Raw genomic sequence first — 72,089 nt, 5'->3', positions numbered from 1 at the left:
AAGACACCAGCATACTAAAAGCTAAAAATAAAATAAAAACTAATTATATCCATACTAATAGCTAGAGGATCAAATGCAGGTAAAATAAAAACTAGTGCAATAATAGTCAAACAGAAATTCACCTTTGTTGGATCAATGATTCCAGCAGCCATTAAATCTTCATATTTTCCAGTGGCAGCATTATATCCATATCTATGATTGTCGTTGGAAAGAACCTAATCACAACATGCAGAGTCATAACATAAGCATTCAAATAAAATGTCTGTAAGGAGGAATGCACAAGATATCCAAATCCGAGTACCTTCTCACTGACAACACTGCCATTTACACCAGCATTCTTGGCAATCAATTTCAGAGGGTAACTGAGAGCTCTTTTAACAATATCTGCTCCAACCTGCAATACAACAAAATATAATAATTTTGAAACCGCTGAAACAATGGGAAAGCCAATAAGTAGTATGTCATTGAACAAAAGTGGGGAGCATTTCAAAGAACCCAAACAAATATATCTAATAAATGACTCACTTTCTCTTCATCATTATTAAGGCTATCCTTGATAGCATCCACCTTTGAAGCAAGTCTCAACAGAGTGCACCCACCACCAACTACAATGCCTTCCTCAACAGCTGCCTGAAGAATCAACAAAAGATTCAGACCACTAAAACAGAGTACAAAAATGCCTAATGAATCTTACAGGAAAGAGAATCATACCTTTGTAGCATTAAGAGCATCTTCAACTCTCAACTTCTTTTCTTTGAGCTCTGTCTCAGTTTGTGCTCCAACCTGCACACACACAAAACAAACTTTCATGAGTCAATATGGCTTATACAAAGTTCATAATCAGCTTTTTATTAAATAGTTCAATGAGTGACTTACCTGTATAACAGCAACACCACCAGACAATTTTGCTATTCTTTCATTAAGCTTCTCCTTTTCATACTCTTGCTCTGCAGCCTGAAATAAACAGATATAATTGTTGGAAACAGCAAGAATGAACATATCTGCCAGCACTACAGAACTTCATAATTCTCGGGAGTCTGAATAGATATGCACACTTTACAATGTCCCAATGAACCCCTATACATGAGATGTTTGCATGTACAAAAAGTCTGAAGAAAGAGACATGCTAAGATGAGACAGGGACAGGCAAAAAACAGACCTCAATTTGGTTCTTAATTTGTGCAACTCTCTTAGTCACTGCTTCTTGGGTACTACCATCACCAACAATTGTGGTTGTATCCTTGGTGAGCACCACCTTGGAGGCCTGCCCCAAAACCTCTTTCCCAGCTTTGTCTAGAGTAAGGCCAACTTCCTCCCTGATTACAGTACCTATAATACCATGGGTATATAAAAAGACATAACAATATCAACAATAATAAAAGGCTGCCAAAACTAAAATGGTGAAATATTTATGCTTCCAAATTAAACCCAAGAAAGAATTAATTCAGGACAAGGAAGCATTAAATTTACATACCTCCAGTTAAGATAGCAATATCATCAAGGTACTGGCTCTTGCGTTCTCCAAATCCGGGGGCCTTCAGTGCCGCAATCTTCAGTGATCCTCTCAGTTTGTTCACCACAAGAGTTGCTAGAGGTTCTTGTTCAATATCCTCTGCAATAATCAAAATAGGGAATCCACTTCTAATTGCATCCTCCAGAATGTTAATTAGATCCCTTGCATTTGTTATCTTTTTATCAACCAACAGCAACTGCACAATATATACAGCATAAATTATAATGGATATAAAGAATGGAAATTAGCAATCACTTGCCAGAAGAAAATAAATGTCAAACCTTGCAATTCTCATATTCAACAGCCATTTTCTCACTATCAGTAACAAAGTATGGTGAAATGTAGCCACGGTCAAATTGCATCCCCTCAACAACATACAGGTGGTTATCTGCACTCTTTCCCTCCTCAAGTGTCACGACACCCTTTCTTCCAACCTTGCTCATTGCTTCAGCTATCATATTCCCGACTTCATAATTGTTTCCTGCACTAACTGCTGCCACATCTGCCAACTCACTATCTTCAACCTGTAATCCATGTGAACACAAAATTATGTCACAGTCTCACAGCAAATGGATTTTGAAATAATTAATCAGAGATGAATTGCCAGAATACTTTAAGAATATGAACAGCCAACATAACAGCTCAAAAGTAAAACGAGGAGGAAAAAAGTGGAAAAATGCATCACCTCCTTTGACATCTGTTTAAGCTCAGATACAAGGGCTTTTGTTGTCTTTTCAATCCCACGGGTGATGAGCACAGGGTTAGCACCAGCTGCAACAACCTGTCAATTTTTCTGAGAAATGAGGCCTAACAATGACAATATGTAAAACATGGAAATCAAACCAAACAGTTGATTTGAATTTACAGTGCTGCATATGGAACAACCTACCTTAACTCCTTCAGCAATGAGACCCTGAGCAAGAACAACAGATGTAGTGGTTCCATCACCAGCCAAGTCGTTTGTCTTGGCAGCTGCCTGTCTCACCAATTTGGCTCCAATATTCTCAACGGGGTCTTCCAACTCAACCTACTCAAGCCAAATGTAACATAAGGATCATTTAAGAAAAAGCATAAAGTATTAGATAAACTTATGAAAAAGATTTGAAGTTTGAACATCAAAAACAAGAATTGTTATTCTTCTCTCATGAATGGAAAAGAATAGTTTCTAAAGAATAAAACTCTAAACCTTTTCTAATTTTAAAAAACATGATCATAGGTCCTAATGAAAATTTCAGCGACATGATTATTCTTATAGTATAACAAAAGTTCTTTTGCTTTATTTTCCCATTAAAGAATCAATAACCTGGATTTGAACTTAAAAAAACGATGAAATAACTAGAACACTACAAAGTACACACCTCTTTGGCGACAGTGACACCATCATTAACAATCTTAGGTGAGCCATACTTGCTCTCAAGAACAACATTCCTTCCTTTAGGACCAAGAGTAACCCCAACCAAATCCGCAAGCTTGTTCACGCCGCTCTGCAACATACAGGGGAAAAAATATCATTATGCGCATAAATTATAATTAGCAAGTATAACAATCCATGAAATTTTGAAAACACCATTTGAACCCCTCATAATGTGCTCTAACCAAACCACTCTCTGTAACAACGAATCCTCTAATTATAATTATCCGCACAAAATGTTAAGAACGAACTACACTTAAACAAAAATACGAACGAATTAAAAACCATACAAATAAACGTAGCAACTTTAATCAAAACGTATCATTTCAGGAGCTAATTTCACGGTTTAGTTGCACTACTCACTCTTTCTAGCTAAATTCACTTTCTCAGTCAAAGTTACTGTTATTGTTACTCGTCCTAATATACCTGGAGCTTCTTGATAGCTGAACCATCCTTGTTGAAATGCAACTCCTTGGCCATGGCAGAGACCCTGGGGCACCGGTTCCTCCTGGCAAGAACAACGCCGTTGAGTCGCGTTCTTCCGGCCGCGAAGGGAAGGTAAGAAATGGAGGCTGAGGAGGAGAGCTTCTGCGGTGGCGCGACGAGCGAGCCGGCAGAGGGAGCTCCAGAGAATGTTGATGACGCCATGGAACTGAACTAAATTGAATCACGATTGAATCGAATAGGGTTTAAGGAGCGTTGAAATGAAGATTGGGTTGCGGTTACGGATAACGATGGGAGTAACTGTGCGTTTTGGTGGTGTGGTAGTTGTTGAGCTGAAGAGCGAGAGCGAGTGAGGGATTAGGTTTTTATTCACTCTCTTTCGTTGTTTGCAAGGGGACGAGAAGATCAATTGAGTGGCGAGAGATTTATCCTGAAGCTTCTGTTTGATCTGGGCCGTTGGATTCCAACGGGTGTGTCCATCGTGTTCCTTTTGTTTGTCTTGCTTTGGAATAGTCTAGAACTTTTTAGTTGGAACTTGGATAGTTTGTGTTAGGTTGCTATTTAAAAGTATGTCACAATCAAGGTAGTAAAATCGTAGTTTTTACTTCGACTCGAAAATTCAATACAAAATCGTAATTCGTAAAATCGTTAGACAAAACGTAATTCTAACTCGTAAATTATAAAATCTGACAAATATAAGAACTATAACAAAATTACACATAATTGAATATAACATTAATTAAAGAAGCTTCATTAAATAATTCAAAGAAGATATTTATTTAACAATTTAAAAATATAATTAGATTCAGAATACTACAATAGAATATATACTCATAAAAAAAAGAGTTGCACATTCAAATCACACTTTAACAAATTTACTAATTTAAATGTTTCAGAACAAGCAAATTCACTAGGATTCCTTTTTTTTCTTTTTTGGACATAGGTCCAGGTTTACAAGTGAACCCGACCCAACATAAGCTACCCATTTCCATCACCATCAAACACCCTTTCCCAACCTGGTTTCCCCCAACCCAGATCCCCAACATTCACTAATACTCCATGACCACGCTTACAAAGCTCCTTCCAATGGCAAATCCCTCTCCTTTGAAATGTTTAGCATATTGTCTATAAAATCCCTTTGAAATATCTTCTCCGCACTTCTCTTCTAGGTTTTGGGTCACTTAATTTTCATGAAGAGACACCGTGAAACCGCCGCATGAAGGAGATATTGGTGTTGCATTTTCTTTCGTCTTCTTCGCTTTTCTATTCAAGCTCCTGAGGAAGACAGCGCTAGTCACCCTGTATGTGATGCCTCTGCTTCTCTCTGGTTTTGGTTTGAAGAACGCCCCTGTTGCAATTTTACTCCATCCTAGGGTTTCTTTTTAGCTTTTTTCTGTATGAGCTGAGCCTAGATTTGGGCGAATTTCAAACTGGGTTAGGAAATAATGGAACACCGCTTATGGATCAATCTTCTTCTCTCACACAGGATCGCTAACAAAATCATGATTCCAACGATTTTGCGATTTTCCTCGGCGATTCTATGCAAACAGCACTTCTCTCACTCGAACAATAAAATCGAAACGGAGAGGGGGTGCGAAATCGCAAAAGCGTGCGATTTCGCGAGTTAAGTCGCGATTTTGACTACTTTGGTCACAATAGACTTTTTTTTTTTTACTTAAATAAATTAAACAGCAACTAAAATTAATAAATTTCCACTCTCTATTATTATATAAATCGTTCCATGTCATTGAATTTTAATTTAATTAATAAATAGTAATATTATAAAATAATTTATGCTTAAATTTTTTTTAAAATAACGAATATAAATTATCTTAAGATATTAAAATTTTAATGATATACATAAATAATTTTAGAATAATATTTTTAACATTTTCAGAGATTAAATCACATTAATCTAAGACGATTTATTTAAATTAGGTAAAGTTCAAGAGTCTGATATAATTTATGTGTCACACGACAAACCACAAAGAATTATAACGATTTATATAAAAAAAATTGAATAACCTTCTGCGATCAACTTTTTTCCATTTTTTCACCATTGTCACCACAAAGAGCTTCTAGCAAAGACAAATTAGTAAAAAAGGCTGAGCCTGTGGCAGCATAAGACGATTGTGAAGCATTCTATGGCGGTGGATATAGGTTTTGCAACTGGCGAAGCACGACAGATGAAGGTAAATCACAGCAGAACAGTGGACAGTGACATTTTCAAAGAAAGATAGATGGCAAAGAGGGAGATATGTACCCTCTAAACAAAATTGTGCATGTGGCTGGATTTATCGACGAAGAGATTAGTTATAAAAATGGTTTTTTAATTTATGTAATTGATGAAATTAATCTATTGACTGACAGTATTCATGTGTTAGAAATTACTTATGAAGAAATTTAACTAGTCATGTGAATTGTAGATATTGATTGTTGGTACAGAGAATGTTGAGATTATAGCATGAATATAAAGGATGTTAGAGTCGATAAATGAGAATTTTATTGTTAGTTATTAGGGATAATAATAAAGCTTCTAATTGGACTGAATTACTTTAAAAATGTAGTTTATAAAATTTATTAGTTACCCTATGTATGATTTGTTTGTTGTTATTATGCCTTGTTAAGTCGCTATCTTTATATTTTTGTTTTATCAGCCAACTTGATGTATACAGAGTATTCGTAGGTAACAAAAGATGATAATACATGACCGTATTGTATCTTATTTAGAGAGTGTCAGACTACTTCATGTTGTAAGACTAAAATGGTTCAAATTTGATGAGCTAATGATTAGTGCATTTCTAAAGCAATGGCATCCAGAAATCCATTCATTTTACATACCTTTTAGGGAGTGCATGATCACCTTACAGGATGTAGCATACCAGTTATACCTCTCTATTGATGGATTTGCAGTTAGTGGATGTCTCAGTGACTTTGAACAATTGATGGATGGTGGAAAACTTATGTGGGTGTGGTTCTAAGAATTGTTTGGTGAACTTTCACTGAACGATTGTGTTGATGAGTTCACAGTATTATATGGCTGGTTCCATAACAAGTTCAAAGTCATGCCTTCTAATGCAACAGATGTTATATTGTCCATGTTTTTGCGTGTGGTTATTGTCTATGATGCTTTCCGGGGACAAGTCTGGTGCTAGAGTTCATTTAAGGTAGCTACTGTATGTTGTTGATCTTGATGGGCTCGACAAGCATAGTTGGAGATCGACCACGCTATCATGACTATATAGGTGTCTCTGTAGAGTGGCTAACCAGAATGTGAAGAACCTTGCTGGACCGCAGATGTTGCTTCAATCTTGGATCTTTTGGTGCTTCCTGTTGATGACAAGTCACCTTATGCTAGTTCCACAAGCCTTTTTAATTTATTTTTACTTGGTTTTCATGCATTTCTTAAGCAATAAGTAAGTGTTTGGATGAGAAATTCATACTTGTCTTGATTCAATCAAACATGGTTAAATTGATGCATTTTCATGAGATTTATGCAATATTTACTTGATTATTATGAATGATGCAAAATCTTGTGATTTTGGCAAGACTTTGATGCATTTGTTTGGTTGATGATAGGTGGAAAGGAAGAGGAGAAGGAAGCAACGTTGGTGGCCAAAATTGGCTCACCAACGTTGCCTCAAACGTTGATCAAGGGAGGCAAGCAACGGTAGTGGTTGCTAGCAACGTTGTAAAAAAAAGGGTGTCAACGTTACACCCAACGTCTTCGATAAAATATCAAAAATTGAAGTTGGAAAATTGGCAGCAACGCGCACGCGCAGGTGATGCGTACGCGTGGGCGTGAAAATTGACAATCCACGCGTACACGTGGGTGACGCGCACGCATGACCAGGCCAAAGTTGGTGTGCAAACGTTGCCTCAAACGTTGCTCACCAACGTCTTTGATAAACTCTATGGAAAAATTTGCTATGACGCGTATGCGTCATCAGAAGAGGAATTTTGGCTTGTGAAGCGTATGCGTGGGTGACGCGTACGCGTGGGTGACGCGTACGCGTGGGTGACGCGTACGCGTGGGTGACGCGTATGCATGACCAGACAAACGTTGGTGCACCAATATTGAGTCAAACGTTGCTGACAACTCTCAGAAATCTTTTTTCTTCAAGTAACGTTTGACTCAACGTTTTTACACAAACATTGGTCACCAACGTTAAGGCCAACTTCAATACAAATTGGCACCCAAGCAAGATTCTGAACGTTAGTTGACTAACACCCAATGCTAACATCATCAAGATCATTCCTAACTGCTTCAATCAAGGCCAAGGCCCACATCCAAGTACTTGAAGACCTATTTTGGGGATGAAAAAAGAGTACAAATAGAAGAATTTCCAAAGATGAAAGGAGAGCTCTCAGAAGGCAAAGAAGGCTCTGGCTGGAGGATTAGAGACTCCAGAACTCTCTTGGAGGATTAGAGACTCCAGAGAGTGTAGTATAGGATTCTTAGTTTAGAATACACTTTTCTTTTCTGCAGTTTTACATTTTAATTTGTATTGAGCCTCATCTACTTTTATGCAATTTTCATTTCCTGCACTTATTCTCTTCTGCAATTCTGCATTTAAGTTTACTTTGAGCTGAGTTTATTTTTATGAAATTTAAATTTCCTACAAGTGTGCTTAGAGCGATGATCAATTAAACCCCGACTTCATTGGGGGAGGAGCTCTATTATAGTTCACATGATTGAGTGAACTTCTTCTTCTTCTCAATCTTTTGGGCAGCTATAGGATATCCTCTATTTTGATTGAGATTCATTCACTCCGGAAGGGGGGGTTTGAATCTGTTGAATGTTTGTGTGAGCCTCAAAAGGGGAATCATGGGCATTATAATTGGAGCTCTATCCTTCACAATTCTCTTAACCAACATTATTCGGGAGGAATTCAGGTCTTGAGAATTTGTGTGGCTTACGGATAAGAGAACATGCTTAACCTCTTCTCATGCCAATTGGATTAAGGAATTGGCAAGATTGATTATGATTAGAGAGATTGGATTGCCAAGGAATTGGGATCCAATCAATTTCAATCTGCCATAGATCTACTCATATGATTGAGAAGGAAGTTGGGACCCATTTAATTCATGATGGATTATGATATCTCCAATCCCTAATGAATCTTTCTCTCTGTTATTTCTGCTTCCTTTAATTTTTCAGCACCCAATCCCCATTTACAATTCATGCAATTTACTTTTCATGCAATTTAAGTTTCTTGCAATTTAAGTTTCAAGCAATTTACATTCAGTAATTTACATTCCTTGCAATTTACATTCCTTGCAGTTTACATTCTATTAATCAATTTTTCACCAAACTCTTTCAATAGTTCGCTTGACTAGACTAATCATCTCACTAAAGTTGTTTGATCCATCAATCCCTGTGGGATCGACCTCACTCTGGTGAGTTTTACTACTTGATGTGACCCGGTATACTTTTCGGTAGTTTGTACGGATACAATTTTCCGTCATCAAGTTTTTGGCGCCGTTGCCGGGGATTGATTAAGATCGACAATGATTAAGTGGGTGATAAGTCTAGATTAAGCATTTTCTTTGTCTTTGTCATTTAAGTTCTTTTAATTTTCTATTTTCTCTTGATACTAAGGTGTTTGTGTTATTGCCTCACTAAGAAATTCTCATCAGTGACTTGAGGAATTTCAATTTTCCTTGGTGATTGTGTTTTACAAAATTAAAATGGAGTTCACCTCATCTTTTGATCAAGCAAATTTTATGGGATATTACTCACTATCACAAAATGACTATCCTAATGGTGGCTGGGAATATCACCAAGAAATGATAGATTATGAGCAATCCACCCAGTGGGGATATGCTCCAGGGCCACAAAATGATCAAGACAATTTCATGGGATATTGCCCAACACTACAAAATGATTTATGTCATTATGCTAATGGTGGATGGGAGTTGGACTGGAAGTGAGTCAAGCTGAGCCAAGCTAGACCAAGCTCAAGCTCGACTCACCAAAATTGAGCTTGGCTCACGGCTCGACTTATTAACAATCGAGCCTATTTCTTAAGCTCAAGCTCGACTCACCGAAAGCTTACGAGCTGGCTCAAATAATAGAAACATAAATACAAAATCTATAATTTTATATCAATAAATTGTAACTTATATATTTTAAAAAATATTTGAAAAGAACAATTTTATATAATGCTTATCTATCAATAAATATAAATTTTTTATTTATGTCCTACATCAAAATTATATGTAATAAATAAATATAAAATTTTAAATAATTAAGATCATTAATATATATAATTATATATTACTATTTCATATGTATATATATAATATTAAAAGTATAGACTAAATGCATATAAGATATGTATATATATGTATATATATATATATATATAGCTCAGCTCATTAGCTCGTGAGCTGGCTCGATTATATATATATATATATATACATATCTTATATATATATATATATATATATATATATATATATATATATATATGTATATATATATATATATATATAATCGAGCCAGCTCACGAGCTAATGAGCTGAGCTTATCCAAGCTCAAGCTCAGCTCATTTAATTTATGAGCTCAATTCCAGGCTCAAATTTGGCTCACCAGCTCACGAGCTTAGCTTATTGAGCTATTAACGAACCGAGCTCGAGCTGGCTCATGAGCTGCCTTGACTCACTTCCAGCCCTAGATGGGAGTATCAACAAGGAATGATGGAGTATGAACACCTCCCAGAGACACAAAATGACTCATATTTTGATGAATCTAACAATTACTCGTGTTGTGGCTGGGAAGGTCAAAACCAAAGAGATTTTAACGCTCCATATTCTATTCATAAAGAGACATCATCACTTGATTGTGTTGTCAATACATTAATGCAGGATTGCTCCCCAGGGCCAAAAAATAATTCATATTGTGATGAATTCAACAATTACTCAAGTTGTGAGTAGGAGGATCAAAATCAAAGAACATTCAATAGTTTATACTCCACTTATCAAGAGACATCATCACTTGAGCGTACCTTCAATTCATTTATGCAAAATTGTCCAACCTCACCTCCCAACTTTTCAGTTGAAAATTCTTCATCACTTGACTATGGCTCAACACAAAGTTCTCTCCAAAATTCATACAACTCATTTCACCAACCACAAAATTCATTATACTACACAAAAAACTCATTTTAATATTCATAAAATTCATTTCACAACTCACAGAACTCATTCCATATCCCTCAAAACAACTTTATCACAACACATCCATATCTACAAAATTACTCTCAACCTTTATCTCTTGAGCTAGCAATTGAGGATTGTAAGAACCTGCGTTTTCATGTAAAACCATTTTAATAAAATAATTTTAGTGCCCGGGATAGATTCAAAATTTAGAAGTTTTAATTTGAAAATAAAAATGTAAAATTTGATTTTAGTGACTTTTTCGGAGTTGGAAAATGTATTTCTTTCGAAGAGTTTTTGTAAAAATGCGTATTGGCGCTTAAGCTGGCAGTACCGGCTCTAGTCTGTCAAATACTGGGTATTTTGGAAAATAATATTTTGAAAAGTGATTTATTGTTTTAAAAGGATAAAAATAATTTAGAATAAAAAACCGGACACTAATCTTAAAGGTTTTGGCCCAAAGTGGGCCAAATGGACCTAAAACGCTAACGAGTTGGACCGGGCCCAAACCGAGCCCAAGGCCTAACATATATAAGTGGGTTTAATGAGCAACTAAGCTCATTTTCACCCTCCAAAGAGTGAGAGCCACGGTTTTGGAGAGAAGAGACACTACAAGAAAAATAACTTTTAGCGACCATTTATTTTGCTTTTAGCGCCAATAAAAATAGCCGCTAATACATTTACCGGCAATTAGACATTAGCCGTCTTATGCTTCGCCGCTAAAAGGTTTTAGTGGCATTATAATATTTACCGGTAAATACCTTTTTAATGGCCGCAAAAAGTATATAACTATTAGCGGCCATTTTCTTGGCAATTTATATGGCCACCAAAAGTAATTCCAAAATTACAATATTATTCATTTTTAGCGATCATTACTATTTGCCGCCAAAATTCATTTTACCGACAATTTATATGGCCACTAAAAATAATTCTAAAATTGTAATGTTATTTACTTTTAGTTGCCGTTACTATTGCCGCTAAAATCTTAAGATTTTTTTTAGTTATATTATACTCATTTTCTTAGAAACAATGAACTACTTTTTTTTCTAGAATCTCAATTATTTGTGCCACCAATTATTATTGTTATGCATAATATAAATATACTGAAATTAATTACTACAAAATGAGATATTTTATTAAACTCAAAATATTGATATACAAATTTCTCTTAAATATATACTTGTGAGCAAGTTGCAATGAATCATAAATACAACCATGTTCTGGATCACAAAATAATCAAACAAAATGAAACCCAACATAAAAATGTATTGACCATAGTAACCTGACCATGAACAAACCTATATATATAATCCATATTTGTGCTTCCTGGATCTTCATAGGATTTCCACTGGCCTTGGCTTCTGACAGTTTTCCCTTTCAAATCTTATTAAGGCCTTTATATTCATATCTTCTATCTTGGAAACTTGAACCATGAACCAGATAGCACAAAACCAAGGCTTAGAAGTTATAACAGAAAGGAACCAACCAATGGAGCAAGGAAAATTGAGGAGATTATGTTTGAAGTTGAAGTTTAATATGACAATATTAAATTTATGATCCAATGTATAAGGCTCCCAACTGCTGGGTATGTATTTCACATGATACCATGAAAAATGGATATGATTCTAACCATGAACATAAAGCAGAAATGTACGTACAATGTTGAGAGAGAGAGAGAGAGAGAGAGAGAGAGAGAGAGAGAGAAGGGGGGATTAATTGGAGTAACAAATGTAGTTATTATTGGAAATAAAATTGAGAAAATGACTATTCTGAGAAAGTAACTTACTCCTAAACAAGTGGTTTTTTAGACTTCCCTGAGGCATGAACTCATATACTAGCAATCTTTGATCATCTTCGATACAGTAACCTATAAGTTTAACAAGGTTTGGATGAACTAGATCACCCAGAAATTTACTTCAGCCTGTTACATGAACCAAACAAGAAATTAAAACTAGAACACGAACAAATAGGGTACAATATATGAACATATTATTAAAGGGAAACACAGGCACGTACACGCAATTCAACTGAAATTTAAGGAAGAAAATTATATTGGAAGATTCACAAACCAGCCATTCTTTATCACCCTGGAGTCCATCATGGTTGAGGGTTTTTATAGCAACAGTGAGCCCCGTACCAGGTTTCACAGGAGCAGTTCCATTTTCTTCGATCCATCCCTTGAACACATAACTAAACCCACCTTCGCCAAGAAGACTCTCGGGCCGAAAATTTCTTGTTGCCAACTTAAGATCATTGAAAGTGAACTTTTGCAGCCTCAAAGCAACTTTAAGCTCCTCTTCAAGTTTGGAAGTGGATGGATTGCTTTCAGCATTACTAGTTGTTGTAGAAGAGACAATTGGAAGCATTGGTTGGTCTCTACTTGTGTCAATAGATGATTTACTTTCGGCTAAAGAAAAGTCAAAATAGCAGAAAAGGTGAAAAACATAATTAGACAAGGGAATAAGACGGCATCATACAATATCAGGCTTAGCCAAGAAAGACAATGGATAGCATCCAGGAATGACTCAATAAAGTTGAGAAATGCAGAAGACCAGAGATAATTGAACAAACAATTAAGTGATCGTTTGGTAGCATAATAGATAAACATACCTACACAGAGATGGATACAGGGTGATACAACCTAACCATCATAGGTTATAAAAAGTCACCGTGTAACTCATACTATGCCGTATAAGATGAAATAGGGACCCTGATTTCCCCTTGAAAATTCCCACAAAACCTTAAATAAACCACTTTCTCTATTATAACACACCCCTATGTATCAACTTTGGAATTTGCTTCAATTTGAAATTCTGAAAAAGCAGGAACTACTAAGAACACAAATTTGTTACCATTCAACAAGTAAATCTCTACCATGTTCAGCTATGCACAATTCAAAACAAATCACAAAAAGGTTAAAATGCATAAATATGAAATCTCCAAATACATACTAAGACCAACAACTTTAGATGCAGGGTAGCAAGAGCAAATTAGTCCCAAACCCAAATTTCACAAATCCCCCAATACATAGCAGCAAGAAACTGAGTTTTATATTTTTCATGGCTCAAAATTTGTCAATTGACAAAGCTAACCAATAAACAAACAACAATAACAAAAAAAAGATACTCAAATTCATTCAATATATATATAAACCAATTGGTAAGCATAACTTACAAGCTTAATTGCAACTTAAGAAAAAGGGATTAGGGTGGAATGAGGGTCCATTATGGTACATTACCTAGTGCCTGCAGATTAAGAAATTAAATTAAGGAATGAGGGTGGGAAAAGGGATTAAGATGGAAGAGAATAGTGAATACTACTACTGACACGCAAACTGGCAAGGGTGCTTTCGATTCATAACAGGGGACTTTTTTCTTTGTCAATCCCCAGCACCATGATAGACTTTACTTGTAAATATATTTATATATACAATCATCTATAATCTATACACCAACTAGTAAATGGAAGGATGCACCGCCTTTGTATAGAACTATATCCTGTATGGGCAACAGATAGATACCAACCTCAAGTTTCTAAGGTCCTTCAATTGGACCTTTAACTCATGAGTCTTCAAATTAAAGAGCTTTTCACAAGGTTGATTACTCTTGTAAGTTATAACTGTTATAAACCTAAATACTTTGTCCCCCTATTTCCAACTTGCCTACTCCTGGCAAAAACAAGCAGTCATTAGCTTAATAATGTTTGATGTAGAACACTTATTATTTTAGTTTATACACAGTTCTTCTCAGAAAGCCTGTATTATATTTTCCAAATATGTTTGTTCATTTCACAGATGGAATTAGAGAAAACAAGAAGAAATTAAAAGCTTGTTCAATTATAAGAGAGTAGAAATGAAGCTTCAGCTAAGGTCAATTTAAAGGGAACGAGATAACGTGAAGCATGTGATTTCACCATAGTTAACTATAGAAACTCCCGTCATGGACCAGAAAAAAACCCAAGAGTGCCACTCTACCGTGTCAAGTGTCTCACTATCGCTATGCTTCTGCATCATAATATAAATCAAGCAAGACAAATAAACAAAAATTGATGTAAGATTCCAGTTTTCCTCAAAAATTGAAGTGTTATTCTCTATATAAAGCAGTTGTTGTTGAAAGTATTCTCAATCATAGCATCATTTTCTATATAAAACCGTCATTATTAGCACAAGTGATGGGTGAGTATGATAGTGACTACTTCAACACTTAGCTTTTGGCCACTGCTGCAATGGCCTGAGAATGTGCATGAAAAAATAGAACCTTCCAGCACGGTTAAGGGTCACTCTTGCCGGTCCTATCACATGGGATTCTATCTTCTCATTTTCGTCGCATTTTTCATAGTTATTCTTTGTAAGTTCTGCCACTGAATGGCTCTCAGATTCAAATTTAAACATTGCAAAATCAAGTTACCTCAAGAATAAATGTTCTGTTCAAATAGGCTATTAATGTATCAAAAATATAAAACTAGACACGAATGCTTTTTCCTTTTCTTTTACCTGGGGTGTCATTCACTATGAAAATATGGTTTGAAGCCCAATTCGAACAAAAAGAAGCACCACCAGGTGGATAACTAGTCCACCCTATGCTATCTCCTCCATGTGTTCTTCAGCTTTTATCACAACAATCATAATCATTGCAACAACAATTGCAACATTCCTCCTCAATTGACCCATCTTTTGAAGAGAAAAGGGATGGAACTGTATTCTCTAAGTGTTTTATTGAATATATAAAGAAGAGATATAAAATTGAAGCAACCATTACCAGTTGCCTACCTGGTTTGAATTTTTTATACATAAGTGCTGTTGTTGGATCATAAAGTCAATGGATGGAAAACAGTAAAATAAACATGTAAAGTATATTATTGAATATGAGCCAAATTGAAACGCCCTTACCTGATCTCTTTTATTATCAGACCCAATCAAGCCATCCTAGAATTCAGTATATGATAAATATTACTGCAATTTGAAAATTATAAATAAAGCATAAGAACAATAAAGATGAAAGTTTTAAAAATTGGAACTTGTAAACATGGATCCAGCAAGACAAAATGGTAAAAAAAAAGAGAGAATGAGGGGGGACTTACCAGCTAGGAACAGCTCTGTAAATTAGAGGAATACCAGATCTCCAGCAGAATGAATAAGAATGAGTAAAGGTTCCTTGCTTAACCAGCCTACCCTTTGCCTAAGGAAAGAAATACATGCGAGAAAAAAGTATTAAAAATAGGAATCCAAACAAAATAGAGTTTTCAAGAAAGAAAAGAAAACACTCTTGACTCCCATGCTTAAATTAGGCATCACAAATCTGGAACTCTAACATTGATCTTCCATAAATTAACTACCTTTTAACAATGGAAGGAAGAATGGAAAAGTTTATACAAAAGAAAGAGAAAGAAAAAATACACAATGTTTCTACAAGTCACATGGTGAGAATCTGACTGATAATCAACCACACTTTAAATCATTACAATTAAATAATAGATATTTATGTTCTTTTAGATAGATGTAAAATACCTTCACAGCTTCAATTATATCCTTGTCAGCATCTTTGATATAGCAGCCGCTAAAATCAGTAATTTTTTTCAGTAAAGCAGCCATAATCATCAACAGCTACTGTTAGATTATCCTATACATGGTAATGTAATATTCGAGTAATCATATCGTAAAGATCGTCAACAAATGGTGTCAGCTACAAGAATAAAAAATGTTGCAATAAAAATGGAATAAAAATTGGATGTTGTACAAACATATACAATACAAAAATGTTGCAATAAAAATCATACACTTTATTATGATAAATTAGATAATTGAAACAAAGTAGTAGCCTTATTATTACCTTTTTTTTTCACACTCCAATTCCATCACAGTGAACATTATATTACTCATTTAATTTCCCTAAATTACATGAACACAATGCGTATGCGTGCTATCTTATCACATTTGATATAGAAATTCGTTGATCAAATTAGAATTGTCTTTTTGTTATCATAACCTTTAAGCCATACTTCATAAAAAGCACAGTGGAATGAGCTGGGATAGTCCTTGTTCATCTTCATTATTAAGATGCAAATAGCCTAAAGAATTAACAAGATACACCAAATCAATAAATTAATCAAATTTAAAGAATTAAATTAATCAATAAATTAAACAAATTTAAAGAATTTTACCTTGTTCATCTTTACTATTAAGATGCAAATAGCTTAAAGAATTAAAAAGATACACCAAATCAATAAATTAATCAAATTTAAAGGAAAATGTTATTCCTTCCTTTTTCTCTTTCTCTTTTTTTTCTTTGTTGATCAAAGTTAAACAGAATTATGCAAAAACCCCTGAGTCAAGGTACTCCTCTTCATCCAATAATTTCTATGCTAGCTAAAATGCATTGTAAATTACATGTTTACCTGTTTCTTTCAAAAGCTGATTTTCTTTTTTATTTTTCATTTTCATTTTCAATTTCTCCCTCACCTCAAAGTCTTCCTTAGTTGTCATTCCACTCAAACTAAGATTCACAAATATAATAAACAAAAGCTTTCAGTGGTGCAATAGTAATAAATATGTGTGAGAAAAGACAATAGTACTGATGATGTGGTAAGCTCAACACAGCAACTAGAAGAAAAAGAAGAAATTGGCAAGAATGGAGTAAGAAGAGCTGCCATTGGAGAAAAAGAGAACAAACAGAAATATAAAAAATCAAAACAATTAAGAAGATTCATGTTATTATAATCTAATTTCATAACAAATTTGACCGTTCACTAAGCTTCAACCTGAAAACGATGAACAATTTCAACGTGAAACTATGATCTCTACCGCTTTTGAAGTAGTTGGAGAAGGTGTAGTTGTTGCCAGAATCCACAGCTATAAGTTGTTAGCAATTTCACTTAAAAGGATGATGCAACAATAGAGGCTCCGGAATTGGAGGACGCTGGCGATGGTGGATCTGAGACAACGTCGCAGATCTGAGGTGGAGAATAGACAAAACAGAAGTTGAGATGCGATTTGAATGAGTGGAAAAGAGTAATCGGCGGTGGCAATGCCTACGGTGGCGGTAATCAGCGATGGAAGGAAGTGAGTTTGACGGAAGAGAGTGAGAGTATTTTGTGGCTTTACCAGAGGGCATGAACCTTTTACCCAGGAATATGAACATAGCACTTTTTTTTTCTCTTTTTCAATCAATTTAATTTAGGAACACCTTTTACTAGCAATAATAATAATGGCTGTTATTAATTTTGAAAAAATTAAAAATAAAAGTAAAAAGATAATAATTTAGTGGCAATAATAATAATTACCATTATAACATATATTAATAATGGCAAATGTAAAATGGCCACAAAAACATATGTTAAATAAGAAAAATAGTAGCCATTGTATTATGGCCGCTAAAAATTTGTCGTTAAAAGTGTTTTTTGTTGTAGTGAGAGAAAAAGAGGGATGACACTATTCATCCCCACTTTCGGGAGGCATAACTTGAGCTACGGACCTCTGATTGACGAGCTATTTGCGGCCACGTAAAGCTCTCGTCAAGCTCTACGTTTCTATCTAAAAAATTTTGGTAAGAACTTACGTCTCACTTTCCATTTTTGTGCCCTAACTTTCTGTGTTTTTGAAGTTATGATTTTGAGTAGATTTTGTGGTTTTGGTTATTTAGGTGATCTCTAGTAGCGGGTAACTGATGGATTTTACCCCTAATCTTGTTGGACAAGGTAAGGAACCTCTTTATCCTTGTGGTTTGGTATAGTATGAGCTTTAGTTATTGATGTATGGTTATGTTGTATGTGTGAAGCTTGTTTTTGGAGTTGGTGGTGGCTTTTGGTATGGCTTTGATGGTTTGGAGCTTAGTGGAAGCTTGATTTGAATCAAGTTTGGTGTTTGAGCATATTGGGAATTGGCCAAAGTATGATTTTGATTTTCTTTATGTAATATGTAATGTTCAGGGACACTTAGACTAGTTGACCCTAAGATAAGATTGAATGTTGTTAGTGTATGAATATTTAAATGTGAACTGATGTTAAGTGTTGGTAGTATTGGATTATTGTGGTGGATGATGATTATTGAAAATTGTTGGTGTTATTGAGTATTGGTGATTTAGTGTTGTTGATAAGGATTGATAAGTGAAGTAGTGGTGTTGTGTGGAATGAATCCAAATACTAGTAATAATGATTATATGATTATTGATGAGGTTGTCAGTATTTAGTGAATGATGATGAATATTGATGTTGTGGATATTTAATGATTATGAATGTTGATGAGGAATGTGTGATCTATTATTGTTGATGAGGGATTGATGATTATTGAGATTGATGGGTATTTGTGGTGATTGTTCATACTGTTGGTGTTTGATATTGATTATGAGTGTTATGATGAATGTTGATATTTGTTATGGTTGTTGAGAGTTGTTGGTATTGTTGATGATTATTGATGAGTTGTGTTGATTATGATAAATGATAATATTGGTGTATGATGTGGGAATTGGAAAAATGATTATTTTGAGGATTGTTAATAATTAATAGGGTTTGTTGTTGTTAATAATGTTAATGGAAAGTGAAAAGTGTGAGTTAGGTTGGACTTAGAGTTATTGAATGGTTTAGAAGGTTGTGTGATTGAAAAAATGGTTAAAGTAGTGTTTGTATGAATTTTGCACTGTTTTGGTATGGTTGATATGTGATTGAATTGGTATTGGATTGAGATTTGGTTAAAAGTTGAGTTTTGAGATTTTGGATAAAAGTTGGTTTTTGGTGAACTTTGCTTGATCATAACTTTTGCCTCGGTCTTCCAAATTGATTGAAATTTTCTTAGAATTAAAGATCTTTAAAAACCTTTTAAATCAATATAAAGTTTGTGAAAATTGGAATTTTGTAGAGGAAGTTATGATCAATCAAAGTTGGTGTTGAAAATCTGAAACTCTGCTAAGTTGCAGAATTTCATGATTTCTGATATGTGTGAGCACACACCCTCGTGCAGACGCACACCCTGCAAAAATTTTGACCTGTGCGGCCGCACACACTTGTGCGCATGCACAGGCAGGAAGATGCGTTCTGTTTGCAGCGCTAGCACAGCTTGTGTGCGCGCATATCTAAGGAAGAATTTCAACCTGTGTGGACGCACAGGCCTGTGCTCCGCACACGTTGGGAAGGCCAGTCTGTTAGGGGCGCTGGCACAGGTTGTGCGAGTGAACAGATTCTGTAAGTTTTGCCACCTGTGCGTACGCACACCCTTGTGGGTACACACACATTTTAAAATCTCCTGGGCGTGCGCACGCACACGCCCTGTTTCTCAAATTTTACTTGTTTTTCAACTATTTCACCTTCCCAACAAGGTTGTAAGCTTCTATAACACCATTTTAAGGCTTTTGGGCTTGTTTTTGAGTATGGGGATAAAGGAAATATGCTAAGGGTGTTAGTTGATGATTATTTTGAAAAGTTAGCAAACGGAGGTTTAGGTTTTTGGTATATTGAGGATGAGTTTGATTAAGAGAGAGGAAAGAGTAGTGAACTTGGAGATTGCTGACAGCGAATTAAGAAATTGATGAACTGATGAGTTTTGGAATGGAAATTATGAATTGATGATGTTTATGACGACTTAAGAACTTGGAAAGGAATGATGAGGAAATGATGAACTTGTAAAGGTTGAGAGTGTGCCAGGCACTATATCCTTGGGTTAAGTATGATAGTGTGCAGGGTATTATTTCCCTGGGATTGAATTATGATTGATAATCTTTTTTGCTGCAAGAGTGTGACAGGCACTATATCCTTGGGTTATGCATGCAAGTGTGTCCGGCACTATATCCGTGGGTGAATAGCGTGTGCCCGGCACTATATCCATGGGTCAATAGAGTGTGCCCGACACTATATTCGTGGGTACGACAGAAAAGCGACATCTGAAAGGATGTGTCGGGTTGGTATTTATGGACCAACAAGTGATATCACGAGCCAATAGGATAGACATTCATCATGTGCATTTTCTATCTGTTTGTATGCTTTGCCGCCTTGTAATTGTATGCCTAAATAAATAACATGCCTATTTGCTTACTTGAACTACTTGCTTTATATGCTCATACTTGTATTTTACTTGCTTGCATTATTTGTAATTGTCTGGTGTTGAGGAGGTTAGGTGGGCGGTGGCGATGGGATCGCACGGAGGTAAGATTGGCGAAGGCTGTCGGATGCAGCGGTGTGATTAGTATTAGTTAGAACTCCCCTAAGTTAGATAACCCGGTTTATGGTTTAAGTTCTTATTTTATATTTATTTATTTTGCTCTAAGCTTGAATACTCGTATGCGATGTAAAGTTCTAGGATTGCCTTCGGCGTCTCGGGACCTTACATCTTACATCATTGGGCACTGTTACCATACTAAGAACCTCCGGTTCTCATTTCATACTTTGTTGTTGTTTTTCAGATGCAGGTCACAACCCACCTCGGTGAGTTATTTGGTTGGTGACAGAAGCGGAGGATCCGGATACGTTTTGGAGTCTTTTTGGTTTGTTTTGTATTTGTCTCTCGCTTTTGTATTTTTGTTTTGGCCTAGAGGCCTGTATTTGAGAGAGAATAAATCTTGTATAAGCCGTTTTAAACTTCAGTTTCCTTTGGTCTGTATGTTTGGCTAGCCGGCTTAAACTCCGCGAGTCAGGGCTAGTTTCTTATGATATTACACTATTATACTATTATCTTTGTTTATATCACATCTGTTTCTTGTGTTTTAAGTTGGATGCTTCGTTGGTTCGCTTTACGCTTTTAAATCCTGTGTTTGAGCTATATCCTTCATGAGGCTTCTAAATTATATTATTTCTTCTATAATATATATATATATATATATATATATATATGTATAAGCCTTAGAACTATCGTAACCTCTAATTAACCTTTGCTTTACGGTTAGAGGTAAAGCTTAGGGTAATTGGGGTGTTATAAGGATCACCTTCAAAAGTCTAGAGAATTATTGAAAAGACAAAAACAATACTGAAAAGAACAAGAAATCCTCTTCAAGAAGATGGATGGGCACTTAGAGCAAAGAAGGAAACACTTAGGATTGCCAAGTATTGAGGATGAAGACCAATTTGTGAGTGAGGAAGTGGAAAAAGAGGCCCATGTATCAAGTGAAATTTCAATGAAGAATGAGGTAGTAGAGGTATGCGAGCCTCGGATTCCATATCCACAGAGGCCACTTGAGGTGACAAACGAATATGAAAACTTACTCCCAAAGGACTCAATGGAACATCATATAGAAAAAAGGGAGGAAGTCAATCAAAGGAGTCCACACTCAATTGAAGCAGAGAGTTGCATAGAGGATGGGTTCACTAAACCACCAATTCAAGAAGCTTTTAATAAAGAGGATACTCCAACCATCACACAACACCCAAGTCTTGATGTCCTGAGTCCTTTTCTAAAAATTTTCAAAATTAGTGTCTTTTGGTTAAATCTTGTGTCAATATTTAAGTTTGGTGTCTTCTTGTGTTTTTCTTTGAATTTTTCGAAAATTTTGTGTTTAGTTTTTCAAAAATTTTAAGTTTGGTGTTCTTTATATGTTCTTATGTTCTTTGAATTTTTTTAGTTTTGTTCTTGGTGTTCTTCTCAATCTTCAAAGTGTTCTTGTGTTTTTTTTTGTTTTGATATTAAAATTTTTAAATTTGGTGTTCTTTTGTATTTTTCCCTCCAATTTTTGCACATTAGGAGTCATTAGATCTAAAAATTTTAAGTTTTGTGTCTTTTACTTGTTTTTTTCTTCTCTCATTAATTTCAAAAAATAAAAAATATCTTTCTATCTTATCTTTTAATTATTTTAAAAAATTAACATTAAAAATTAAGATTTTAATTTCAAAATTTTTATTTTATCTTATCTTAATTTTCAAATTTCAAAACTCAAATATTTTTAAAATAAAAAATCTTATCTTTTTTCAAAAATCTTATCTTATCTTATTTCAAAATTCAAATTTCAAAATTCAAATTTCAAATTTTAAAATTCAATTCTTTTTCAAAAATCAAATTTCAAATCTTATCTTTTTCAAATATTTTCAAATTCTTATCTTATCTTTTCTAATCTCAAATTTTAAAATCAAATCTTTTTCCAAAAAGAGAGAAAAGATAAGTAACTATCTTTTCAAAATTAATTTTCAAATCTTTTTAATTTAGATCATATCTTTCTTAACCTCTTTTCAAATCTTTATCTTATTTCTCTCTCTTCTTTTTCAAAAATTTCCTAACTAATTCTTCTCTCTTATTTTTTGGAAATTCTCTTCTTCTTCTCTCTCTTTTATTTTCAAAAATTCACTAACTAATTTTCAATTCTTTTTAATTTATTAACCTTATTTTTGAAAATTAATTAATAAATAAAATAAAAATACAAATATTTTATTTCTTATTTATCTTTTCTATTTCTAATTCTTCTCATCTCTATTTATATTATTCAAATTCTTCTCTTCTCCCATCCTCCATCTTCACTTTTCTATCTTCTTCTTCTTTCTTCACATCTCACTGGTTGCCTTCTATACTCAAATCAGACATAGAAGCTTCCTTTCTTTCTTTTCTTCTTTTCTTGTTTATGACCAGGAACAAAAATAAAGAACCTCTCTTTAATCTTGATCCTGAACCTGAGAGGACTTTAAAGAGAAGCTTACAACAGGCTAAAGCACAACATTCCAAAAGAAACCTTTCAGAAAATTTTGAACAAGAAATAGGAGACTTGGCCAAACCTGAAGGTGATGCCAGAAAGGTTCTTGGTGACTTCACCATGCCTACCTCTGACTTTTATGGCAGAAGCATCTCTGTACCTGCCATTGGAGCAAACAATTTTGAGCTTAAGCCTCAGTTAGTCTCTCTTCTACAACAGAATTGCAAGTTCCATGGGCTTCCAATGGAAGATCTACATCAGTTATTAGCTGAATTCTTATAGATCTGTGATACTGTTAAGACCAATGGAGTAAATTCTGAATTCTGCAAGCTTACGCTCTTTTCCTTTGCTATAAGAGACAGAGCTAAGATATGGTTAGATTCTCAACCAAAAGAGAGTTTAGACTCTTGGAAAAAGCTGGTTAATACTTTTCTGGCTAAATTCTTTTCCTCTCAAAGGATGACCAAAATTAGAGTGGAAGTTCAAACATTCAGACAAAGAGAAAGTGAATCCCTCTATGAAGCTTGGAAAAGATACAAGCAATTAATCAGGAGATGTCCTCCTAACATGCTCTCAGAATGGTCTATCATAGGCGTGTTCTATGATGGTCTGTTTGAGATGTCCAAAATCTCATTGGGCAGCTCTGCAGGTGGATCACTCCACTTGAAGAAAATGCCTACAGAAGCATGAGAACTCATTGAAATAGTTGCAAATAACCAATTCATGTACACCTCTGAGAGAAATCCTATAAACTATGGGATCTCTCAGAAGAAAGGAGTTCTTGAAGTTGACACTCTGAATGCCATATTGGCTCAGAATAAGTTCTTGACCCAATAGGTCAATATGTTCTCTCAGCATCTGACTGGAATACCAACTGCAGCTGGCAGTACCCAAGAAGTATCTCCTAATGTAGATGCTTATGATCCTGATCAACCCACCATGGAGGAGGTGAATTATATGGGAGAACCCTATGGAAACACCTACAACCCTTCATGAAGGAATCATCCTAACCTCTCATGGAAAGATCAATAAAAGCCTCAGCGAGGCTTCAATAACAATCAAGGTGGAAGGAACCAGAATAGGTTCAATAACAGACCACCATTCCCATCCTCTCAAGGGAATATGGAGACCCCTAAGCAGAGCCTCTCTGACTTAGTCACTCTGGTCTCTAACCTCTCTAAGACCAGTCATAGTTTCATGAATGACATAAGGTTTTCCATTAGAAACTTGGAGGTACCAGTTAGTCAACTGAGCAAGAGGATCCCTGAGACTCCTCCTGACACTCTTCCCAGTAATACTAAAGTAAACCCAAGAGAAGAGTGCAAGGCCAACACCTCTGAGGCTGAGGCCGAAAATGGAGAAATTGGTAAGGCATTGAACGCCAGTGAAGAATATTTCACTTGGCGTTCAACGCCCACAATGGTAGCAAGCCTGGCACTGAACGCTAGTGAGGAACCTCTCACTGGGCATTCAACGCCCATCCTGGAAGCAGAGCTGGCATTGAACGCCAGCCAGGGAGCACTAGCTGGGCGTTCAATGCCCAAACATACAGGAACTCTGGCACTAAATGCTAGTGAGGAACCCCTCACTGGGGGTTTAACGCCCAAATAGGTAGGCGTTTTGGCGCTGGACGCTAGTGAGGAACCCCTCACTGGGCGTTCAATGCCTGACCCGCCAGGAAAGCTGGAGTTGAACGCCAACAAGGATACCCCTGCTGGGCGTTCAATGCCCAAAAGGATAGAGGAGCTGGCGTTTAACGCTAGTAAGGATTTACAGCAAGGGTGTTCAATGCCCGAAGAGCTATCAGAGCTGGCGTTGAACGCCAGTAAAAGCACACCCCCTAAGTGCTCAATTCTCACTCAGGACATCTGATAAACCCCAATTTGACGGTTTATCTTGTATTGAATTTAGAGTATTTTGATGACCTTTACCCACATTTATTCAATGAAATAACATGGTTTTATAACTTCTCCTTTAATTGTGCTTAAGAGTGAAAACATGCTTTTTAGGTCTTAAAATAGTTAAATTTAATTCACCTTGATTCCATTAGATGCCTTGATATGTTTGTTAAGTGATTTAAGGTTTAGGAGGCAAAGATTGGATCAAGGGAATGAAGAAAGAAAGCATGAAAAGTTGGAGAACTCATGAAGAAATGAAAGAATCGGAAAGCTGTCAAGCCGACCTCTTCGCACTTAAACGAGCATAACTTGAGATACAGAGGTCCAAATGATGCGGTTCTAGTTGGGTTAGAAAGCTAACATCCCGGGCTTCAAAACGATATAAGATTTGTCACAGTTGCTACACGTATGGTGGCGCGCACGCGCATAGTATGCGCACGCGCCGTTGCTGTCACCTGGTTTACTTAAAGCAAAACGTGGCCAGCGAATTCTAAAGCCTTGTGGGCCCAATCCAACTCATTTCTGATGCTATTTAACCCAAGGAGTGAAGAGGGAAACGTGTGTTAGTTACCATTAGTTTAGGATTAGTTAGAAGTAGTTTCTAGAGAGAAAAGCTCTCACTTCTCTCTAGAATTAGGATTAGGATTAGGTTTAGTTCTTAGATCTAGGTTTTAATCTTTGCTTTCTTCTACTTCTACCTCTCAATTCTTTGTTGCTACATTCATCTTCTTCTACTCTTTTGTTGTAATTTTCTTTATGTTGTTCTTATATTTTGTTGTAGATCTAGTATTGTTCCTTCTACATTCTTCCAATTCAATAAGAGGTAATTCACACTAAATGTGTCTTCTTTGCTTTTCTATTGTTGATCTCTTATTTTTGTAGTTGTAGATTCCTTTAATTCTTGCATTTAATAATGTTTACTTCTATTGCACTTTATGTGTTTGTTGAAATGTCTCTTTTAGTTTTAGTGTAGATTTTGTTCCTCTTGGCCTAGGTAGAGTAATTAGTGACACTTGAGTTATCTAATTCCTTTGTTGATTGATAATTGGAGAGATTGCTAATTGGTTTGGAGTACACTAAAGCTAGTCTTTCCTTGGGAGTTGGCTAGGACTTGTGGCTCAAGTCAATTCATCCACTTGACTTTCCTTTATTTAGTAAGGGTTAACTAAGTGGTAGCAATGAACAATTCTCATCACAATTGAGAAGGATAACTAGGATAGGACTTCTAGTTTTCATACCTTGCCAAGAGCCTTTTATAGTTGTTAGTTTATTTTCATTGCCATTTACTTTTCATGCTTCTTATCCAAAACCCCAAAATAACTCATAACCAATAACAAGACACTTTATTGTAATTCCTAGGGAGAACGACCCGAGGTTTGAATACTTCGGTTTATAAAATTAGGGGTTTGTTACTTGTGACAAACAATCTTTTGTATGAAAGGATTATTGTTGGTTTAGAAACTATACTTGCAACGAGAATTCATTTGTAAAATTCTATACCATCAAAAATCTAATCATCAAAATGGCGCCGTTGCCGGGGAATTGCAATGGTGTTGTGTTATTGGTTATTGTATATATGTGAATATTGTGAATATGTTTGCTTTTTGCTTCGTTGTTAGTTTTTAGTTTGTTCTCTTTATTTGTCCTATTTTTTGTTTTTGCCCTCTCTTGCTATCATGAATTCTCACTTTGGCTATGAGTGTAGTTACAATTATGTTGTAGGTGATGAGAACTATAATGAAGATGTGTATCAAGGATGGGATAACCAAAGGTGGGAAGAGCCATATGCTTATGATCAATCCTCATGGCAACAACCCCCACCAATGCACTATGAAGAAGAGCCATTCTATGATGCATACCAATCCAATGGCTATGGTGACTCACCTTGTGACTTTCAAGAACCACCACCATATGCCAATGATTCATACCCTCAATATAACCCTCAACCATACTCACAAGCCCCTTCTTACCAACCACCTTCATATAACCCCAATCCATATTCATCACACCAACCAACTTTTGAGCCATATGAGCCATATATGGAACCACCTCAATATCAACATTTTCAAGAACCACCCCCTCCAGATTATTACCAAGATGAACCACCTCCAATAAATGAAAATTTTCAACCACAAGATGAATACTACTTTCCACCACAACCTCCCATGGAAGAATACTCATGTCCATCGATCCAAGAGCCACATGATCCTAATCATATAATCCAAGAGGAACAAGAGTCAAGGGATCGTCTCAAGGAAGCATTGGATCAATTTCAAGCAACCATGGAGTGTGTTGTACAACAAGTGGAAAGAGTGGAAAACATTGAACCACCACAACTCTACCAAGAAGAACCACCTTTCTACTATGAACCCTTCCCCTAAAATGATGAATCCTTCCGCCAACCCCAATCTCTAATGGATGAAACCCTTGGTGTTCTTGTTCAAGGGCAAGAAGAGATGAAAAGGGACGTGCAAAATTTCATGGTCGCCTTGGATGCGGTAACAAATCAATTAGCCTCCCAATGCTTGAACACTCAAGGAACTCCCATGGCTACATGTGGAGAATCAAATGAAGAACATAGCATGAAGGAGAGATTGGAAACTCCGGTGGGAAATGAGGGAAATTGCTTTGTATTGGAACAATTGGAGGAAGCTTTAATTGTTGAAGACAAGGAAGAAGTGGTAGAAGACTTAGGAGATGCGGAGCCTCCATGGAAACATAGAGTTGAAGAAAACCCCTCCAAGATGATTGAAATTGATGCTAGGGAGGAAAGTGCACACCTTCCAAGGCATATTCCATATGAAGACTTGGATGGGATAGAGAAAGAATTGAGTTCCCTTGGAGATGAAGATCAAGCATCAAGTCTTAGTGGTGAAGAATCCTTTGAGCATGAAGAACCTTCTCCGGTTGGATTTGAAAGTGTTGAGGAGGTAAAATTTTTTCACCCTCCCTATTATGATTTGAGTAAAGGAAAAGGTTTTGATAAAATTGTTGAACAAAGGATTGAGATTAAGAGATCTTGTGAAGAGGTGGAAGTCCCTAGAAATAGAAGAACGAGGGTTGGTTATGCTTTGTCAAGATCTTTGGAAGCATCTTTGCCTAGGTTGCCATCTACACCTTCATTTGAGTGGGTGAAATTCATTTCTATTAGTTTTATTATCCCGCTTGAATATGGTTTGCTTGAAACGGATGGCCAACTTAGGGAAGTTTGTGGGATGAAGCGTAAGCGGAAAAGGTTTTGTGGTGGGCGTTGCAAATCAAGGCTCATTATGGTTGATGCATCAAACATGGGATATAAAGGTTGGAGTAGTGCTCAAATAGATGGTTCTAAGAGGATTGTTGGCCACTATATAGAGAATTCACCTTACTTACCACCCGGATGGACTAATAATTATGATCAACTTCAAGACGGGTGTGAAAATAAAGTGTGGGATCCCGGATTAGAAAAAGAGGATCAACATTGGGAGCCCCAAGCTTGTGAAGAACTCCATCAACACTTGGCTCAACCCATAGGAAATCTTGGGGCATAATGGAGAACCAAGCAGTGGTGGGAGTTCCAAGATGAATACAAGCACAAGCCACCTTGATGAGGAGCTCCCCATAAGTCCAACTTAAGGACAATAAACAAAAGTGCTAGGTGGGAGACAACCCACCATGGTAAATTCTTTTCATTTTCCCTTTTTGTACATATTGATAGAATTAGTTTAATTTCATGTTTTGTTTAGATAGTTGAGTTTGATTGGTAATATAATATGATAAATAAGGTTTTGGGGCGTTTTGGTAGCTGTTTGGAGGATTGAAAGGCTTGGATTGGTGTAAGAACTTAGAAAAATATTTTTTGAAAAATAGAACACCATCCACGCGTACGCGCACCTAATGCGTACGCGCACCTGAGCATTTTTTAACCATCCAGGCGGACGCGCACTGTACGCGTATGCGTGGATGCAAAAAATTCGACCCCAGCCAAAAACCCGAGAGTCAGGCCTGCACTGTGCGAACATTGGGCCTAGGGCACAAGTCTATGCACGCGTGCGCGCACCTGGCGCGTACGCGCACATGATCTTAAATTCGCAATGCACGCGCACGCACACTGTGCGCGCACGCGTCGATTGCACAATCTGCACCCCCGGTACTTTTAACCGAGAGTTGTGCCAGACTTGGGCCGACACTATGCCTCCAGCCTAACTCGACGCACGCGTGCGCGCACGTGGCGCGTACGCGTCCTTCAACCAATTTGCCCATTGACGCGTAAACGTGCATGACGTACACGCGTCGGTAAAAAAAAAGTTTTTTTTCTCATCTTCCATTTTCTTTTGTTCATCACATTCGCATACTTCTACTCTTCCCATTTTCATTTAGTTTTTGTAGCATGTTTTCATTTTTTTTTTAAAAAAAAAAGTCATTTTAATAATGGTGTTGAGACTTTCTTGCATTATTTTGATGCTTCTTGACTTGTTTGATATTGTTGGGTGATGAAACTTTTAGATCAATGCTTCATCTTGAATGACTCTTGTGTCTTTGTGCATTGATATGACCTCATATTGTCTTTCATGACCCCCTTCTTCTCATTTGAACTTGATGCTCAATACACTCTTCATGCTTTACCTTTACTCTTGCATCGAGCTTAATGATATGCCCTAGCTTACATTGTTTTCTCACATGCCTAGCTAACTGGTGCACGAAATTGTGATCAATACTTTTCAAAACATAAACAATCCCTAGTAATGGCTCCAAAGACTTGGTGCTCAATACCATGGCATAAACACAACTTCGCACAACTAACCAGCAAGTGCACTGGGTCGTCCAAGTAATAAACCTTACGCGAGTAAGGGTCGATCCCACGGAGATTGGTGGTATGAAGCAAGCTATGGTCATCTTGTAAATCTTAGTCAGGCAGACTCAAATGGATATGGTGATGAACGAAAATAACATAAAAGATAAAGATAGAGATACTTATGTATATCATTGGTGTAAGAGCTTCAGACAAGCGTATGAAGATGCCTTCCCTTCCGTCTCTCTGCTTTCCTACTGCCTTCATCCAATCCTTCTTACTCCTTTCCATGGCAAGCTCATGTAGGGTTTCACCGTTGTCAATGGCTACCTCCCATCCTCGCAGTGAAAGCTAATGCTCACGCACTCTGTCACAGTACGGCCAATCACCGGTTGGTTCCCTCCCCTACTGGAATAGAATCCCTCTTTTGCGTCTGTCACTAACGCCCAGCAGGTTCGGAGTTTGAAGCACGTCACAGTCATTCAATCATTGAATCCTACTCAGAATACCACAGACAAGGTTAGACCTTCCGGATTCTCTTGAATGCCGCCATCAGTTCTTGCCTATACCACGAAGACTCTGATCTCACGGAATTGAATAGAAGAACAATAGTAATTGCATTAATACTCGAGGTACAGCAGAGCTCCACACCTTAATCTATGGTGTGTAGAAACTCCATCGTTGAAAATACATAAGAACAAGGTCTAGGCATGGCCGTGAGGCCAGCCCTCAAATGATCTAAGAACTAGATGTCCGAAGATGAAAATACAATAGTAAAAGGTCCTATTTATAGAAAACTAGTAGCCTAAGGTGTACAAAGATGAGTAAATGACATAGAAATCCACTTCCGGGCCCACTTGGTGTGTGCTTGGGCTGAGCAATGAAGCATTTTCGTGTAGAGACTCTTCTTGGAGTTAAACGCCAGCTTTTATTCCAGTTTGGGCGTTTAACTCCCATTTTGGTGCCAGTTCCGGCGTTTAACGCTGGAATTTCTGAGGGTGACTTTGAACGCCGGTTTGGGCCATCAAATCTTGGGCAAAGTATGGACTATCATATATTGCTGGAAAGCCCAGGATGTCTACTTTCCAACGCCGTTGAGAGCGCACCAATTGGACTTCTGTAGCTCCAGAAAATCCACTTCGAGTGCAGGGAGGTCAGAATCCAACAGCATCTGCAGTCCTTTTGAGTTTCTGGATCAGATTTTTGCTCAGATCCCTCAATTTCAGCCAGAAAATACCTGAAATCACAGAAAAACACACAAACTCATAGTAAAGTCCAGAAAAGTGAATTTTAACTAAAAACTAATAAAAATATAATAAAAACTAACTAGATCATACTAAAAACATACTAAAAACAATGCCAAAAAGCGTACAAATTATCCGATCATCACAACACCAAACTTAAATTGTTGCTTGTCTCCAAGCAACTGAAAATCAAATAAGATAAAAAGAAGAGAATATACTATAGACTCCAAATTATCAGTGAAACTTAGCTCCAAATTAGATGAGCGGGACTAGTAGCTTTTTGCCTCCGAACAGTTTTGGCATCTCACTTTATCCTTTGAAATTCAGAATGATTGGCTTCTTTAGGAACTTAGAATCCAGATAGTGTTATTGATTCTCCTAGTTAAGTATGATGATTCTTGAACACAGCTACTTTATGAGTCTTGGCCGTGGCCCAAAGCACTCTGTCTTCCAGTATTACCACCGGATACATTCATGCCACAGACACATAATTGGGTGAACCTTTTCAGATTGTGACTCAGCTTTGCTAGAGTCCCCAATTAGAGGTGTCCAGGGTTCTTAAGCACACTCTTTTTGCCTTGGATCACAACTTTATTTCTTTCTTTTTCTTTTTCTCCCTTTTTTTTCGTTTTTCTCCTTCTCTCTTTTTTTTTTATTTTTTGTATTCACTGCTTTTTCTTGCTTCAAGAATCATTTTTATGATTTTTCAGATCCTCAGTAACATGTTTCCTTTTTCATCATTCTTTCAAGAGCCAACAATTTTAACATTCATGAACCACAAATTCAAAAGACATATGCACTGTTTAAGCATACATTCAGAAAACAAAAAGTATTGTCACCACATCAATCTAATTAAGCTAGTTTTAAAGATGAAATTGAAATCCTGTACTTCTTGTTCTTTTGTGATAAAAACAGTTTTCTTTTAAGAAAGGTGATGGATTCATAGGACATTCATAACTTTAAGGCATAGACACTAAGACACTAATGATCATAAGACACAAACATGGATAAACATAAGCATAAAAATTCGAAAAACAGAAAAATAAAGAACAAGGAGATTAAAGAACGGGTCCACCTTAGTGATGGCGGCTTGTTCTTCCTCTTGAAGGTCTTATGGAGTTCTTGAGCTCCTCAATGTCTCTTCCTTGTCTTTGTTGCTCCTCTCTCATGATTCTTTGATCTTCTCTAATTTCATGGAGGAGAATGGAGTGTTCTTGGTGCTCCACCCTTAGTTGTCCCATGTTGGAACTCAATTCTCCTAGGGAGGTGTTTAGTTGCTCCCAATAGTCTTGTGGAGGAAAGTGCATCCCTTGAGGTATCTCAGGGATCTCTTGATGAGAGGGGTCTCTTGTTTGCTCCATCCTTTTCTTAGTGATGGGCTTGAGGTCATGCCTTCTCAGTTGAACCGGCTTTGGATGCCATAAATGGTTATGGAAAAACAAAAAGCAATGCTTTTACCACACCAAACTTAAAAGGTTTGCTCGTCCTCGAGCAAAAGAAGAAAGAAGAGATGAGGAAGAAGGGAATGGCTTTGTGTTCGGCCAAAGAGGGGAAGAAGTGGTGTTTTATGAAGGATGGATGTGAGTGGTGAAGAGGAAGAGATGTTGAGGTGATTGGTGAATGGGTGAAGAAGAAGAAGAGAGAGTGGTGGTGGGGTTGGTGGGGATCCTGTGGAGTCCACAGATCCTGAGGTGTCAAGGAAAAGTCATCCCTGCACCAAATGCCACTCAAAATCACGTTTTGAGGCATTTCTGGCGTTAAACGCCGGGCTGGTGCCCATTCCTGGCGTTTAACGCCAGGTTCTTGCCCTTTCCTGGCGTTTAACGCCAGTCTGGTGCCCCTTTCTGGCGTTAAACGCCCAGAATGGTGCCAGACTGGGCGTTAAACGCCCAACTGCTACCCTCACTGGCGTTTAAACGCCAGTGAGTTCTTCCTCCAGGGTGTGCTGTTTTTCTTCCTGTTTTTCATTCTGTTTTTGCTTTTTCAATTGATTTTGTGACTTCTTATGATCATCAACCTACAAAAATCATAAAATAACAAAAGAAAATATATAAAATATAATCATTGGGTTGCCTCCCAACAAGCGCTTCTTTAATGTCAGTAGCTTGACAGAGGGCTCTCATGGAGCCTCACAGATACTTAGAGCAATGTTGGAACCTCCCAACACCAAGCTTAGAGTTTGAATGTGGGGGTTCAACACCAAACTTAGAGTTTGGTTGTGGCCTCCCAACACCAAACTTAGAGTTTAACTGTGGGGGCTCTGTTTGTCTCTGATTTGAGAGAAGCTCTTCATGCTTCCTCTCCATGGTGACAGAGGGATATCCTTGAGCTTTCAACACATAGGATTTTTTATTCACTTGAATGATCAGTTCACCTCCATCAACATCAATCACAGCCTTTGCTGTGGCTAGGAAGGGTCTACCAAGGATGATGGATTCATCCATGCACTTCCCAGTCTCTAGGACTATGAAATCAGTAGGGATGTAATGGTCTTCAACTTTTACCAAAACATTCTCTACAAATCCATAAGATTGTTTTCTTGAGTTGTCTGCCATCTCTAGTGAGATTCTTGCAGCTTGTACCTCAAAGATCCCTAGCTTCTCCATTACAGAGAGAGGCATGAGGTTTACACTTGACCCTAAGTCACACAGAGCCTTCTTGAAGGTCATGGTGCCTATGGTGCAAGGTATGGAAAACTTCCCAGGATCTTGTTTCTTTTGAGGTAATTTCTGCCTAGACAAGTCATCCAGTTCTTTGGTGAGCAAAGGAGGTTCATCCTCCCAAGTCTCATTTCCAAACAACTTGTCATTTAGCTTCATGATTGCTCCAAGGTATTTAGCAACTTGCTCTTCAGTGACATACTCATCCTCTTCAGAGGAAGAATACTCATCAGAGCTCATGAATGGCAGAAGTAAGTCCAATGGAATCTCTATGGTCTCATTTTGAGCCTCAGATTCCCATGGTTCCTCATTGGGAAACTCAGTGGAGGTCAGTGTACGCCCATTGAGGTCTTCCTCAGTGGCGTCCACTTCATCTCCTTCCTCTCCAAATTCGGCCATGGTTATGGCTTTGCACTCTCCTTTTGGATTTTCTTCTGTATTGCTTGGAAGAGTACTTGGAGGGAGTTCAGTAACTTTCTTACTCATCTGTCCCACTTGTGCCTCCAAATTTCTAATGGAGGACCTTGTTTCATTCATGAAACTTTGAGTGGTTTTGATTAGATCAGAGACCATGGTTGCTAAGTCAGAGGGGTTCTGCTTAGGATTCTCTGTCTGTTGCTGAGAAGATGATGGAAAAGGCTTGCTATTGCTAAACCTGTTTCTTCCACCATTATTGTTATTGAAACCTTGTTGAGGTTTCTCTTGATTCTTCCATGAGAGATTTGGGTGATTTCTCCATGAAGAATTATAGGTGTTTCCATAGGGTTCTCCTAGGTAATTCACCTCTTCAATTGAAGGGTTCTCAGGATCATAGGCTTCTTCCTCAGATGAAGCATCCTTAGTACTGCTTGGTGTATTTTGCATTCCAGACAGACTTTGAGAAATCAAATTGACTTGTTGAGTCAATATCTTGTTCTGAGCCAAAATGGCATTCAGAGCATCAATCTCAAGAACTCCTTTCTTCTGACTTGTCCCATTGTTCACAGGATTCCTTTCAGAAGTGTACATGAATTGATTATTTGCAACCATTTCAATTAGTTCTTGAGCCTCTGTAGGCGTCTTCTTCAAGTGAAGAGATCCTCCAGCAGAGCTATCCAAAGACATCTTGGATAGTTCAGAGAGACCATCATAGAAAATACCTATGATGCTCCATTCAGAAAGCATGTTTGAGGGACATTTTCTGATTAATTGTTTGTATCTTTCCCAAGCTTCATAGAGGGATTCACCATCCTTCTGTCTGAAGGTTTGGACTTCCACTCTAAGCTTACTCAATTTTTGAGGTGGAAAGAACTTTGCCAAGAAGGCATTGACTAGCTTTTCCCAAGAGTCCAGGCTTTCTTTAGGTTGTGAGTCCAACCGTGTCCTAGCTCTGTCTCTTACAACAAAAGGGAATAGCATCAGTCTATAGACTTCAGGGTCTACCCCATTAGTCTTGACTGTGTCACAGATTTGCAAGAATTCAACTAAGAACTGATGAGGATCTTCCAATGGAAGTCCATGAAACTTGCAATTCTGTTGCATTAGAGAAACTAATTGAGGCTTAAGCTCAAAGTTGTTTGCTCCAATGGCAGGGATAGAGATGCTTCTCCCATAGAAATTGGGAGTAGGTGCAGTAAAGTCACCCAGCACCTTCCTTGCATTGTTGGCATTGTTGTTGTTTTCGGCTGCCATGGGTTCTTCTTCTTTGAAGAATTCGGTCAGGTCCTCAACAGAGAGTTGTGCCTTAGCTTCTCTTAGCTTTCGCTTCAAGGTCTTTTCAGGTTCAGGGTCAGCTTCAACAAGAATGCCTTTGTCTTTGCTCCTGCTCATATGAAAGAGAAGAAAACAAGAAAATATGGAATCCTCTATGTCACAGTATAGAGATTCCTTGAGGTGTCAGAGGAAGAAAAATGGAAGACAGAAGTAGAAAATTCGAACTTATCAAAGAAGATTGAGTTCGAATTTTGCATTAAGGGATAGTGTTAGTCCATAAATAGAAGGATGTGAGAAGAAAGGAAGAAATTTTCGAAAATTAAGTAAAAGATTTTGAAAACATTTTGAAAAACACTAATTGATTTTCGAAAACAAAAGTGGGAAAGAAGTAAAGTGATTTTTGAAAAAGATTTTGAAACACTAACAAGATGAGAATGCACATGAGAAACAACAAAACACTCAAGTCAATAGAATTCAAAGATCAAAACAAGGAAATCATCAAGAACAACTTGAAGATTAATGAAGACACATGCATGAATTCGAAAAATGCAAGAAGAACAGAAACATGCAATTGACACCAAACTTAAAATGAGACTCTAGACTCAAACAAGAAATATTTTTGGATTTTATGAATTTGTAATTTTTTTGGGTTTTTTCGAAAATTAAGTGAAAAGGAAAATAAAGGTATCAAAATTCTTAATGAGAATTCCAGGAATCATGCAATGTTAGTCTAAAGCTTTAGTCTAAAGGAATTAGACATAGCTAGCCAAGCTTCAGCAGGACACTGCATTCAAGAGCTAAATTGATGAGGATCAATCAGCTTTGGTGATGATAAGAACATCACCTTGAAACACTAGAATTCATTCTTAAGAACTCCGAAGAAAAATACCTAATCTAAGCAACAAGATGAACCGTCAGTTGTCCATACACAAGAACAATCCCCGGCAACGGCGCCAAAAACTTGGTGCACGAAATTGTGATCAATACTTTTCAAAACATAAACAATCCCTAGTAATGGCTCCAAAGACTTGGTGCTCAATACCATGGCATAAACACAACTTCGCACAACTAACCAGCAAGTGCACTGGGTCGTCCAAGTAATAAACCTTACGCGAGTAAGGGTCGATCCTACGGAGATTGGTGGTATGAAGCAAGCTATGGTCATCTTGTAAATCTTAGTCAGGCAGACTCAAATGGATATGGTGATGAACGAAAATAACATAAAAGATAAAGATAGAGATACTTATGTATATCATTGGTGTAAGAGCTTCAGACAAGCGTATGAAGATGCCTTCCCTTCCGTCTCTCTGCTTTCCTACTGCCTTCATCCAATCCTTCTTACTCCTTTCCATGGCAAGCTCATGTAGGGTTTCACCGTTGTCAATGGCTACCTCCCATCCTCGCAGTGAAAGCTAATGCTCACGCACTCTGTCACAGTACGGCCAATCACCGGTTGGTTCCCTCCCCTACTGGAATAGAATCCCTCTTTTGCGTCTGTCACTAACGCCCAGCAGGTTCGGAGTTTGAAGCACGTCACAGTCATTCAATCATTGAATCCTACTCAGAATACCACAGACAAGGTTAGACCTTCCGGATTCTCTTGAATGCCGCCATCAGTTCTTGCCTATACCACGAAGACTCTGATCTCACGGAATTGAATAGAAGAACAATAGTAATTGCATTAATACTCGAGGTACAGCAGAGCTCCACACCTTAATCTATGGTGTGTAGAAACTCCACCGTTGAAAATACATAAGAACAAGGTCTAGGCATGGCCGTGAGGCCAGCCCCCAAATGATCTAAGAACTAGATGTCCGAAGATGAAAATACAATAGTAAAAGGTCCTATTTATAGAAAACTAGTAGCCTAAGGTGTACAAAGATGAGTAAATGACATAGAAATCCACTTCCGGGCCCACTTGGTGTGTGCTTGGGCTGAGCAATGAAGCATTTTCGTGTAGAGACTCTTCTTGGAGTTAAACGCCAGCTTTTATTCCAGTTTGGGCGTTTAACTCCCATTTTGGTGCCAGTTCCGGCGTTTAACGCTGGAATTTCTGAGGGTGACTTTGAACGCCGGTTTGGGCCATCAAATCTTGAGCAAAGTATGGACTATCATATATTTCTGGAAAGCCCAGGATGTCTACTTTCCAACGCCGTTGAGAGCGCGCCAATTGGGCTTCTGTAGCTCCAGAAAATCCACTTCGAGTGCAGGGAGGTCAGAATCCAACAGCATCTGCAGTCCTTTTGAGTTTCTGGATCAGATTTTTGCTCAGATCCCTCAATTTCAGCCAGAAAATACCTGAAATCACAGAAAAACACACAAACTCATAGTAAAGTCCAGAAAAGTGAATTTTAACTAAAAACTAATAAAAATATAATAAAAACTAACTAGATCATACTAAAAACATACTAAAAATAATGCCAAAAAGCGTACAAATTATCCGCTCATCACTAACATGTAGTAGGGAATCATACTCTTATTTGGCATTAGCCCCCGCTTATGTTCTAATTGCCTTGATATCTTTGTTGTAGGCTTCATTTTTTTTCTTTCTTTCCTTTTGGGTTGGCCACCAATACGGGAGGAAATGAAAGTTTCTAAATGGGGCAACAAACAAGTCATCCGCACAACCTTTTGAAGGAGCTCATCAATTATAGCAACCCATCCACCTTGCTCTTCTTTGCATGCACCGCGGACGGTGCAATCTTCAAGTGTGGGGAGGTCGTCCGACCGATCTCCATGGGTAACCATTTCCTTTTCAACACCAAATTTTTATTTTCTTTGTTAGATTAGCTATTGCATTGCATGATAGGTTGCATGTTAGTTAGAATTTGTACATATTTTTACCACTTCTTTTTTTGTTAGGACTACTTGGTTAGGGTGATGATTTCTTTCCCAAGAAACCGTTTTAGGGCACCCTACCAATTTGAAAAAAATATACTTTGTGGAACTTGCTTGAATGAATTTATTTTGGAACATGGTTTTTGAGCTAAGAACACAAGCTTGTGAGATTTGAGCCTAATGGTGTGGTTACATCTTATAACCACTTATTTTCCTTCTTGTGTGCATTATTCTCTTCCTATGATTGTAATCTTTGATTTGTTTGATTCTTTATGTCCATCATTTTGTGTATTTATGCATTTATATGATTGAGGCCATCATTTCATTAGCTCACTTACCCAAATGGCCTTACCTTTTATCTTCCTTTGTTAGCCAAATTTGAGCCAACGATTAACCCACTTTGTTCTTAATTTAGCACATTACAAGCCTTAAAGCGAAAAACAATAAATGTCCTTAATTTGGATCTTTGATTAGCTTAGGCTAGTGTGTGTGAGAATCATTCAAGTGTGGGAACCTTGGGACATTGGGTGAATAAAAGGGTAGTTTTGTATTTTTATTGAAATTATTGAAAATTGGGTACATGCTCATGTATTGATTAATTGTAAAACCTTATGCATTGATGCTCTTGTATATAGGAAGAAAGAAAAAAAAACAAGAGAAAAAGAAAAGAAAAAAAAGAAAAACAATATGGAAAAGAAAAAAAAATATAGAAAAAGAAAGAAAAAAAAAAAGAAGAAAAAGAAAGAAATAAAAAGGGGACAAAATGCCCCAAAGTAATGCTCAAATAAAAGTCAATGCATATGTGTTGTGAAATGAAAAGGGAATGCATGAGTATGTAGAAAGGTGAAGAATGGGTAGTTAGGTTAGAACTTAATTGTATAGGATGTCATAGGTTAGGTGGGAAGTCTAAGCCTATCAAAGATTCAAACTTCAAGCTCACTTGACCAAATATGCATCCTACCTTAACCCTAGCCCCATTACAACCTAAAGAAAAGACCTCATGATAATTGTATGCGTGCATTGAATAATTATTGATTGTTAGATAAAAAACAAATCTTGGAAAGCATGATTAGGGGAGAATTGAGTGAATCAACCCCAAACACCGAGTGACTAGAGTGCAAACACTTCCGGTGAGGGTTCGATGCTCAATTCCTTGATTCCCGGCTTTCACGAGCGTTCTTCTTGCAAGTCTATGTGAACTTCATGTTTATACTTCAATTGGTAGGACTCATGAATCGTTATATGATCTTAAGCCCTACTTGTGCATGTATGTCTTGGAGATCGATTTATTTTTAACCAAGTAGGTAGAATCATTTTGCATATAGTTTCTTTGCTTTGAATAAGTGTCATATCCCTTATTTCATTCTTGTTTTAGCATGAGGACATGCTAAGGTTTAAGTGTGGGGAGGTTGATAAACCCCAATTTGACGGTTTATCTTGTATTGAATTTAGAGTATTTTGATGACCTTTACCCACATTTATTCAATGAAATAGCATGGTTTTATAACTTCTCCTTTAATTGTGCTTAAGAGTGAAAACATGCTTTTTAGGTCTTAAAATAGTTAAATTTAATTCACCTTGATTCCATTAGATGCCTTGATATGTTTGTTAAGTGATTTAAGGTTTAGGAGGCAAAGATTGGATCAAGGGAATGAAGAAAGAAAGCATGAAAAGTTGGAGAACTCATGAAGAAATGAAAGAACCGGAAAGCTGTCAAGCCGACCTCTTCGCACTTAAACGAGCATAACTTGAGCTACAGAGGTCCAAATGATGCGGTTCTAGTTGGGTTAGAAAGCTAACATCCCGGGCTTCGAAACGATATAAGATTTGTCACATTTGCTACACGTATGGTGGCGCTCATGCGCATAGTATGCGCACGCGCCGTTGCTGCCACCTGGTTCACTTAAAGCAAAACGTGGCCAGCGAATTCTAAAGCCTTGTGGGCCCAATCCAACTCATTTCTGATGCTATTTAACCCAAGGAGTGAAGAGGGAAACGTGTGTTAGTTACCATTAGTTTAGGATTAGTTAGAAGTAGTTTCTAGAGAGAGAAGCTCTCACTTCTCTCTAGAATTAGGATTAGGATTAGGTTTAGTTCTTAGATCTAGGTTTTAATCTTTGCTTTCTTCTACTTCTACCTCTCAATTCTTTGTTGCTACATTCATCTTCTTCTACTCTTTTGTTGTAATTTCCTTTATGTTGTTCTTATATTTTGTTGTAGATCTAGTATTGTTCCTTCTACATTCTTCCAATTCAATAAGAGGTAATTCATACTAAATGTGTCTTCTTTGCTTTTCTATTGTTGATCTCTTGTTTTTGTAGTTGTAGATTCCTTTAATTCTTGCATTTAATAATGTTTACTTCTATTGCACTTTATGTGTTTGTTGAAATGTCTCTTTTAGTTTTAGTGTAGATTTTGTTCCTCTTGGCCTAGGTAGAGTAATTAGTGACACTTGAGTTATCTAATTCCTTTGTTGATTGATAATTGGAGAGATTGCTAATTGGTTTGGAGTGCACTAAAGCTAGTCTTTCCTTGGGAGTTGGCTAGGACTTGTGGCTCAAGTCAATTCATCCACTTGACTTTCCTTTATTTAGTAAGGGTTAACTAAGTGGTAGCAATGAACAATTCTCATCACAATTGAGAAGGATAACTAGGATAGGACTTCTAGTTTTCATACCTTGCCAAGAGCCTTTTATAGTTGTTAGTTTATTTTCATTGCCATTTACTTTTCATGCTTCTTATCCAAAACCCCAAAATAACTCATAACCAATAACAAGACACTTTATTGTAATTCCTAGGGAGAACGACCCGAGGTTTGAATACTTCGGTTTATAAAATTAGGGGTTTGTTACTTGTGACAAACAATCTTTTGTATGAAAGGATTATTGTTGGTTTAGAAACTATACTTGCAACGAGAATTTATTTGTAAAATTCTATACCATCAAAAATCTAATCATCAACATCCCTATCCAAGAACCAAAGGAAGCTAAGGCTCACGTAAAGACCACATAGGTTCCTTTGCATGCACTTCCGCACTGCATAAGTTCTGATGAATACTCATCCTCTGATAAGGATGAAGACACTAGGGATGAGCAAGTTGCTTGGTACCTAGGAGTTCTCATGAAGCTGAATGCCAAGTTACTTGGTATAAAGCCTTTGGAGGAAGAACCTCCATTGCTTTCCAAAGAACTCAATGCTTTGGTTCAGTAAAAGCTACCTCAGAAGCTTCCAGATCTTGGACGCTTATTGATTCCTTGCACCATAGGCACTATGACGTTTGAGAAGGCTCTGTGTGAGCTAGGGTCAAACATAAACCTCATGCCACTCTCTGTAATGGAGAAGCTAGGAATTCTTGAGGTACAAGCTGCAAACATCTCATTAGAGATGGCAGACAAGACAATGAAGAAGCCATTTGGCTTAGTAGAGGATGCCTTAGTAAAGGTTGAAGACCACTACATCCCTGCAAACTTCATAGTCTTGGACATAGGAGAGGATGAGTATGACTCTATCATCCTAGGAAGACCTTTTCTAGCCACTGCTAATGCTATAATTAATGTGGCTAAAGGAGAACTAACTCTAAAACTAGGGGAGGATCACATCTTGTTCAAGATGGTTCATCCCAATTCTCCCTCTGATAAAAGAGAGATAACTATGCAACACCTCGTGTTCCAACCCTCTCTTTCTATGTAGAGCTTAGCAGAGCCCCCAAACATCAATTCTAAGTTTAGTGTTGGCAGCCATCAACAAGCTCTAAGTACAAAGGTACTAGGAAGAAAGTACCTAATGGCTGGAAGGACAAGAAAGTCCCAACTGAAGGCCTCTCACCTGGCATGAGAGTTGTCTTCACCAAGAAGCCAGTCATACCACATACAGTGAGTCGTATCCTGTCTCTAGAGTATGTAGAGCTCATTCATGAGAAGACAGGAAGAAAGTTCACTGTAAGGGGTGAAAATCTGAGCCCATACTCACCTCCGTAAGGAGCTAACCGTCAAGCCAATGACATTAAAGAAGCGCTTGTTGGGAGGCAACCCAACCTTAATTAATTATCTTTATTTTATTTTTCTTTCAGTTATTTTTAGGGTCATGATCATATGCAGCAGTCAGAACCGAGACAGAAATGTCAAAGCAATGAAAATAGAACACTCTCGATGGAGTGTTATTAAAGTTGAACGCCAGCCAGGGAGCTCTGACTGAGCGTTCAACACCCCAAATAGGTAGCATTGCTGGCGTTGAACGCCAGCCAGGGAGCAGCCCTTAGGCGTTCAAATGCCAGTGCAGAGGGAAGGGAATCTGAATTCCCTAGCCTCTCAGGACCAGTGGGTCCCACAACATCTTTCACCCACCCACTTACTTTCACACTTTCCCATACACACTTCCCTATAAACCCTAGCCCAATCACATCCATATCACTTCTCCAAAACCATCATAACTCCTACCAACACCCACCCACTTCAAAATCAAATTTCCCACCCCAAACCCCACCCATGGCCGAACCGAACCCCTAACCACTCCTATAAATACCCCTCTTCAAAATCCTTCATACACATACCTCTCGTACACTCATAAACCCTACTTGGCCGAAAGCACCTTTTCCCTATATCTTCTTCTATTTTCTTTTTCTTCTTCTACTCCATTCTTCTCTTTTCTTTATTTTTACTCGAGGATGAGCAAAGTTTTAAGTTGGTGTTGGAAAAGCATAGCTTTTTTCTTTCCATTCCCATTCATGGCACCTAAGGTTGGAGAGTCCTCTAGAAAGAGGAAAGGAATGGCAGTAGCCGCCACCTCTGAATCTTGGGAGATGGAGAGATTTATCACCAAATCTCACCAAGATCACTTCTATGAAGTAGTGACAGAGATGAAAGTGATCCCTGAGGTCCCTTTCAAACTCAAGAAGAATGAGTATCTGAAAATTCGAAGAGAGATCCGGAGAAGAGGTTGGAAGTCCTAACCAATCCCATTCAAGATGTTGGGATTTTAATGGTGCAAGAGTTCTATGCTAATGCATGGGTTACTAAAATCCATGACACTAGTGTGAACCCAAATCCAAAGAATTGGAGCACCATGGTCTGAGGGAGAGTCTTAGATTTCAGCCCGAAAAGTGTGAGGTTAGTGTTCAACTTGCCTCTAATGCAAGGAGATCCACATTCTTATACTAGAAGAGTCAACTTTTATCAGAGATTAGATCAAGTACTCTTAGACATTTGTGTGGAAGGAGCATAGTGGAAAAGGGATTCCCAAGGCAAGCCCATTCAACTAAGAAGGCTTGACATCAAGCCCATGCACAAGATCCTGTTTAGCCCCCTCAGTATGAGATCCCTGAAATACCTCAAAGGATGTATTTTCCTCCTCAAAGCTATTGGGATCAATGGCAGACTTCTCTTGGAGAACAAAGCACTAACATGGAGCAATTGAGGGTGGAGCATCAAGAGCATTTCACCACCCTCAATGAAATAAGAGAAAATCAAACATCCATAAGGGAAAGAACAAAGGGCTATGAGGGAAGAACAACAAAGGCAAAAGAATAACATTGAAGAGATCAAGCATCACATTAGATCCTCAAGGAGGAGCACTAGCCGCCACCATTAAAGGTGGACTCGTTCTCTTTATCTCCTTTCCTGTTGTATTTTTCTGTTTTCTGTTATGTTCTATCTGTTCTCTTGTTCTTGTTGCATGATCATTTGCACTGATGTCTTAAAGTTGTAAAATGTTCCATATATCTCTCACATTGCTTAAAAAAGAAAATTTTATTTGAAAAGAATTGAGAGATACATGAATTTCAAGTTTAAAATAAGAATAGTTCAATTATTTTGATGTGGTGGCATTGCTATTGTTTTCTGAATGTATGAATAAACAATGCATAATTGGAGTTAGAACTTTAGAATGTTAGCTCTTGAAAGAATGATGAAAAAGGAAAAGTATTATTGATAATCTAAAAAATAAAAAAAATGATTCTTGAAGCAAGAAAAAGCAGCAAAAAGAAAAAGCATGTTGCAAAAGAAAAAAAATTTAAGGCATGCAAAAAAAAATGGCGAAAAAAATAATAATAAAGAGAAAAATCCATTACTGCCCAAAAATGCAGGAAAAGGAGGGCAGATTGAAAAAGCCAACAACCTTTTAAACCAAAAGGCAAGGGTAAAAAGGATCCAAGACTTTAAGCATCAATAGATAGGAGGGCCTCCAAGGAATAAAATCCTGGCGTAAGTAGCTCAACCAAGCTGTCCCTAACCATGTGCTTGTGGCATGAAGGTGTCAAGTGAAAAGCTTGAGACTGAGCAGTTAAAGTCGTGATCCAAAGCAAAAAGAGTGTGTTTAAGAACTCTGGACACCTCTACCTGGAGATTCTAGCAAAATTGAATCACAATCTAAAAAGGTTCACCCAGTTAAAGTGTCTGTGGCATTTATGCATCCGGTGGTAATATTGAAAAACAAAGTGTTTAGGGTCACGGCCAAGACTTTGAAAGTTGTTTTCAAGAATAAAAAAGCACTGAACTAGGAGAGTCAATGATATCATCTGGATTCTAAGTTCCAAAAGATGCCAACCATTCTGAGTTTCAATGGATAGTGAGATGCCAAAACTATTCAGAAGCAAAAAACTACTAAGTCCCGCTCATCTAATTGAAACTGAGCTTCATTGGAAACTTTGAGATTTATCATATCTTAATCTTCTTTTTATCCTACTGTGTTTTAGTTGCTTAGGGACAAGCAACAGTTTAAGTTTGGTGTTGTGATGAGTGGATATTTTATACGCTTTTTGGCATCATTTTCATATAATTTTTAGTATATTTTGTTTAATTTTTATTAGGTTTTTATAGGTTTTAGTGTTAAATTAACATTTTTGGATTCTACTATGAGTTTTTGTGTTTTTGTGCAATTTCAAGTATTTTCTGGCTAAAATTGAGGAGTTGGAGCAAAAGTTTGATTCAGAGACAAAGAAAGCACTGCAGATGCTGTCCGAATCTGACCTCCTTGCACTCGAAAGAGCTTTTCTGGAGTTACAGAAGTCCAAATGGAGCGTGCTTAACGAATATGGAAAGCTGACTTCTAGAGCTTTTCAGAAATGTATAACAGTTTATACTTTGCTTCAGATTAGAACTCCCAAAACTGGCATCCAATGGCAGCCTCCTGCCCCCTTCCAGGCGTCCAGCTCCCACAAGGCATAAACCAGCGTCCAAACGCCCAGAGAGGACCCCCTAGCCAGCGTTCAATGCCCTAGAGGCCTCATAGCACATGGATCTCATCAAAGCTCAGCCCAAACACTCACCAAGTGCGCCCCAGAAGTGAATTTGAGTACTAAAAAGACTGCTTTACCCTTTTTATGTAATCCTTGGTCATTAGCTTAGTATTTAAATAATTTTTACACCTCTCATTAAGAGAGATCTGCCATATTTCATTTTTACCATTGTATTTTCCTATCAGTACGAGTTTCTAAACCTCCTAGGTTGAGGCGAGGAGTCTTGCTGAGTCCTATGAATTAATAAAAGTATTACTGTTTCTCTTCGATCCGTGTTTGATTTATCTCTAAGATGTATATTCGCTCTTCAACATGATAGGATGATCAGTGACAATTAGCTCAGTTCATCATACTAAGACTGCATTCTTGACAACCACCCGTGTCTACTTGGGTCTGTGTGAATACGTGACTGGAAAGTACGAACCGCCAGCTTGATTATACATCTCTCAGACGGCTAATCTACGACTTCGTTGGGGAATTCTCGAGACACCAGTTCAGCCAATTTCTGGAGAAATTAGGGTCTATGTGTTAAAGACTAGAACCCAAAGGAGCAGCACTCTCTGATCCCGAAGATTCGACCTTATCTGTGGCATTTTGAGTAGGATCGCCAAGAGAATTAACTGCTAGAGCTTCACCCTTGTTCAGATCGGATGACCGCGGCCATACGGCATTTGATCTGAAGCAAAGGAGATTGATGATCACGACCAATGGCGTTGATCACATACAGCCTGCCATAGAAGAAATCATTCACAAGCAAAGAAGACAGTAATACCAGAGTTAATTCAGAAAGACAAAGCAACTCCTATCCTTAACCATATTCCTATCACTGATTCCATTTAATATAAAAAGTAATTTATACAATATTCCTCTTATGCCTTCAACCAACTTCAAACCAATGACTTCTTGATTTCGCCTTACTAATACCTGTAAGATAATCATAGCTTGCTTCAAACCACAGTCCTCATAGGATTGACCCTGACTCGCTCAGGTATTACTTAGATGACTCAGTGCACTTGCTGGTATAATTGTATGGAGTGTGGGAATTCGTGTGCCATGTTCTACCCATCTCAGCGACCTTTACCCCGAAGAGAAGATGGAGCGAGCTTCTCTTGAAAATTAAAGTCCCTATTGATTCGGTTGGCTCCCACCACATTCTCAAAGCGCGGTCATCCCACAAGGACACGCTGACGCAGGAGATTGCAATCCCAGATGCAAAAAAAAAGTAACAAAGCTTTTGATTTTCTGAAACACTATCACCGCACCAAGAGAGTTCTCAGCTCTCAACGCCAAACACAACTCTATTATGTATTTAATAGAAGAAATTATTTAAATGTATTTAGTTGTAGTGGATTTAAAACCCGCAGTTAATCAATCAAAAATTGTGTTTCTAATATTTAACATGCTCATAATTGAAGATATAGTACTCGACGCCCATCTAGACATTTTATGAAGACTGAATCAGTAATCGATTATTCAACTGAAGTATTCAATCATATTCCAGCAGCCATAGAAACCGTCATTTATAGATTAACTAGATTCAAAGAACTTTGTGCCTACGATGTTGACTGTGTAAAACAAAAGTGAGTTAACCTACAACGCTGGACAAATTGAACCACGAAGCCAGAATCAGATGGTGCCGGTATCCTTTTTTCCTTGCTTTTGTTTCTGTGATGCTCATGATTTTTTTTTATATTATTAGATTGATCCATTTTTGTGAATATTTGGAAAAGAAGACTGTTGTGTAGTTGGTAGGGACAGGATTGCAATAAATTCAAATTTAATGAATAGATAAGAATTCAAACAACTTGCTCTATGTGAAATGGATAACTATTTAATGAGACTACATAATTATAAGATAGATAACAGTTATATTTTTTTTAGGAAAAGTCTAGGGCCAGTAATTTTTATATTTTTTGGCCTGCATTTAACCATCAAAACAAAAGTAAGTGATCTTTTACTATTAAATGTAATCTCACACCATTAAAAATATTATTGATGGCTAATTAATAGTTACAAAACACCAAAATTATTGACTACCTAGCATTTTTTTTATATAAATCATCTTTAACGGTTTTTCATTTCTATCTAATGTAATACTTAATACATTAAAGTACATAATAGTATTAATTTTTTGAAAAATAAATATCTGCTTAATAATATTTATTTATGACTGAAAATAATAACATCTGTTATTCAAGTTATACTTAAAAATTATAATGCAATATTCGTATACGCGTTTAGTTATTTATTATTTTAATTTGTTAAAGTGTACTCTTAAAATTACCATTTTAAAAAAATTATCATTAAAACATATAAGTTAATTGTAACCAATGTTAATTTCATTCACTATTTTTATGCAATTTGATGGTTTCAGTGGCTAAGAGAATGGGATTGAATCTTAGCCCCTTTTTTTTATTACACTTTCTGGTCTTTGATGAGATTTTTCTGTTTTTGTCTCGTCCCTAGCCACGAGACTTTTCTTTTTGTCTCGTCACTTGGCACGAGATATTTTTGGTTTTTTGCTCTTGGACAGTAGAAACAGAAATGGAGTAGAAGAGAAAGAAAATCACACCCAGATATATTCTGGTTCAGCTGCTAAGTGCAATGCAGTCTACATCCAGTCTCCATCACAACAATGATGGAATTTCACTATAATCAACCTAATTACAAACTGTAAAGTGCTAACCCAACTTACAAGGGGATTCCCACAGAATCATGAAACACAACATAGATGAACAAAGGAACTCTAAGGACATCTATGGCTTTTTCTTTTAATTTTGCACTCTCTACCTTTTTCCGCTCTATGGCTTTTTCATACAAACCTCACTGTTTGCCTTTTTTCATGAGACTCAAAACATGACAAAATTAAACAGAAAAATTACAAAACAGAATACATTGAAGGAGAAGAAAATCTGCTAGCTTAGGTAGCTCTGAGACTTCTGTGCCTTGCACTCTCACACTTTCTCCTTGAATCAAACCATGACTGTTCACCCCTTTTATAGAGAAGAGAAGCCTTCACAGTTGAAACAAAACCAAGCTTAACTTCTTTTCCTTCAAAACAGAACTGGTTCGGTCACAGAGAGAGAAGAGGTAACTCATACAAAACCCAACATGCAAATACCTCTAGTTCTTCTTTGGTCATCACTCTTCATCAATCCGAGCGCTCCATCCTTGGCTTGCTCTCCAAAATAGATTTCTGGCCCTTGATGCTTCATGATGATGATGGCTTCATCTGCTCCAATCTCTGCCTTTTCCATCACTTCGCCACTCTAGTTACTTCCTGTGGTGGTTGAGCAAAATCAGAGACAAGTCATGCCTCCAATAATCTCTTCCTTACTGGCCGAATCTCCTTCTTTCTTTTTGAGTATGAAGAGCTCGAGATTACCTCACCAAATCTTACCATTTTTGGTGAAAATTTCAGCCACAGCATACTTTTATTTTGTTATGTTTTCTTGCCATCATCATGATGGTCTTGAGACGTGCTCCATCTTCTTTTCGGTGAGTAGGTGTAGCTTCCATGGCTTCCTGGATAATGACCGAAAGAGAAGAAGGAAAGATGAGAGAGAATGTAGAGTTAAAGTAAAAGCAATTAATTGAAATGAAACAAATTAATGGGATTGCTTTTACTTCCCTTACTTGAGTGGTGTGCTGCATTAATCAAATCAATCATGTCACTCATACTCTCTCTTTCTCATTTATGTTTCCAATGCCACCATATTAAAATTTGAAATACATCATTAATAAGAAATGGAATCCGTTGGAGAACATAAGACAAATGATAACATTTGCTTTCCTAATGAATTTTTGGATCAAGCATTGGATCACTTATCATGGATCATAGTTGGACTTTGGAGCAATGAAATTTATTCTGCCCCAACTAATATCACAACCATTCAGCCATATAATATAGGAAACATTAAACAAGGCTAATTGCAAGTTTTGATTTTGGGCTTGCAACTATTTTTTTATTTTCGGCTCAATTATACAACTGCAACACAAAATTATTAATTAACATATGTTAAATAAAAATTAGATTAATAATTTTATAATTTAGTGTTTCAATAATGTTTGTTCATTATCAAAATTAAATTAGAGTTTTCAAACTCAACACAATTAAATAAATCATAATATAATAAAAGAAGATTAACCATTTAATGTGTGTAAAGTGCAAAGAACTCTGCTATACATGTATAAGCTCCTTTGCAGATACATTAAAAAACAAAAGAATAAAAATAGATGTATGAAAGAAGTAAATGTTTATGAGGAATTGGCTATAAATTAATATTATCTAACGAACGGAAGATCTAATTTTTAAATTTTCGTTACAACTTAAGGATCAATAATCTACGGAATAGTGGAATTAATTCTTTGAAGCTAATAATGACATGTATTATTTGTTTAAAGTTAAACAACAAAGGTAAAATGAAATAATAGATTAAACTTCTTACACATAATATACGTACATATAGGTATATTTAAATTAATTTCTTAAGAATAAATAAAAAAAGTTTTACATAAAAAATAAGAATTTTAAAAATCATAATTTAATAAAGATACATTTAAAAAATATTAAATAAATATAGTAAAATTTTGGGATAACGGAATCTGATTTTTTTATTTTGGAACCTACATGATTCATGGACTGCATTGTAGTCACGTTTTTTATTTTTGCTATTGTTTATTTATCTATAACTATTTGTAATTGAACCTAATATATTTTTGAAGATTAATATAACATATTCATGTTTATACAATGAAAAAACCCAATATATCTAATAATAATTTTATGTATAAAACATAAATTTATATTTTATAAATGAGACGAGGCATAGACAATTATAAATAATTATTTCACGTTATAATTACAATTTTTTAATCGAATATTGCCAAATATTTGATAAGTATTTAGTTAACTACGTTTCATAAAAATCTGTCTCATTTCATCTAATTGGGCATAAAAAGTATTTCAAATTTAATATTATAAAAAAATAAAAAAATTATATAAAAATTAGTTTGACTAATTTTTAAAATTTGAGAAATAAAAATGAGTTACGTTTAGATTTTCAAAGACTATTTTGACTATAAAAATTTTTTACATGTCAAGTGACAGGTGGCAGGCCACGTGTCACTGACCAGCTACGTGGCATGCCACGTGTCACTGACCTACCACGTGGCACTTCATGTGACATGTCATCATCCAACTGACGAAAAAACTAATTTGACTTACAATTTATCTTTCAGGGACTAATTTGATTAAAAAAATCATTTAGAAACGAAAATAAAGATCACGTGATCTTTTAGGGACTAATTTAAATATTAACCAAAAAAAAAATACCACTTCGTTATTTTTTCTATGACTAAAATATAAATTTTTTTTATTTCAGTTTTTAATTATTTGATCTATAGAAGCGGAAATAAAACAGTCTTATATACTGTACAAATAAATCTTATATACTATAAATAAATACCTTTTAATTTTAGTTTTTACATATAAACTTTAGATAAATACCTATAAAAATATTTATTATGGTCTATACAAGTGAAAATAAAAGTCATATAAACTGTACAAATAATTATTATATTTAAAATATTTAAAAGCTGAAAAGAATAATTCTTAATATCCACAGATAAATATCAATAAATTTTTATAATAAATCAATATTTGTTCCGCGCGCATAACTCGGGTATTCCACTAGTTTATGATATAATTGACTATAAATCACCAATAGTTTTTATTTATTAAAGAAAAAAAAACCCTAAGCTTATAATGTGCTGAATAATAAGGTTATTATCTTATATTCGTTATTCAATCTAAGACAATTACCAAACTGGTCCCAAGGTATTGATCTCTAATAGCTTTGTTCATGCATATATTATAGCATTAGTGATGCACTCTATTATGTCCCTTACATGAAGAACAACAAATTTCATTCAAGAGATTAAGGCTATGTATTTTGGTAGAAAAGAATATACAATGAGCAAATGCAGCAGTGTAGCCACACAAAAAGGGAAAAAAAAGTATCATATTGGTTACATTACATATTTAAAAAGCATGTAGTTTTTCCAAATAAAAACTTCAAATGAGTACTCTCAAAAATATGAGAAAGGCATGTTCTAAAAGACACATAAGAAGACATATGCTCTTAGTTGAAATGATGATAGAGGAGCAAGGGTTTAATTAATGTGTTCATAATCTTGGTGTGTAGCGCGGCTGAGTGCGAGGGGTGTCCCAGTCTGCGACGATGTGGTCGCGAGTGATTTCCTTCAGTGAGCGGCAACCACTCAAGGCCATGGTTAGTTCAAACTCCTCACGCAGCATTTGAAGCACTTTTCTCACTCCAGCTTCTCCTTCAGCAGCCAAGGAGAACACCACAGGGCGTCCAATCTAACATAACATCAAATTTTGCATGTCAAGTAACGTTAAATAATCATACTTGAACATAAGTCACTCTATGTATATGTAGGAATTCAACTGCATTACTATGGATTTAACTGTTAACTCATTCTTTTATAAGATAGTGTTGATTTATTTGTTTTTATTTTGTATTTTTTAATTATGGTCAGAATAATGAAATAATTTTATATATAATAAGTATGCAATTATTAATGTTACATGCAAGTAATGACATGTTAAGTTTAGTTTACATAATTTATCGATCCTTATTCTTGGTATCATTAAAAATTGATATTTTTATATATTAGATTTGACGAATTTTCCAACCCATGTTTCCAAATTCTATCTAATAAATATGTTGACTAGTTTAGTTGTAAAAAAAAAATACCCTACTACAAACTTAATTAAAGAAATTTAATTTTATTTCTAATAATGTCTAACGTTAGATTGGATTTTTATAGCCTACCAACTATAACTCAAATGACATAGTCTTTTTATACTCACTTATAAATTGCGGGTTCGACTCTCCTCATCCTTAGTAAAAATAAAGATAGGATTTTTGTAGTTTAAACTTTAAAGTAAAAGATTATGTTTTTAATTGATTGGATTGCATTAATAAAATAGAATTGAAGTATAAAATTTACTCTTGAAAGAAAATAAATCAAGTGAACTCCAAAAACAATGTTGAAACCCTCATGAAATAGGGAATGATGGGTTAACTCGTCTTGGAACAAGACTACTGAAAAACAGAGTAAGACCAATCTAATGCAGTATACTGTTGCCTTAAAAACAGAGTAAAAAGCAAGTATTCAATCTTGGGAAGAATTTAAGATATACTCACAAATATGCCAGAGGCACCAAGTGCCAATGCCTTGAAGACATCAGTGCCACGGCGCACACCACCATCCAAGAACACTGGAACACGCCCTTGAGCAGCTTTAACAACCTAAGCAGTTTTCATAACACAATTCACAATTCTCAATTCTATCCTTACCATGCTTTTCTACAATACTTTTAACTTAGAAAATGTTCTCTAAATATTAAGTGTACCTCTTCCAAGGCCGAGATAGTGGCAGGGACATAGTCAAGTTGGCGTGCACCATGGTTGGACACTATTATTCCAGCTGCACCACTTTGTACTGCTATCCTTGCTGCCAAATTTAACATTAATTAAAGTATTAATATTAAAATCTTCTTCATAGAGGGACAATTTGGATAGAATAAAACACTGAATTAGTTCTAAATATCTTTTGGAAATTGATAATGTCACTCCAAATATGATTTTTTACATTGTATGTTTTCATGAAATTGTAGAAAAAAGAAGTAGCAATATCCATTCTTTATCTGTTGAGTCATCACTTTAGTCCATAATCTTTGTTTATTAGTCATTAGTCTCTAAACTGTTAAACTATAAGACAAATTAACTCCCTAAACCTGTAAAAGAAAATATTTTAGAATCTATTCAAAAGTCAAAACTATCAAAACAAAATGATTACTCAAAAAAAAAAAAGTTAGGAGAATTTGAGGCTTTCCTCGGATGAATAGATATGAATAAGTATTTATTATTATTGAATTAGGTTTTCCTTACTGTCCTCAGCAGTCAGAACACCCTTAACCAGAATTGGCAGCTTGGTGATTGTCTGAAGCCACTTGACATCCTGCACAATTTACAAACATTACTTAGATATATGGGAGCCGCAATTTGTGCTGAACCAAGCTTCTCTAAAAAATGAAAAGAAAAAATGTACCTTCCAGCTGAGAGTACGATCAATTTGTCCAGCAACATATGAAGCAAGTCCAGAATCATCAGCCTGGAATTAAAAGGACCAGGTAAACAACTTATAACAATAAAAGAAAGTAAAATCAAACAATTTTATAAAAACTTATCTTACTTTGTCCATCTTTCCAAGGTCAAGACCTTCGAAGTTCTTCAATGTCAAAAATGGTGGCAATGTGAATCTGTTAAGACACAAATTTATTGTCATAAGCATTTTTCCAATTTTACGTTTTCTTTTAAAAAATCCTGAAAACAAACGAAAGATTTTGTTGTTACCTGTTCTTGATATCGGCTTCTCTGCGGCCGAGCCTTGGGGTGTCAACAGTGAGGGCAATAGCCTTGAATCCGGCCCTTTCGGCCCTTCTCACCAGCTGAGCAACCACATTCCTGTCCTTGTACACCTAAACAAAATGGTGAAAGGCAAATAAGATCATCACAAGCATTTGAATGGAACTGAAAGAATGTTTTTGAAGCTTACATAGAGCTGGAAAAAGCGAATTCCGGGTCCGGTTGAAGCAACCTCTTCAACACTTGAAGTAGCCCATGATGACAGAGTCTGAAACAATCACAATACTCATTATATTGTATAACTAGAGAACATAAATCCTTATAATGTCAAAGCTCATTGGGCACAAATATGTCACAGCTCACAAGCATGTATAACATTTTGAGTGATCATGAATGTAATTTTGTCTATTTAGTGAAAAATTGGTGATTAACAACAACAATGCTTCTAGTTCAAGGTCTCTAATGATGTGGAATATAAAAAAAAAAAAAAAGGAGATTTTTACCATGATAGTTCCAGCGGCTGATGCAGCTCTTGCTGTTGCATATTCTCCTGCAAATACGAAGGAAGAAAGTATCATCCAACTCATTCAAAACTTAAAGAAAAACCATGTTTGCACTATTTTGGGTGCACGCATCTTTTATATACTTTTTTTTTAATCTTCTCTCGATCTTAGTTCTTATTAATCAATTTCAATACGAAAACTAAAAGATGTATAAAAAAATGTACAAAAGTTAGTACATATAACATTCTCTAAAACCATAACGTAGTAGATCAAGTAATGATTCAATATTTGTTTCTAAATCTAACAAGTATCAAACTCAAAGAATAAAAAGTTTTAGCTAGATTCAAGCTTTTTCATGATTAGTTTCTCTATAGTGAGCAAACTACCAAAAATTCTTTTCAAATAATTTATTTGTCGACAAAAATATTTCCAAAAAATGGAAAGTTGGAAACAACAAAAATGTTTTTAAAAAATTTAAAAGGTAAGATAAGCATCTCAACATAAAGTAAATATAAAAACAAATTTACATTCTATCGGATACTTTTGTCATGCTTTAAAATATTTTAAAATTATTTTTGCTTTTAAATCCGAGTTATGTTTGTAGTTAACAAAATCTTTAGGGGTATTTTTCTCTAGAATATATCATTTAATATTATGCATAAATTAAAAGGCATAATTAATTCTATTGTAAGGATTTCTTTTGCGCTAACTAGAATTGTAACTCTGCCGAAATTCTAAATCAATCAATAAATTAGTAGAAATTAAGGGATTATTTTTAGTTTTGTCTTGCATTCATAATTGTATAATACCAACCTTATAAACAGCTTTCAATTTCAGTGTTTATTTCCGTACATAAATGAAAGTGGCAGTAATCATAATCAGATACTCTATTAAGTACCATGAATGCATGAATGTGACATACTCTATATGCTCTCTCTTCATGCTGTCTCATTCTCGTGAAAATAGTATTCTCATAAAATATTTTCATTGTAATATCTTCAACAGAGGAAAAATTGGACATTATTTAATGTTTTCCTTCTGTTTTTTACCCTAAACCGATACTCATTACTTTGTCGACAGAGAGTATGTGTTAACTCGATGTAAAAGACAAAAATGTGTACAAATAACACAAGTCAAAAGACAATTATACCCTCAGGATGAGCCATTTTCTGCATGGCTGTTGGGGCAATCATGATTGGCATGGAAATTTTGAAGCCCAGAACGGTGGTTGACATGTCTATCTTGCTCACATCAATAAGAATACGTGGCCGGAACCTGCATGTTTTTGTCAATCATATATTATATTATTTTTCAGGACATTTAAGTTTTCATTCCTTGGAAATATATATATATATATATATATATATATATATATATATATCAAGGGACCACACAACAAAATCAACATAGTTTTTTTCAAACAAATAAAAAAATAAAGAGGAAAAATTAAGAAAAGTTGTTACAAAATTCTTGAAAATGCATTTCTGTTTTCTTGGAGAGTCCACTGGTCTTCTGCACCAGATGCATAGTAATCAAACACCATCTTTGGCAATTTCTGCTTTGCAATTGCCTCATACTCACTGACATTGGTTATCTCCATTTTTCAGACTTCTTCTTGAATCTTCCTTCAGTAATCCTACAAGATTATCAGATGCCAATGTTTGCATTAAAAAAATACACTAAATTAACAATCCGTATAAAATATATATTAAAAATAAATTAAAAACAAATGTTTTATATATATATATAAATATACAGTAATTAATTCGACAGCTAATTTTTTGTGTGTATAATAATTTTGATATTATTTAGTGTCAAAATTTCCTAACAGTGATTTGTTTTTAAAAGAAAAGTGGTTCAAATGGAAAGTAAAACTTTAAAACAAAATAGCAGCAGTAAAATTGTAAACCCGGTTGAACCCAGGACTATAGTCTATACTATTAAACCATACATATCCGGTTTAATATTCAGTCCGATTTTTATTGTTTACAACGTTTTGCAGAAGAAATTAAATCAAATGTTACATATATACATGTCTTCTTCGTTTAAAGGATGAAAAGAACACTGCAAAATCAAAACTTCATGCTATAGCCTTGCTCTAATAAATTAACATCCCTTTCCTCTCTAATCATTACATGGCTGAATTTTTCTTCTTAAAAATCGCGAAAACAAACTGAGCCAATAAGTTTTCTTCACCAGCAAACTCCCACATCAATTTAAAATTGAAGCATACATACATCATATATAATAAAAAGAAATAAAGGACAAAAGCGACACTTAAAAAAGCCATGCATACACAGAAACATTACTCTTCAATGATCTTTTACCTATAATAATAAAGTATATATATGATTATATGTTGTTAGAAAATTAAAGAAGCATGGTTAAATTCAAAGGCCAACGTGATGGTACTATATATATATATATAGCTAGGCAAGTAGTAATAATAAATAATAAAAAGAATAAACTATACAATTATTGGAGTGTGGGAACAAAAATCAGACCTTGGTTTTGGGAAACTATGCAGCAGTGTGCATGGAGATAGAAAAGGAACCAGTGAAGATAGAGGAAGATAATAAAACTGAACAACACACTATAAAGTGTTGAAATAATAGCTATAGTAGATAGATACGATATGTAGCATGGTGACAAAGCGTGGTGTGGGCCACAAACTTGTTATCAATAATAATATCGTGATATATTTTGTGTATAATATGAAATATAAGGGATCAAGTTAGAATTTTTATTTCTATTTTTTTTCAAGTGGATGAGCTTTTGGAGGTGAGGATTATTTTGGAGCCCAAGAATCTAATCAAGAAAGTGAGGTGCCTATCAGCCACAAACAATTTGTGTGTTTCACAGCCCCCCTTCTACATTATCATCACTCTCTTAATATGACAAAGAATATCCATAAACAAAATTAATATAAAGGAAAAATAATTTATTAATTTGAGAGTTTCAGCGAGCAGTGCATCTATCTCTTGAAAATTGTTATTTTGCCTTTTGTATGATGCATAGTGAAATAAGTGGATTGGCCAAAACTATACTATACACAATTATCCGGTTCTTTGCTTATAATAATAATTATTATATACTGGTCGTAAAAGGTTATTGAGCACTAGTAATTTTAATAATAGATGTAAATTAATTCAATATTTATCGAGGTTTAATTAATTTGATCAAACTAATAACCCACTTTTTAATAAATGTCGAATAAATTTTGATATGTCATAGTTAGAATGATGAGCCCTCAAATCTTTTAAAATAATAGTTATATATATATATATTATAGAAATGTGACTCTTATGATAATATTTTAGGAAGGTGAACAAGTTCTTATAATAATTAAATCTAACTAAATTGATCTCATAATTTATTAGTCAAACAAAAACAAATAAACAATTCAGAAAGACGTGTTTTTCCTTTTTTTTTTGTTCTTTTACTTTGGCTCTTTCTTTTCTTTTTGCTTTTTCTTATATCCAATTTGCAATTTTTTCTCTACTTTTTGTTGTTCTTTTTTTAAAAGAAAAAAATAAAATAAAAGAAGAAGAGGAAAAGAAATTAAAAAAAATATATAAATTATGCGTTTTTGTTTACAAATTCTGTATTTTTCTTTAATTTTTTTGTTTATCATCGATAAAAAATAAAACAAAAAGATACGGAATTTATATATTTTTAACCACAAAATTCTGTATTTCTTTTAAGAAATTTATGTATTTTTTTCAAATATTTTTTATAAAAAAATTTGTGCCTAGAATTAAAAATAAAAAACATAAAAATTTATGACATTATATACAAAAAGTTGTAAAGATGAACACAAGATAAATATACAAACAAAATAAAAAGAAGCACAAAAATTTTTAACTATAAAATATAGAAATTTTTGCTACACAAACACATAAATTTTTATATTTTTTAAACTCTAAAACTTCTATCGACGAGGGTTATATACTGATTTAAAAATTTTTAAATCGTAAAGTAAAAGTTTGTTATAGATATTATTTTAAATTGGAATTTAACATTTTCAAAATTTAGTTAAATGATGTCACAAAGATTCAAAATAATAATTAAGAGTTTAATATTGGATCGTTCTCCATTATTGAAATCACAGTGTAGTGCATGATCATTGGTTATGAAAAAATCGAAAGTTTAATTGTAATTGACGGAAATTTAAATAGCAAGTTAAAAGCATAGTTAAAAATTAAATGACAACGAGATTAAACTAAAAGTAATCGAGACAATTAACTAGAGGAGAAAAAAAAAATTTCAAATTCTAAAAGATCTTGACAAGGATTGAGAATTTAGGATTACTATCCTTGTCACTAATCACAATATAATAATTACAAAGAGTAAATCCAATTCGTCAACCTCTATAAATTGAGAAAACTTAATTAACTCTAATCTACAAGTCCTGACCAACATACTCATTGAAATTAGTAAATATTAGCTTTAGTAAAAACAAGATTAATTAACACTTTCAAATTATCAATTAACTTGGATATTATTAGTAATTCAAGTCTACCCAAATTTTTAACCAAGACAATGATAATGAAAATATATTCTATAATTAAGTGAGACATTTCATCAAATAATGGAAATACACAAACAGAAAGCACCATAAATTACAATAATAATAATATCTACAATTATTCAATTCAAAAAAACAACAATAACATTTCAAATAAGCAAGAATAAAACATAAAACATCAAATTTATTAAAGGTAAATAAAAATTTAATAAGAGTTCATAAATTAAAATGACATAATAATTTGCATAAAAAAAATGACATAATAAAAAAACTCATAAGAGAATTATCACAAAAGTAAAGTTGTACAACAAAAAAATATAAAACAAAGTAAACCAAAACAAAATTAGAAATTAAAACTAGAGAGAAATTAATGAAAAAGTTTAGAAATTCTAAAAAGAAGTTAGACACACTCTCTCTTTCCCTCCCTCTCTCTCTCTACCTTAAGATATTGTAAAAATGAGTGTATGTTGTATTATGTTTTGATTCCCTTACTTTCATGCTTCTTTCAAATACATCATAAATGGACTAAATTGGGCTGAAATGATCCTCAAATTGTGAGTCATCATGTGCCTTTTTTACTGAGGCACGAGATGAATATGATGCGCATGCATCTCATGCGTTTACATGCATGATGTATATACTCTCTGCAGCTTTGCCAATTTATTTTTTGATGAAATCTCAATTATTGCATGCGTTTCTTTCATTTTTTTAGCCATTAGTGGCTCTTAAATCTTAAACAATTTAAACAAATATATCAAAATATTACATGAATTAAAAGTGAAATTAATTTGACAATTCTAAAAAAGTTTAAAAAACATATTTTAGTCAATTAAACACAATTCAAAATTTTTTTACAAATATACATTTACAAAAAATATTACAAATTAAGTTGATGAATTTCACTCATTTCAATCTAAAAATCATCATAAAATATAGATTTATCATCTATTATCAAACTCATAATTCACCTTATTGATCAAACCCAACAAAACTTCCAATCAAACATTGACAAACCTACAAATTAAATCCTAATATATTTTTTAACAAAATTCTGAATAATCAAATTCCAACTAAGCCCTAAATTAAAACTCAATAAACTCAAAAAATAAAAAAATTCTAACATACCCAAAAAAATTTATATCTTTACAAAACCTACCAACAAACTCATAATTCACATTATTAATGAAAGTAAACTAAAATCTTTATCAAAAGCCGTGATTCACATTACTGATGAAACCTAACTAAACAACAAATCAAATTCTAGTAAATTCAAAAATCAAACACTAACAAATTCGCAAATCATTTGCTAAGAAACCTTAATCAAATTCATAATTTGCACAATGATACATAATAACAATATTACTTGATTTTCTATTGGCAATAAATTAACTGATGATAATTTTACAAAAAAATTTCTATAGTAAAATTGAATGGGAGAAAATAAATTATGGGATGAACTGAAATGGTATATGAAAAATTTACAATGGTTTAATTGAAAGGATAAAAAAAAGTGAAAAAAAGAGATAAAAAATGGCAAACAAGCACAACAATGTTGCGTTGAATTTGAAAATTTAAAATTGAACATTGATAGAAATTTAAGAAAGCAGGGATCGGTTGGATGTCTCCTATTATTTAGCAAGTGTATATATATATATATATATATATATATATATATATATATATATATATATATATATATTTTTTAAAATAATTAAAATATGTAATCTCAAAAAATTAATAAATAATTAATTAATAAATTAATTATTATTTAAAAAAATTAAAATAAAACTTGATAAGTTAGAAGAGTAAAAATATTTAAAATATGAATTTCGACACTAATTTTAAAGAATTTTGTCCAAATCTGAGCCAACGAATCAAATCGGTTAGACCGAACGTCCAATATATAAGGCCATAATATGGCCTCCTTCTTCTCCAACAAAAGGAATCACGCTGAATGAAACGGGGACTCAACAACACCAAATCCTTGGTCCAAAAAAATTCAATTCCACGTAACTTTCAATCCGAAGTTTCGATTGACGAGCCGTTAGTGGCCATGCGTTCGTCTTGAAATTCTCTACCAAATCCATTGAACACTTTGGTAAGAAAATCGTATTTTTTCACACAGCCTTTCTTTTTTTAGTTTCAAAAATCTTGGATTTTAGTATTGAGAAATTGAATGATTTTGATGGTTTAGGTAAACTCTAGCTGCAGGTAATCACTGGGTTTTGCCCAATTGTCTATGAATAACGGTAAGAAACTCAAAACCCTTGTGAATTCTTTAATTATATGAGGTTAGGTATTAAATTTGTGAATATGTATGCAATGATATGAAATTAGGTGGTATATATATGAATTGGAACCAAATTGATGATGTTGGAGGCTTGAGTTTGAGTATTGAGAGCTGAAAAATCCATTTGGTGGAGGCTTGTGGCTTGTAAACTGAGGCATTTTGAGGTGCTTTGGCTTAGGGAGGAATTGGACAAAGTATGATTTTGGTTTCTCATAGTTAATATTTAATGTCACGTGAAAACTTAGGCTAGTTGACTTAGGATAAGTTGAACAATGAGAATGGTTGATGTTTAGTGATCATTGATGAAAATTGTTGATTGAATTTGTATGTTGTCATGTTGTGATATGCGAATGATGTATGATGATTGAATGAGTTGTGTATGTTGGAGTATGCTTTGATGAATATAAAATGTTGTTAATTTGTTGATGTTGACGAGGCTTGGTGATAGTTATGAGTGGTGGATTGTGAAATGAATTGAGTAAATAGGTGTGGGGTGATTGAGTAAGGTTGGAGAGATAATTGGCATTGATTATGGTTATAGTTGAATTGATTTTGATTGAGAATTTTGGAAAACTAGAGTTTTATTCGGAAACTTTTTCTTAAAAAGTTGATTTTTGACCAATTTCGGTGGGCCATAACTTAGCTTTCGGACTCTTAAATTTTGTAAAACTTGTTTTGAATTAAAATTAGGTCCGTGAAGTTTATAATGTTCAAAGAACAGATAAAAAATAATTTTTAACAAAAACGTTATACACGTTTGAAGTTTGGTGTGTAAAACTCATTGCTGCAACTTAGCAGCTTTTTCTAAAGATTTTGATGCATGCGTACGCGGAAGATCCCATGCATACGCGAGGATTGGGTTCTGCCCAGCACTCTCGCGTACGTAGAAGGTGCATGCAAACGCGAATATGCAAATTTTAACCTTCATACGTATGCATGATGACCTTGTTTTACAAAAGTTGTATTTTTTAGTTTTTAACCTTTCCTTTAGCATTTTCATTCTTTGTAACACTTGTCTAAGACCCTAAATTAGTGTTTAGACTTTGGGATGAGTGAGGGTGTATTGGGTGAAATAAAAGGGATATTTTTCTGTTATGAATTTAGAGCCGGTGTAATAGAGGGTAGAGGAGTTTGGAATGAGAAATGAGAACGAATTATTTTGAGTGAGAATAATGAAGATGGTTATGATAATGAGGGTTAACAATGATTGATTTCGAACATGATTTTGAATCAAGCGAAACATATTTGATGATGAGATAGAACTTGATTTGAAAATGTGCGTGGGGATCGTGGTTATTTACCGCTCACAGATTTGTTGTCTTCCAATTGAAAATGTCTGTGGGATCATGATAGTGTACCACTCATAGATGGTGGGGATTGTGGTTATTTACCGCCCATAGGTGTGTATTTTCCAATTGAAAATCTTGCGAGGATCGTGGTGGTGTACCGCTCACAATGGTGAGGATCGTGGTGGCGTACCGCCTACCAGTTTTCAAGAGGACGATATTAGGGTTAGCTACCGGATGTGTCAGGTTCTGGCAAAGTAACCGACACATGAGCTCATGGCCAATATGATAGGCATACATCATATACATTTGTATGTTTTGTTTAAGGGTGCATTGTCTTGGTTTGCCTAACTGCTTAACTATGCTCATCTGCTACTTGCTCTACTTGCTGTACTTGTACTTCTACCTGTATTTTCTTTACTTGTCTTGTATGTCTTTGCAACTGAGAGATCCCTTATACTGGCGGAGTGAAGCTGAGGGTAGTTCCATCAGAGTTTCGGAGGATTGGAGGAGGTAGATGGGGAAGTATTGAGTAAAGATAGATTTAGAACTTGAATACCTTAGATAATTTATCTAATTTCTATTTTCGTATATTCTTTTAATTTTAATTCTGAGTGTCGGGGTTCTAGAAATGCCTATGTCTTTCCCGGAACCTTATATATTACCTATGTTGGTCTATGATCCCTTTTTATTTAGTCCTAATTTGAGTGTTCTTTTTTTTTTCAGGTACTTTCTTCTTCTTGTAGAATTTTTTATTTGGCAGGATAATTCCTTCCTTCTTATGTTATCGTTATTACTTCAAAACCATTTTTACATAGACCAATTTTTCTTGTAATCTCTTATACTCCTACGTACTCTCATTCTCTGTTAAATTAGTTTGTACTTGATGCGAAAAATTTGGAAACACATGGCTATTTTAGTAATTTCACATAATATTTTAGTCTTGTCCATGTGTATCCAAGCATAATACTGGACATTACATTAGTGTCTTGTACACCATATCCAAACACAATACACAAAAGAGAATTTGTAGTGTCTCTGTCCTATTGTCTCTATCTCAGTGTCATGTTCTGTCATGTCTCCAAAAACAAATGCAGCCTAAAGTATTAAGATTAACGTGTATTGAACCATTTGAAGTATTAAGACGGATTAGGGGCTAGTGACATGTCAAACAGTTTTTTCACCGTATCCTTTGAACCTGCACAACATACTAAACACTTCACAGCCTCTGTAGTATACTTTTGAGGTAAGCCATGTTTTAAAACCTAACTTAGTTCAGTCAAAAAGGGAATTTGACGTTTCAAGTAATTTCGAATAAAATTGACGATACCAGTGTTTAGCGACTACGCAGAAGAGAAGTGTCATTAGTTGAAGCTGCGTGGAGTCGAGCTAAAAACTGAGGAATACACCTGAAAACTTGAATCAGAAATGAGGAGTGACTACCCATACCTATTTTCAGGTAAATGAATCTGAATTTTGAGGGAAAAATTCTTAATTAGGTGAGCAGGATGTAAACTCCGCGAAATTAATAAATAACTAACTAATAAATAAATTATTATTTAAAGAAAATAAGAAATTAAATTTGATAATTTAGAAGAATAAAAATATTTAAAATATGAATTTCGACACTAATTTTAAAGAATTTGGCCCAAAACTGGGCCAACGGGTCGAATCGGTTAGACTGAGCCCAAACTAAGCCCAAGGCCTAATATGTAAGGCCATAATACAGCCTCTTTCTTCCCCAACAAAGGGAATCATGTTGAATGAATGGGGGAACTCAAGAACACTAAACCCTTGCTCTAAAAAAATTTCAATTCCACGTAACTTTTAATCCGGAGCTCCGACTGATAAGCCGTTAGCGACCACGCATTCATCTCAAAAATATCTGCAAAATCCATTGAACAATTTAGTAAGAAATTTCATTTTTTTAACCCAGACTTCCCCTTTTCAGTTTCAAAAATCTTGGATTTTGGTATTAAGAAATTGAATGATTTTGATGATTTAGGTAAACTCTAACTGCGGGTAATTACTGGATTTTGCCCAATTGTCTGCGGGTAACGGTAAGGAACTCGAAATGCTTGTGAATTCTTTAATTATATGAGGTTAGGTATTAAATTTGTGAATATGTAAGCAATGATGTGAAATTTGGTGGTATATATATGAATTGGAACCAAATTGAATATGTAGTGTAGCGCTTACAGATGGTGGGGATCGTGGTAATTTACCGTCACGGGTGTGTGTTTTCCAATTGAAAATCTTGTGAGGATTGTGGTGGTGTACCACTTGCAATGGTGAGGATTGTGGTGGTGTACTGCCTACCAGTTTTCAAGAGAATGATATCCGGGTTAGCTACCAGATATGTCGGGTTCTGGCAAGTAACCGACACATAAGCTCATGACCAGTAGGACAGGTATACATCATATGCATTTTTATGTTTTGTTTAAGTGTGCATTATCTTGGTTTGCCTAAATGCTTAACTATGCTTATCTGCTACTTGCTCTATTTGCTGTACCTATACTTCTACATGTGTTTTTTTTTGCTTGTCTTGTATGTCTTTGCAATTGAGAGATCCCTCATGCTAGTGAAGGTGATGCTGAGGGTAGTTCCACTGGGGTTTCGGAGGATTGGAGGAGGTAGATGGGGAAGTATTGAGTAAAGATGGATTTAGAACTTGGATATCTTAGATAATTTACCTAATTTTTGTTTTCATATATTCCTTTAAGTTTAATTCTGAGTGTCGGAGTTCTAGAAATGCCTATGCCATTTCCGGGACCTTACATATTACCTATGTTGGCACCATTACCATGTTGAGAACCCCCAGTTCTCATTCCATACATATATTATTGTTTTCAGATGTAGATTGAGAGGCACCTCACTGAGCTTCTGGATTTCCTGTGGAAGCGAAGTTTGGAGTTTTGGGATGCTATATTTTTGTCTTTGTGCTATGTATATATGTATATAGAATCTACTCTGTATGTATTTATGTTTATCCCTCTTAGAGGTTGACTTGGAGAAATAGGTTGTCAGTTTTCTGTTTTGGGATATTTTGGGTTATATATTTATATGTATGTATGTATGTATGTATGTATGTATATTATGGGATATTTTGGAATATTTTGGGTTATATATTTATATGTATGTATGTATGTATGTATGTATGTATATTATGGGATATTTTGGAATATTTTGGGTTATATATAGTGTATATATGTATGTATGTATGTATGTATGTATGTATGTATGTATGTATGTATGTATGTATATTCTGGCCGGCCTTAGCATTGCAGGTCGAGTCTGGAGCTTGATATTTGTATCTGTTAGAATTTTGTTCTATATATGTATAGTTTATCCTTCCTTGCAATCTTGTATATCCGTTTTACGCTTATCTATACGAATGTGATGCAACTTCTATTATGCTTTTGTTTAGTTTCTTTTTCAAGGTTCTTAGTTATAATTTCTTTCAACTACATTTATATATACATATATTTTCTTTTAGAGGACGTAACACCTCGCCACCTCTAATTTACGTCCTAGGCATAAAGTTCTGTGTGGTAAGGTGTTACAAAATAAATAGTTAATTAATAATGGTGTCAATAATATTTGTTATACGACTAATGATTTAGTTACTAAAAATATTTAGTCACCGAATATTTCTAAATGCTTTAATACATAATTATGTGATACACACAGTGTATAACATTGATGGGAATTTGGCTAGAGATAATAATTCAAAGTTACAGTATTTAATTTAACATTTATCATTTTATGTATATACTGTCTATAATTACATACTTATAATTTTTGTATTTAATATTATCTAATTATTCAAACAATAATTAAGAAATATAAGATAAGATAATTTTAAGCTATTTTAAATTGATTTTTTATTATTTTTGAATATTTTGGTTTTTTAATTTTGTGAGTGTCACATTTTTCTTTTGGATTTTTTAATTAAAGACCCCTTTAATTTCTTACGGAATGATGTGCAAACTTCCAATTTCACCCATCACAAAATTCCTATGAGGATAAGAACCTGTCCCGTGAATAAATGTAAATGAGAATGGAAGTAAAGGTACTTGTTTATTGGAGACCGTTAAATCTCGCGATGATAAATTTACTAAAATGTTCTTACCTACTAAGATGTATTATGTTATTTTATATATTAGAATTTGTTTTTATTTTATTTTTTTAGTGTGTATGTTGGATGTTTAATTGTGTATGCACTACAAGAAAAAAAAGATTTTTAGCGACAAACTTTTTGTGGCAATAGTGTTATTGCCACAATTTCTCTTTTTAAAACTATTATTTAATGACAATTATATATTTATCATTAATACTATAAATTATAATGGACATTTCAGCTATTGCCACTAAAAGAAAGCTAAAATTTAAAAAATAACAAAAAACAAAAGGATCTAAACCGTGAAACTCAAAAACATCATTCTCTTTGCCTCGCCACTCTCCTCACACAAAACCACTCTCAGTGCCTTATTCTCAATTAGAAGTGAGAACCGCACACCAATCTTCTCCTTCTTATTCTCGATTTCGGTCTCGCTCTCACATTTTCATCATTCCAGTTCTTCTTCGCTCTAATCTCTTTCCAAGTTTTCATCTCAATCTTAATCGCGCTCTAAGTCCTTTTTCTCGGACAAACTTTTGCTGATTTCGATTGAACTCAATCACGATCTAGTAATCAGGTATGAGTTAATTCTCTCTCAATTTTGATTTTTGTGCTCCCAATTTGTGTTCTATTGTATCCTTTTCCCATATCTCTTATCAACTTTTAGTTTTATCTGAGTTAATTTTTCTCCCACGTTGGATTCCACTTTTTTTAGTTCTGATTCCTATCGCATGCACTTATTACAGGTTGAACTCATAATTCATTGATTTAGAATCAAAATTTCGAGGGTTTTCTTCGCTCAATGATGTTATTGGTTTCAGATTTAGGTAATTTGATTTTTTTGGGCGATATCATTTTCCCTTTGATATTTCAAACTTCTTTGAAATTCATCACAGTCATGGTATCTACCATTAGTGTTGAGCACATCGAGTTCATAAAGGCCCAACATATCTTGTAATGTGCATCACTATAATTATGCCAAACATTGCCATGTTCTAATTATGTTAATAAATCAATAAACTTTAAAGTTTTCACTCATTTTATGTATTAATCCAACTCAAACTTCTGTTTCTATATTTGTTCAGTACCTTTCAAATATGAAAGTCGATGCTGTTCAATTTAATTCAAAAGGAAATGGCCAAGAAAATGTGGTAATAGTTCTTCACTTAGTATTGCCATCTACTACGCATTTATTGTTTCTCTATTTTTTGTTTCTTTTATTCACATATTGTATTTTAAATTTGTCTAATTGATTCTGCCTTCTATCAACTTTTTCCTAGCTCAAATTCACCTAGTGCTCCTCCAGTTTGCCTGTTAACTTCCTATGTTCCTTAGTTTGAAAAGTAGTAGTTATTATTCTAGTTTAGTGTTAAATTACTTGCGAAGTCTTTTATTTTTTAAGATTTTCGTAGAGTTCCTCTCAGATGAGTTACTCTATTATAGCACCTGCACTTGCATATAAAATATAGTTTTGTTCAAAACAATCAATCTTTATAATTTTCTATATATAATATTAGCTTTTGAGATAGAATAAATAACTGCTTTTGGCCTCTCCTTTTATTTTCCAACTTCATCTTTATATTTAATTTCCAAAACATAAATTTCAATCACATTAAATCAGTTTAAAATATAATTTATCACGTAAATATAACAAATAAACAACAAAGAGATGTGTGGTACTATTAAGTAATACATTTTTGTAGCCTTGGAAATTTGGAGAATAAGGAATTGCATGCATACCATGACATTTCATTTTCTTTTATATGTAATAAATGTTAAGAGGTACAAGCATGAAATATAAATGAGCATGAGGTTTGAAGTAAATAGATTTGAATTGCATCACAAACAAAGAAAGAAGGTAAATAAGTACCTCTACATATCAAACAATCTTTTCTTCTTTTTGTTTTCAAATAAATAACGAACGAAGCCTCTTTTGTTGCATAATTATTAGATTTGAAGATAGCATATGTTTTCCCTTCTTTAAATATTCATTTGAAGGTAAATGTTTTTTCAAAAATAATCTTCTGTCTTCTCTTTTGACATTTGTATTTTCATATAGTATTAGCAGGCTTATATGTTCTTCCTTGGAAAGTAAGCACCAGATTTTGGAAAATCTTGATTCTATTTTGATCAGACGCTGAGCATTATCAACTGCAGATTGAAACTTTTTTTGGAAGCCAGTTTCAACAGCAACAACTTTAAATCCTTTCTGTTTCCTCAATAATCATCATCATGCTTTGTACTTCATATTTTCTTGGGGCTTGGTAAATATTCTTTCAATATATGAAAGCTGGCAGTTATTGGTTAAAATAGTAATGACTTTTATATAAATTTGTTTAAGTAAAATTCAACTTCTTACTTCTATTTGTTTTTTACAGTTACTTGTTGTTTTTGGAGCGTACAAATTGGAAGTGATGAGCGGATAATTTATACGCTTTTTGGCATTGTTTTTAGTATGTTTTTAGTATGTTTTAGTTAGTTTTTATTATATTTTTATTAGTTTTCAGTTAAAATTCACTTTTCTAGATTTTACTATGAGTTTGTGTGTTTTTCTGTGATTTCAGGTATTTTCTGGCTAAAATTGAGGGACCTGAGCAAAAATCTGATTCAGAGGTTGAAAAGGACTGCAGATGCTGTTGGATTCTGATCTCCCTGCACTCGAAGTGGATTTTCTGGAGCTACAGAAGCCCAATTGGCGCGCTCTCAACTGCGTTGGAAAGTAGACATCCTGGGCTTTTCAGCAATGTATAATAGTTCATACTTTGCCCAAGATTTGATGGCCCAAACCGGCGTTCCAAATCAGCTCAAAACTGCCCAGCGTTAAACGCCGGAACTGGCACACAAGCTGGCGTTTAACTCCAAGAAAAGTCTCTACACATGAAAGCTTCAATGCTCAGCCCAAGCACACACCAAGTGGGCCCGGTAGTGGATTTTTATGTCATTTACTCATCTCTGTAAACCCTAGGCTACTAGTTCTCTACATATAGGACCTTTTACTATTGTATTCTCATCTTTTGATCATTTTAGATCTTAGGATCATCTTTGGACGTCTAGTTCTTAGATCATTGGGAGGCTGGCCATTCGGCCATGCCTAGACCTTGTTCTTATGTATTTTCAACGGTGGAGTTTCTACACACCATAGATTAAGGTGTGGAGCTCTGCTGTACCTCGAGTATTAATGCAATTACTATTGTTCTTATATTCAATTCAGCTTATTCTTGTTCTAAGATATTCATTCGCACCCAAGAACATGATGAATGTGATGATTATGTGACGCTCATCATCATTCTCACTTATGAACGCGTGCCTGACAACCACTCCCGTTCTACAAGCAAACAAGGCTTGAATGTTTATCTCTTGGATTCCTTAATCAGAATCTTCGTGGTATAAGCTAGAATTGATGGCGGCATTCAAGAGAATCCGGAAGGTCTAAACCTTGTCTGTGGTATTCTGAGTAGGATTCAATGATTGAATGACTGTGACGAGCTTCAAACTCCTGAAGGCTGGGCGTTAGTGACAGACGCAAAAGAATCAATGGATTCTATTCCAACCTGATTGAGAACCGATAGATGATTAGCCGTGCTGTGACAGAGCGCGTTGAACATTTTCACTGAGAGGACGGGACTGTAGCCACTGACAACGGTGATGCCCAACATACAGCTTTCCATGGAAAGAAGTAAGAAGGATTGGTTGAAGACAGTAGGAAAGCAGAGAGACGGAAGGGACAAAGCATCTCCATACGCTTATCTGAAATTCTCACCAATGAATTACATAAGTATCTCTATCCTTATTTTATGTTTTATTCATAAATTATCCATAACCATTTGAATCTGCCTGACTGAGATTTACAAGATGACCATAGCTTGCTTCATACTAACAATCTCCGTGGGATCGACCCTTACTCGCGTAAGGTTTATTACTTGGACGACCCAGTGCACTTGCTGGTTAGTTGTGCGAAGTTGTGATAAAGAGTTGAGATTGTAATTGAGCGTACCATGTTGATGGCACCATTGATGATCACAATTTCGTGCACCAGAAGACGAATATTCTTACAGCACTACTCATTCCATATTTTTGTTAGCCTGCCCTCAATTATTTTTAGTGTATTTAGGTTAATATCCTACTACAATTCTTTCTTCTTTCTTTTTTTTTGTTTTTGTATTATTATTATAATATTATTATCATTTTTCTCTAATATTAAATTTCTTTTTATTTTTCGCTAATGCAGGGGAGAAATCAGAAAATGGATTGCCATTATTGCTGTTGTTCTAAGGCTTTTCCTTCCAAAACACTTCACTGGTATGTTTTTAACTTTATATCTGTAGCCTCTTTTTATTGATGTATACACCAAATTTAATCCTAGTAAATCCATGCTTTTTATTGTTGCATTAGTATCTTTTTAGCATGTGTTTGATTCTGATTTTATAAAATTTTTGTTTGGTAGTTCTTCTGAAATGATTATGAATAGAAAATAAAAAGTTTTGCTTCTGTTTTTGGCCTCTTGAATTGGTTTTGAATCCTATATCAAAGTGTAGTTTTTAATTCTGGATGGTTGGATTTTAGCAATGAATATTTTTGGTTTATCAACTTTTTCTTGCTATACTCAGGCGCTAATTCCACAGCATCCATCACACGCTGATTCCAACAACTTATGCTAAAATTGAGCTGCCACAATTCATATTTATGCCAGCTTTAAGGTTAGTAATAATTAACTACTCTATTTTTACCTACTCTAACTAGGAGCAAGCAGTGCGAGTGGGCTATATGCTATTTTTCTTTGCACCAATGCTTCCCATTTTGACTCAAAGTGTGCTTCCCACTCTTCCTGTGTGGTGTAATGTGGGAAATACTACTTTACTCCAAGTTTGACATTTGTGCAAAATTCTAGTATCCTTTTGTTTTGTGTTAGGATGTGTTCTAAGCTCTCTGAGCCTATTAATAATGGCATTGCTGAAGATAAAAATGCCACAAGGTAAAATATATCCTCCTCTGGCATTACCAAAGATGCTTTCATGTTCCACCTGCATCAAATATTACATTTCATTACATTTGGATTGGTCATAATAAAAGGAGAGAATATAATTAATTGGTACCGTGCTTGGTTGACAGGTTAGATGAGTATAGGGCCATTGCTTGTGTCTTTGAGGATATTGCCAAAAACCTCTTGAGCAAAGTCATGAATGTGAGTCCTTGGGATTATTAGAAGGTTGAGCCAAGGGTGTAGAACTTCCCATAATCCCTTTGATCTTAACTGTTTCTCAGAAACATGCACTCTATCTAGGAGTTGCACGTAAGAAACTTCTGATTGGAAGAGACTAGTAATGAAGAATCAATTCCAAATTTCAAACAATATTTTCACCTTGACTATCCTAATTTTATTTATTTGTCTTTTTTAAGATGAATCCTTCAATTCATTCACGTAGATTATTATAATATCTTAGCAGCCT

General features: G+C 35.1%; 2 protein-coding genes and 1 non-coding gene across 5 annotated transcripts in view; 1 reads left to right on the top strand and 2 right to left on the bottom strand.

Moving 5' to 3' along the window:
- Window positions 1–3,751, bottom strand: part of LOC130940998 (ruBisCO large subunit-binding protein subunit beta, chloroplastic-like) — a 6,105-nt gene extending 2,354 nt beyond the window's left edge. The window contains exons 1-12 of the mRNA XM_057869328.1: window positions 3,351–3,751; window positions 2,872–2,997; window positions 2,403–2,540; window positions 2,199–2,294; window positions 1,795–2,037; window positions 1,475–1,709; window positions 1,160–1,329; window positions 877–954; window positions 712–783; window positions 526–630; window positions 302–394; window positions 123–215 (exon numbers count right to left, since the gene is read on the bottom strand). Coding sequence (XP_057725311.1) covers window positions 123–215; window positions 302–394; window positions 526–630; window positions 712–783; window positions 877–954; window positions 1,160–1,329; window positions 1,475–1,709; window positions 1,795–2,037; window positions 2,199–2,294; window positions 2,403–2,540; window positions 2,872–2,997; window positions 3,351–3,572 — 1,671 coding nt within the window. The 5' untranslated portion in view covers window positions 3,573–3,751. The remainder of the gene's footprint in view (window positions 1–122; window positions 216–301; window positions 395–525; window positions 631–711; window positions 784–876; window positions 955–1,159; window positions 1,330–1,474; window positions 1,710–1,794; window positions 2,038–2,198; window positions 2,295–2,402; window positions 2,541–2,871; window positions 2,998–3,350) is intronic.
- Window positions 3,752–34,853: 31,102 nt separating this feature from the next.
- LOC130942773 (small nucleolar RNA R71) lies at window positions 34,854–34,961 on the top strand. The gene has a single exon (XR_009071324.1). It is a non-coding gene; the product is annotated as a small nucleolar RNA R71 (small nucleolar RNA).
- Window positions 34,962–51,465: 16,504 nt separating this feature from the next.
- Window positions 51,466–57,137, bottom strand: LOC130941066 (glycolate oxidase 1). Of its 3 annotated transcripts, none has more exons than XM_057869443.1 (12): window positions 56,923–57,137; window positions 55,882–56,054; window positions 55,569–55,693; window positions 54,419–54,465; window positions 54,106–54,183; window positions 53,904–54,028; window positions 53,743–53,809; window positions 53,599–53,661; window positions 53,439–53,508; window positions 52,901–53,001; window positions 52,692–52,796; window positions 51,466–51,841 (listed from the first exon to the last, which is right to left on the bottom strand). In XM_057869443.1, the coding sequence occupies exons 2-12, from the start codon at window positions 56,016–56,018 to the stop codon at window positions 51,644–51,646; spliced, it is 1,116 nt and encodes a 371-aa protein (XP_057725426.1). In that variant the 5' UTR covers window positions 56,019–56,054; window positions 56,923–57,137; the 3' UTR covers window positions 51,466–51,643. The 3 variants fall into 3 exon arrangements, with proteins under 3 accessions (XP_057725426.1, XP_057725427.1, XP_057725428.1); XM_057869444.1 differs by lacking the exon at window positions 56,923–57,137 and adding an exon at window positions 56,746–56,792; XM_057869445.1 differs by lacking the exon at window positions 56,923–57,137 and having other exon boundaries at window positions 55,569–55,700; window positions 55,885–55,993.
- Window positions 57,138–72,089: the final 14,952 nt, after the last annotated feature.

This window comes from Arachis stenosperma, chromosome 7 (genome assembly GCF_014773155.1).
Source record: "Arachis stenosperma cultivar V10309 chromosome 7, arast.V10309.gnm1.PFL2, whole genome shotgun sequence".
Classification (NCBI taxonomy): domain Eukaryota; kingdom Viridiplantae; phylum Streptophyta; class Magnoliopsida; order Fabales; family Fabaceae; genus Arachis; species Arachis stenosperma.
The sequence above is the reverse complement of the archived record's forward strand: the minus strand, read 5'-3'. Positions and strand labels throughout refer to the sequence as shown.

What these genes read in the sequence shown, in the direction of transcription:
- LOC130941066 (XM_057869443.1), bottom strand. Translation starts at nt 56,018, where the DNA reads ATGGAGATAACCAATGTCAGTGAGTATGAGGCAATTGCAAAGCAGAAA. An exon ending in GAAGCCGATATCAAGAACAG is followed by an intron (nt 53,810 to 53,903) that starts GTAACAACAAAA and finishes GTGTCTTAACAG; the next exon opens with ATTCACATTGCCACCATTTT. An exon ending in TGTTCTGACTGCTGAGGACA is followed by an intron (nt 53,002 to 53,438) that starts GTAAGGAAAACC and finishes TAAATTTGGCAG; the next exon opens with CAAGGATAGCAGTACAAAGT.